Source organism: Adiantum capillus-veneris, chromosome 17 (genome assembly GCF_014529385.1).
Source record: "Adiantum capillus-veneris isolate H3 chromosome 17, ASM1452938v2, whole genome shotgun sequence".
NCBI classification, from domain to species: domain Eukaryota; kingdom Viridiplantae; phylum Streptophyta; class Polypodiopsida; order Polypodiales; family Pteridaceae; genus Adiantum; species Adiantum capillus-veneris.
The window spans coordinates 138,824,337-138,896,425 of NC_140947.1; the positions used below are offsets into that span (position 1 = coordinate 138,824,337).

General features: G+C 42.1%; 1 protein-coding gene across 1 annotated transcript; it reads left to right on the forward strand.

Annotated features, from left to right (window-relative positions):
- The first annotated feature begins 1,775 nt into the window (after positions 1 to 1,775).
- Positions 1,776 to 34,983, forward strand: LOC147438168 (ribosomal RNA-processing protein). The gene is made up of 4 exons (XM_086486073.1): positions 1,776 to 1,935; positions 3,192 to 3,297; positions 34,236 to 34,347; positions 34,535 to 34,983. The coding sequence occupies exons 1-4, from the start codon at positions 1,814 to 1,816 to the stop codon at positions 34,738 to 34,740; spliced, it is 546 nt and encodes a 181-aa protein (XP_086342199.1). The 5' UTR covers positions 1,776 to 1,813; the 3' UTR covers positions 34,741 to 34,983.
- Positions 34,984 to 72,089: the final 37,106 nt, after the last annotated feature.

Here is a 72,089-nt window from a genome sequence, read left to right on the forward strand (position 1 = left end):
CATTGTAGAGAGAGAGAGAGAGAGAGAGAGAGAGAGAGAGAGAGAGAGAGAGAGAGAGAGAGAGAGAGAGAGAGAGAGAGAGAGAGAGAGAGAGCATCCTCTGGCTGTAGTGTGCACCCTCTGGCTATGAGGCAATGAGGATGTGGTGTAGGCAGAGAGGGTGTGGCTGCTAGGCGACGGACAAAAGTCACCAAATAACACCTAGCTCATACATGTCCATCGTGGCTACATCTATACACAATTAGGTGGACTTCAAAACCTTCCACTTTAATCCAAAATATTGATGTAGATGTATAGCGTCCTCTGGCTACAATGTGCATCCTCTGGCTACAAGACAATGAGGATGTGGTGTAGATAGAGAGGGTGTGGCTGCCAGGCAATGGACAAAAGTCACCAACCAACACCTAGCTCAGACACGTCCATCGTGGCTGTATCTATACGCAGCTAGGTGGAGTTCAAAACCTTCCACTTCAATCCATAGTATAGATGTAGATGCCTATCTTTTTCTTTTATGCTCCTCTTGGATCTAGGATGTTTCCTTTTGTGCTTCATCTCTTATCATTTTTCACGTGTGATACGGTTCTAACTTTTGGTCTCACATGTCATTTTGGCCTTTCGAAGATGTAATATAAGGGTGGATTCACAGTGAGCGGTGGCACAAAATGCCTTTGCAAGCCTTGTTCCAGGCGGAACAGTGGGAAAAAGGAGCTTCCATTGGGGAGGCCTTCACAAAGGGTGTAGGCAGCACACATGGACAGATTGCTTGGAAGCATGCGATTCGAGGCGAGGAGGTTGTTAAGGTGGAAGTTGTACTTGGGCGAGGGGGGAGGTAGATGGAATGGGGGCGGTGGACAACGTTAGGATTTGCTAAGCACCCCTTATTTGCAATGGACAACCTCATTTTACGATTGCCATTCCGCATGGCATGGCAAATTTTCAAAAGGCCATTCCAAAGCGCTTGAACAGCCTTGGCACTGAGGCGGCAGCAGGCAACAAGTGGGGCGCCATTGCGCTGGCAAGGAGCAGGTGGACTCAACGCGCAACTTCGCAAGCTGAGTGTTTGAAGCAGGCCGCAGGCGTTTTGTTCCAACCAGGTTCAGGCTATAGCCTATTATCCTTCAAATTAAAATTTGGATGCAAGCAGGTTTCAAATTGATGTCCGGACTCCGTAGCCAAGCCACAAGACACCTTGGTCCTTGCCCCTAAATAGATTTTCCATCTACTTCCCAAGTTTCCAAATTCCCTCTCGTCCCCATTTTGGGCCCAGGCCCCATTGAGCTTTAGCCTTTGACTCTTTGAGGGACCACGGACCAAGGTTGGACATATGAGCACTGGAGCAGTGAGCTTTAGCCTTAAAATTTGAAGTCTGTAGTGTCTTTTATAACTATTTAACATATATATACATATATTTATCAAAAATTGTTTTGGACAAGCGATTTTTGTGGATGCCATTCCGTAGACAATATACTCAAAATCCTCCCAATCCACGTGGATGGGCGATTTTCCGTTCCACCGTGCTGTGGACATGTTGGTTCCTTCTTTGCCATTCCTATGACAATTTGTTGAAAGCCTTTGGCATGGTGGATGGCCGTCAAATCCTAACGTTGGCGGTGGAAGAAACTATGTGCTGATGTGGACCACCTTTTCCCCACTTCCTCTGCCCTATGTGAACAGAGTTGTCCAAATGGCGCCTTTTCATTGGAGCATGTTCCCCCAGCTTTCTTCCGCCGCCTCAAGTGTGAAATGGGCCTAACATTTCATTTCCTCTCTCTCTCTCTCTCTCTCTCTCTCTCACTCACTCTCAGGCTTTCACATGGATGAAGAAGAGAACGAGCAGGAAGCGGGAGGAGGGGGCGCAGTGGTGGGTCGTCACCTCTCCAAGCGAGCTCGCAAGAATAAAGGCCTTGTCATCGTCTTTGATGCTGACGCTCGCAAGTGAGTATCTGGCAGCACTTGTGCTTTACGATTGGTTAAAACCTTGGGTTGAGTACAAGAGAAACCTAGGATTGCAAACTCAGGCTTAGCAAGCCGTATCTTGAAGTTGAACTGCACAGTGTGCCTCGATTTAGTCATATAGATGCCAGTGACCAGAGGATCTTTTGAAGAAGAGTAAAGGCTCCAATGCACTAAATTAGGTATTTTCTGACATCAAGCAAGTTAGAGCAAATCAGCTATTACTGTACTTTAATGGCACAAGAACAGTTTTTTTTCTTTTTTTGATGAGCCAGGCGGTTTCTCTGACTTTGTTCAGCTTTTCTCACCTTCAATTCTTCTTCTTGCACCTTGGACTCTGGAGGAATGTTGGTATTGTTGATAAATTCTTGCTTTTCAGCAAAAGATTCGTAATAACAAAGCCACTTCTTGTGGAATGATACTTGTAGAACGAATCTGATTGTGGAGCAAAGAGTTTGCTGTGCCCACTACGCTTGGTCGGTGATTGGTGTTGTTTTTTTTCCTCCTAGCTAAGTTTACTATGTTGGCGTTGGCAATGCTCGCTTAGTTTTTAGTGAATCCAAGGTCAGGCTTGCTGGAAACTTCCTCAAATGTATATCCAAGAGAATTTTGGACAAGATGAATTTTGACTTCATATCTTATTTTGGGGTTGAAATCTATTAATTCTCTTCAAAAGCCAAATGCCTATGTTTTTTTGCTTCTCTGAGAGTTTGTTGTGCTGTTTTCATGTATGAAGCAAAATTTTCACCCCTTAAGTTTCATAAAGTAAAGCAAATGGGCAGAAGAAATCACGCAGTTGTGCATTTGGAGCTTTCCTCATGGATGAAAGCAAAGAATTGAGTTGTGGACCAATTCCTTTAAATCTAGTTACTCTTTACGAATCAATTGTGTTGACATAAGCTTTCAGCCTCTCAAGAAGAGCAACATTCATAGCTCCTCTTTCACCACTGGTTGGCTCTCAAAAATTAAAGTGGTTTGCAGCTTGCTTGGTTTCTCACGTGTGTAAAAATCTTCAAACTATGTGAAGTGCTTGAGATCAAACCACGTGGGTTTGAACTTTGTTTGCTGAAGAACATACACATACAGACACATGTGCCCCCACACTCATACACGGATGCACACACTCACACACACATTTTTGACACAAAGACAAGGAATACTGGCCATTCATAACTTTGATAAGCCTACAAATGATGTATATCTTACGTCTGAGACTGTTTTTTAATTGTTGCTCACAGAGAATTCGTGACGGGCTTTCAAAAAAGGAAGAAAAAAAGACGAAAGCTGGCAGAACAGCAGAAGCAACTGAAAGATCGTCAAAAACGTCTCCAAGAGAGAAGAGAGGTTTATTGCTTGATTAGACAACTCACTTTCCTCTCTGCTTTGAAAAAGTTTGGCATTGTTCTCTTTTGGATTCAAGTTAAGCAAAAAGCAGGGATTTAACTAGTAGTGGCACTTGGAGAAATTTGAATTAGTAAATGAAATTAAACTTCTTTTATAGCGACCGTTCACAGATTTCTTTTGCAACATAGAAGGAGCTTTGGGGCATTTTGTTAATTTCCACCTGGATTCCCATGAAGTTTGTGCGCATATGCTAACAGATACGCATCAGTCCTGTACTTCATTGTAGGATAAAAAGGTTCTTAGTATGCAATCCCTTGTCTTTGAGCATGTTGTCTTGATATAGAAGTCCTCATGCCTGTTAATGCAACCACAGTTTGCCAATGACAACTGTAATTGCGACATCATGCCCAGGTTGTCCCTAAAACCGCATCCCTATTTCTTCAGGCTTTAGTCCAAGTTGAGCCGCCAATTCCAGTGAATGAAGTTGGCCTTGGCTTCTTCCTCAAAAAATATCAGGACCTCCTGATCTTGTACTTTGCCCCCCACCTCTGCAGAGCTCGGCACTCTCATCCTTTTGATCTAAGGTCGCCCCCACAAAATTTGGAACCAATTTTGCCTTTGTCTTTCCTTCTTTTGGCCGCTCCTTTGTCGATTTGGAAGTCTCTGGCTTGTCCTCAGCTTGCCCCTTTGGTTCTTTCTTAGGACACTTTGTTAGAATGTGTTCTTGCCCCCACAACCATAACACTTGTTCTCTTTGTAGCAGGGTTGACACTTACGGTCATGTACGACGGATACACGTACGAAGACGTGCGGTACTAATCGAACTAAAAAAAATTAGATGTACGTTGACGTAATGTACGATGCAAAAAAAAAAAATCATATGTCTTACACACTACAAGAGAGACTAAACCAAGAAGTTCTCAAACTCATAAGGTAGAACATGATAGATCATATGAGTCATGACATAGACCTTAGTACTTAGTACTAAGTACTTGCAACTTAAGTCTTACAAGTTAGAACATGAAAGATCTGTCCATGGACATTGGAAACGGCAATGTCCGAAAAAAGAAGAATCATGATCTTCAAAGTGGTGGCGGCCATAGTAGATCTGCTACCCGGGTCTTACTGCACGTTGGCCATGGTTGTTTGAGCCAATGCAGCCATTGGGCTCTTGGTGAAATGCAGTCAAAATTGCGAAACGATCTCACCCTATAAATCACCCCCAAACCAAAGAAAAAAGAAAAAATCCAGACGAGTCATGTACGGAATGTACGAGTCATACGGTACGGTATGGAACATACAAATCGTCCCGTACGTCGTACGAGGACACCCATTTTTGTAGTACTCTGCACATTGCTCTACTGTCAAGTTACGGCCTAGGGTTTCTTCTTCTGTTTCTCGCCCTTCTTTGTTTTCTCCTAAGAAGACTCTTACCCCGTTGACTTGGACACTGGCTCGTCAGATGGATGAGCCAAGGAGCTTGAATGCAAAACGAAACCATCACGTGTTTGCTTCTAGCTGCAGTCATTTTGTCTATCAGTTTCTGCACTTAAAAACAAGTCAAGAACAAATCAATTTCATATTCAAGAATTCCATTTCATAAAGTCATACAACAGAGTACTGTCAGCTCTCAGTATCCCTGAAGCTCAAAGAGACATCAGTGACTCTAGTATTCAAATATCGAGGCATCTGTTGACAAAGGAGCGGAGTAACTTATCTTTTGTGCAAACCCACTGAACCAGATCTCCGGCCAAGCTGAATTCTGGGTTCCATTTGGAGTAGACTATGCTAAACCAAAAGCTTCAAGGTAAAGTTTCACAATCTGAGGAGTATCTGCTAGGTCCTCTTCCTCCATCCACTTCGCATCCAATGCAGGATAGTTCTTGAATTTAACCAAGAACCGCCTTCGTACTTTACCCTTATTCTTTCTGTCCTTATGTGCCAAAATCTGTTCAGGAACAAGGATCTCCTCGTTTTCTTCCACTTCGGGTTGCTCATCAGGCTCCCCATCTTCTGGCACATCACCTTTAAAAGGTTTCAAGAGACTCACATGAAATGCATTGTGAATCCTCCAGGTGTCGGGCAGTTTCAGTCGGAAGGAGACATCATTGATCTTTTCGGAGATCTGGAAAGGTCCATAGTATCTCATACTAAGCTTTGGAAAAAGCCTCTCCTTTCCCTTTTTCTTTCTCAGGCGTGCCTTCTCAGAACGTAAGAGCACCCAATCATCCTCCTTCAATTTCAAATCGCGACGATGGCGATCTGCTGCCTTTTCTGTCTTTCCTGAGATTTTTGCAAAGCCTCGTGGACCTTGGCAAAAACCGTGTCCAAGTCGCACGTGTACTCATCGGCTTTAAAAATCTTATCTTCGAAAGTGCCAACAAATAGCCCGTACTCTCGAAAAATCCTGTCCATCATCCTGTTAAATGTCGCAGGAGCATTGGTTAAGCCAAAAGGCATCACCAAAAACTCAAATAACCCAAAAGTCGTCCGAAAGGATGTCTTTAGACGTCTCCCGACGCGATTCGGATTTGATGATATCCACTCTTCAAATCAATCCTGCTAAAACACGAGGATCCCTGTAATCTGTCGAGTATATCATCGATTCTAGGAATCGGAAATCTGTTCTCAATGGTGATTTTGTTGAGAGCTGTATAATCGATGCACATTCTCCAAGATCCATCCTTCTTCAAAACCAACAACACTGGAGAGCAATACGGTGAAGTATTAGGTTGGACAAGACCCTTTTCCAAGAGGTCTTTCACTTGGTTCATAATCTCTTCGTTTTGGGCTCGACTTACACGGTAAGGTGGCCGGTTCGGTGGTGTGCTTCAAGGTATCAGATCAATGGTATGATCTTTAGGACGAGCAGGTGCTAACTCGCCTGGCAGGCCCTCTGAGAAGCAATCGGCATGAGAGCGGAGAAAATCTTGGCGTTCTTTATCAAGTTCAGACATATTTGTCCTATCTTAATGACTCAACTCTTTCAAAAAGATCGAGTAAACAAACAGACTGGATTTCATTAACTTTGAAATGGCCGAAGCCGATACAATAGGGACAGACTCGCTCTTAAGTTTAATATCAAGTACAATGGTTCTGCCCTTCTCTGTGGTCAATGTCGCTTTCCTCGCCCGGTAGTCGACCACGCGTTGTTCTTGTGGTACCAAGGAATTCCCAAGAGGACATCACAACCTTCCAAAGGCATTATGTAAACGTCCTCATGCCTCAAATACCCCTGACAATGCAATCGAAGTTTTCCAATGACAGGTGTAATGGCTATGTCCCTTCCAGGTGTTGCTAGAACTACCTCCGCAAGTGGTCCCATCTGATCGGGAGTGATCTCGAGCCGCGCCGCCAATTCCGGTGAAATGAAGTTGGCCTTGGCTCCTCCATCAAAGAAGATAAGGGCTTCTTGGTCTTTTACTTTGCCCCAAGCTCGGCAAAGTTCTGTACTCTCGTCCATCGTGCTGGGATCGGTACCCATGCAATCTGGAACCAGTCCTGTTTTCATCTTGCCGTTTCTTCCACGTTCCTCAGCTGCTCTCGAACTCTCAGGCCTTTCGTCGTCCTTGTCGTTCTGTTCTTTCTGTGCCTTTATAGGGCACTTCGCGGAGATATGTCCAGTTTCCCCGCATCCAAAGCACTTTCCTTCCTTGATGTAGCGAGCTCTCCCCCGAGGAGCGAGCTTGGGTCGTGCATCTTTCTTTTCTAGGTTGCTCTTCCTCTTTCTACTTTCATTTGGTGAAGTCTGTTTGGCTCTTTGTGTCATGATCTCATCGGTGGGGTAGGTCAAATTGCCAGAGTGAATGGCAAAACCCCGTTTCGCATGACTCATCAACTCCTGAATGGAAGCTGACTTTTGTTCCAAGCAATGATCTCGGATCTCTGTAGGTAGACCCAAGGTGAACCGCTCAATGTGTTCCTTGAACGAGATCTTCTGGAATGAAGAGGCAGGTAGAAAAGAGCTACAGAATCTCTCGCAATAAGCGTCCACTGTATCCTTCTTGGTCATCCGAAGATGGTTCCAAGCAGTTCGTATATCGCGTTCATACTCTCGAATCAGCCAAGAAGAAATAAAAAGCCTCGTGGATTTCAACCATTTAATTGGCGCAGTCTTGTTTAATAGAAGCGTGGACCACCAAGTTCGAGCATTCCCCTTAAAGTAAGAGACAGCTCTCCGAATCTTAGAGTGCTCTAAGTAACGCCCTCTCGCGAAAGCGATGTCAAACTGTTGTACAAAAGACAAAGCCTTCGAAGCATCGCTATAACCAAAAAATGTGTCAAATTTAATTGACTGTCCACCTTCCTTAAACTCTCGGACTTTCTTGCTTTTGTCTTTCAGAAAGTCATATTGGTTGGCTTTATAAAAATTCTTCTTCTTTGCGTAATAGTTGCTGTCATCAGAGTCTGAACTGTCTGTAGACGAGTCCTCTGTAGAACTGTCAATCACGGGGCGAGATTTAGACTTCTTTGCCTTTTTCTTGCCTTTCCGAAGCGTTGCTTTTTGCTTCGCTTTTTGCCTTTTTTGTCTTCTTCGCTCGAGTTAGATGAGCTAGAAGAACTGTCAGAAGAAGAAGAAGAAGAAGAAGAACTGGGTACTCCTTCAAATCGAACACGCTTCTTTTGCTTTCTTGCCTTTTCAAATGTAGATTGACAATCCAAATAACCCAAAAGTCGGTGCCTTTCTTTTGCTTTTTGTGCTTTTTGGCTTTGTTTTGCGCGTCAAAAAGCTGGGCAATTCGTGCATCAACCACCTCTTCTAATTCCTTCTCTGTATACTTCTTGGGAGTAGGAGGTTTCTTGAGAGCGGGTTTTCGGGTGGTTTTGTGGTCTTCTGCCACTGCGTGTGCACCTCCTCGAAAGAAGTCTTGCTCATATATTTTGCCAATTTCGGGTCCTTGGCAAAATTAAGCATCATCTTTGTTGCATCGCCGATCAATTGTCGACGCTCCATCTCTTGACGCTCCGCCTGAGTAGGCCGAGGCGGGCCATACTCCTCGTGAATCTTCGTTGTGATTCCTTCCCACATCTCCGGATGCAGAGGGAGTCGATTGATCTTTGCCTGAAGCCATAAGTGCCGCGGAAAAATAAATAAATTTTAGGGATTAGATTTCCCGTAGAAGAGAAATCGGCCGTGCTCTGATACCGCTGTAACAGACTTGGACACTCCAAGTCGAGAATCTACCGCGACAACACAAATAAATACTTCAAAACAATTCACAGTTCACAATGGATTCGACATTGGTCCGGCGGAGTTTCGTGCGTAGAGATATTGGCCCCAAAGACTGGCGCCCCTTTCGGTATTTCTTTTTGTATTAATTTGTGTTCAAAGTACAAGAGTGCGGGCAAGCGCTCACACTCAGACTGTCACGAGGACGTGGAAGTTATTAACCATGTCAAAAAGATGTGGCAACTGCTAACCTTGGTTGTTGGTTTCTTTCCAATGGGGTTTATTTTATTTTGTTTGAGACCCTCTTTTTGAAGTAGCAAACGGTCGGACATTGCATGGCCAATGTGAACGGTAGTTTCATCCGCAGATGGGTAGTGGTCGGCACTGGGATTCGTATGGTAAGAGGATGTCTAGGCTCAGAGCAAGATCATATAGGTCCCCCCGTCGCACTGAGCAAGTTGGTGGATACTAGGAAGTGAACTCAATAAAGGCATAAAGTCAAGGTGGGATCACCAACAAAAAGTATTCGACAGCTGGGCCACATTGCACTTTTGGATGCGGTGCCAATGAGGATAGATGGTCAGAAGACCAGTGGGAGCCCAACGGAAGCATCTCCTAAAATTTAGGAAACTGCTATTTTGGGCCGAGAAATGTGTTCGCGTCATTACCTCGGTATGACTAGGGGAACATTTTACAACTCTGTCGCGAAGTCAACTGGGCAACCGGTCAGGATATTTTTAAGCGGCGAACCCGAAACGGGAAAATGCTTGTAAGTGCGCCAAGTGGCACATTTTTGTGCACTTTCCAATGCAAGGAAAAATGGGCGTGAATTTTAAGCTGAGAGGAGCCTCATTCACTCTCTGTCTCACAGGTTAAGAGCTATGGAGTGCTTCCTTTCCCTCTTATGTACAGTGCGGTGCCAGGAGTGATGCCTTGCACGCTACGCACTGCCCTCTCTCTCCCCTACGAGCAGTATGTTATGCCCCACTAGTGGGCTTTTCATTTGACCAATGTATAGTTATGTGGGTTCATGCGCGATTGCCGAGGCAAGAGCCTCTTGCATAGGTACTGGATTAGCTAGCGGCTAATCCCCCGCAGGTACAGGTGAATTCGGAGAGGTTTCATGCCAGAAATCTCGTCCGATTCAAAGGGCAAGTAGCCCTACAGGTGCGGGAGCTCGAGGTCTTGCTACAGATGCGACCGGCACGCGAAACGGAGCCCAAAACAGGGAATTACAGCCTGCTGTGTATTTTTGCAGGTTTAGGGTTTGGCCCTAAACGGACCCTAATACCCCCAGGAGGTTCGGGGACGGAGGGGACCGCTGTATAGGTGAACTGGCGCATTTTCGGGGCAGAAAACAGAGAATTCAGCGTGTTGCAGATTCTCGCCAGGTTTTGCAAAGTGTCCGTATGCATCGGGAAAGTCACCTATTGCGTGGGGATACTGACTGTGAAGCATCCTAGTACAGTTATGCTGCCGAAATCGGGCCAAAACAGGTGTTGCTTAGCCTAGATTGTGCGGGGCAGCTTGTGGGAGATCACAGGTTTTATTCCCTTTGATAAAGAATAAAGAAATACCGAAAGGGGCGCCAATTTTGGGGCCTACAGGTTGTCGGTGTTTGCTCGGAGCATTCTAGCTTCCGAGCCATGTGTGTGATTAAGTGTTAATTCCCGTTACAGGTCTCCTTTGCAAAATGCTCTGTGTGTGTGTCTAAAGTAAAGAATTTCGGGTGAAAGCCAACGCCTACTGCCCCACGGGCCGGTTTCATGGTTCCATTGCTGGGACATCAATCACTTTTTCCTTAAAGAGTGATCCTGGATTGTTTTGGGATAAAGACACAGTGCAGGAACGCGGGGATTACACTATGGCCGACAAGGGGAAGGGAATTATGGAAGAGGATTCCTCTTCAAAGGACAGGCAGGAGATTCCTATGGTTTTTGAGATTGGCGAGAGCTCATGGCCACGTCAGTCTGTACGTCCTGTCTCAACGTGAATGTCCCTCCAGTAGTACAGGGCTTTATGACTGGGCAACTTGAGGATGATGCGTCCAAGACTCAGTTAGTTGCCGCGGTGAATGTCTTTTCGCAGAGCTGGTGCAGAATCCGAGGTTTATGGAATTCTTGCAAGCGCCACTAGTGCAACAGCAAAATAGGCAACCTACGCCGCGTACGGAGCTTGTTGATGCTCCAGCCCAGGTACTTCATGTGGCGCAGGAGGAAAGGGAACACTCGCATGTTGCGGAGTTGGGGGCTCCAAAGCAGGTTCCTCCTGTGCTCGAACAGGTGGCTAGAACGCCTATTCCATAGGTTATGCCAGTTCAGCCCGCCACCTTTCAGAGCCAGCATGCTGTCTTGAATGGACATGGAGCTGGATACCAGGCTATGCATTCAGTTTTTCCACCACCCACGGTACATCCTGGGTATTTCGGGGGTGGATCAGTGTTCCAAAGTATGGCTGGTTATGCGCCTGGAAGTCAGCCGTACATGCCAGGAACAGTGTTTGGGGGTATGCAAGGCATCATGCCAAACCCCATGTATGGTAGTATCGGCATGCAGCAAGGTTTCCACTTCAACCAGGGCCAGTTTGGGGTGCCAGAGGGTCATTTTGGCATGGCTGGTTTTTCTGGACAGCAGCCAGATATCGCACCTCTGACGCAAAATGTGAATGGCCAACACGTGCCGATCATGCCTACTACAGTGCCCATGTTGCAGACCATTCAGTATGACAACTTGGGGGCACTAGAAAGCCGAAGGCTTACAAAGAAGGTGGTGCAGCGGTAAAGTTCAGTACCTTCAATGGTTTCGAGGATAAGACAAAGGCCCTCACTTTCCTCCAGCAGTTTGATACAGCTTATGCGGGAGGGAATTTTATAGAGGCCTCGAAGGTCAGAAAAGCTGCCACTTTCTTAAAGGACAATGCGCTTACATGGTGGACGACATTGTTAATGCAAGGATAGGCACCTGCCACTTGGGTTTACTTCAAGCAAATGTTTGCATCTGCTTGGCTGTCAAATGAATTTGAAGCCGATGTCATGACAGATTGGCACCAGCTTACTTCAGCTTCGTGCAAGAGCTTGCTGGAGTACAATAGGAGGTTTTGTAAAGCGTTACTCTCAGTGACCTCCTACAAATTTGTGCCATTGACAGAGCAGATAGAGAAGTATTGTTGTGGGCTGCTTGAAGGGCTTCGCGATTACTGTACGAAGAACAGAGTGGCTACCCTTACTCAGCTTATGGAAGTTGCGAACACTGGTCTTGCCTTGTTGAAAGGAGAGGACAATGGATTTCCGAGCAGTGACAAAGGAGGGCAGCAAAAGAAAAATTCAGCGAAGAAGCCCTTTGTGAAAACGGCTCCTGATGCGTCACAGGGGTCAGAAAAGGCCACCAAAGACAAGGATTCAGCCGGGACTTCTGGAGTGCAGACAAAGAAACAAAAAAGGAAGCCTTTTGTGCGCAAGTCGCTCGAGGAAAAGAAGGTCCTAATGGCTGAGAACAAATGCTTTATATGCGAGCAGCCTGGTCACTTTTCTATCAATTGTCCACAAAGGAAAAGGCCAGCTGACTCAGAGGATAAAGAAGACCAAAAAGGCAAGAAGCCAAAACCCACGGCAGGTTTAGTGCCAGACATGGTGGGTGACAGGCCCAACACAGATGCCAGCGAGTTATGCAAGGCATGGGGTAAAGTTAGGGATTAGACGACACTCATCTTCTTTGATCCAGGTGCCAAAGCCAATTTTATCTCACCAGAGTTAGCTATGAAACTGGGCATGAGAGCTGAAGAGATGGGGTACACAGCAGAGGCAGGGTTGGCATGTCCTGGCCACTCAGAGTGTGTTACTCCCATCATTGGAAAACTGTGTTTGCATATTTAGTCGTATGTGGACACTGAAGAGTTTTACATCATGCCGCTGGAAGGTTGTGACGCCTTGTTGGGGATCCCGTGGATGTTCCGAGTGCATGGAGTCTTGGATGCCTACAACAAAAAGATCACTGTACAGCATAGGGGCAAAACTCACATCTTGGATGTAAAGCTTAAAGGAGAGTCGGTCCCTATTGTATCTGCTTCTGCTATCACTTCTGTAATAAAGAATCATCTTTCTGTGTACTTGATTTTTGCACGTGATGTCTCAGATAGTGATCAATCAAATTTATCTGTGTTAGATAAAGAAAGGTCAACATTTTTGCAAAAGTTTAGTGACTGTTTTTCTGATTCGCAATTGCCGCCAGAGAGAGACCTGAGGACCATCGGATAGATTTGGTGCCAGGGTGTAGTGTCACGTGACACATCCCAACCTCATGTGTCCGTGGACAAGCTACACCACAGCAGGGTTCAGTCAGTCCGATCAAGTTAGATTAGCAGTGATCTGGCACTTTTGTGAGTCTATTCGTAGACCGTGCATGCCCAATCACTTAGCATAGATGCATATCCTCCGGTTGCACACAACATGATCATCGGAATTCCCATCAGAATCCATTAGCATTAGTTAGGGGAATTTTCCAGTGCATTTAGCCTATTTTCCTATTTATTGGGATTTTCACTTATTATTTTTAAGTGACTTTACAACAAAAGTAGGTAGGGCAATTTTGTTAAGTTAATATATAAGCAAACCAAAGTTCACACTTTCTGGCAGAAGAGGCAGCTTCTCAGCAATACCAACCCCCGCGACTACTCTGGCGTTTTTCTCCATAGAAGACCTAGCGTTTTTGCATCAGATCAGCCTTGGCTATTTGTGCACAGCAGATCAGTCCCGGCGTCATCACGACACAGCAGATCAGCCTAGCGTTTTTGCATTTGTAGAACCCCGGCGACAGAAAGACCATCACATGCCTGGCGTTTTTCACATGCCCAACGTTTTTGGAAATGCAAGATCAGCTAGCGCTTTTGGTCAACCTCAGTCTCTAGCGTTTTGGATTTCAGCAATAGAAAAAGTAGTAGATTCAGACCACAAGAAGTAGCAGATTCATCCCCGTAAAGATCATCAGTTTTCAGCCATGAAGAACCTCAGTTATCAGCCCTAAAACACAGATCTGCAGCAATCAGAAACGCAGATTTTCAGCCTTATGCACCGTAGCAAATTCCCCCCACGTTGGTTGCAGATGTTCCCCCATTTTCAGCCATAAAAACGCAGCCAAAACAGTCATTTTCAGCCACCGAAACAGTCCCGAAAATCAGCGATTAGAAGATCTCAGATTTCAGCCATCAAGTCGCCGTCGTCGTCATCGGCATAGTCCAAGTTGCATACGCATTGTACACCTTTGTGTAATCAAAGAATAGACCACTCTCGCCGACGAGAGTGGGGCCTTCGGAGGAGGGTTTTACAAACCTCTCGGTGTCGTATCTCTTCTCTGTCCTTCTCTCAGTCTCATTCATTTGCACGCACAATATCCACTCACTTTGTTCGTGACCACAGCACTCTACAAGACAGAAAGGTCTCTCTTTCCCTAAAGAACTAAAAGGAACCTTGAGCAATAAAGATCACTAATCTTGAGAAAATACAACATTCATTCCGCAGCACCTAACATTGGTATCAGAGCTTTGGAAGTGTTCTGCATTACTCAAGGAAAGAACCACAATAATTTTTTTTGCTTGTTGCGATCGCACGAACCCAAGTTTACTTGGGCGTGGCGATTCCTAATTGTGTTTTGTTGAAGAGTGACAGGAAATTCAAGAAAGAAGGGCTTGTCCAACCTCCCCTCGTGTCTCTTTTCACTCATTGAGAGCGGACCGTGCACTTAGCGGCCTGCCAATCGACGTGAGGTGGGAAAAAGCAACCTTGGTGTGAGCGCAAGGCCGCCAAGGGGTGCGCCCGCAGAAAGGAGTAGAACTCGGGTGAAGAGAAGATCCTTCTCAACGCAATTTGCAAGCGAAAGAAAAACCCAAGAACCCAAGACCCTCAAGACTCAAGAACCTCAAGAACCCAAGACCCTCAAGACTCAACAACCTCAAGACCCCAAGATTCTCTCGAATCAAGGACCCCCAAGAACCCAAGTTCCTCGTGAACTTAAGAACACAAGAACCCACAAGAACCCACGATTGCAGAATGGTCATCACTCGAAGCGGAATGGATACTTCGCTTGGAGGTGATGAGCATGAGAGAGGCGAAGAAGAATTTTCCCCACCACGAGGTTTTTCCGACCCTTTTCCATCTACGACAAGGATTGTACTAACTTCAATGGAGGAGTTGGACCAAGAAAGAGAAGCAGAAAGAAAAGCCTACGAAGAAGATATGGCAGCCATCGAGCGTAAGTACCAAGACAGAATGGGAGCCATAGCACGTGAGACCAAAGCACTACAAGAACAGAGCGACTGACAAAACAAAGAGTTCTTGCGACTATTTTCTCAAGTACAGGCGTACTTTGCACAGAATCACGGAAAGGAGACTAGACTGTCTCAGTCTCTACTTCTCCAAAGCATGATACACAGGATTTGCATGATTGTGTGAAGCATGATGATGATTTGATTGACAATGACTTGCATGATCTTTTGATTGACAATGATAAGCACAATGATTTGCATGATGAATTGGATGCCAATGATAAGTATGATGATTTGGATGCCAAGGATAAGCATGATGATTTGAATGATAAAGACAAGCATGATGATTTGCATGATAATCAAGATGTGATTTCTCACAAGCATGATGAGTTGCATGAAGATGATGTGATTGTTCACAAGGATGATGTGTTAGTTGATGCTTTTTCTAGCGAAGCTAACCTCGTTGTAGATTCGATCAATCACGAAAAAGCGATCTTGGCTTTCGAGTTGAGGTCCAAAGAACCCCCACAGGACGATTCGATCATTCAGGACGAACCGATCTTGGATCTCGAGCCTTGGTCCAAAGAACCCTCGCAGGAAGTATTATGTGTTCGCATGATTGATACACACGCATTGTTCGAGTGTTTCATTCGTGAAGGTGTCCTGTATTTTAGTCAGCATCGTTAGGTGATCCCTTTTCCTAGGCATGACATATTGTATGTTGAGCACGTTTCTCTCATGGATGAGTACGAATGTATGCGGATTGTGCATGAAATTTGAAAAGTTTGTATGTCAGGAAGTCACATTCCATGTCTCTTCCTTGGCATGACACAGTTTCCGAAAGAGCACATGATAGTATGAGCACCAAGCATGAGCATTTCCATTGTGATTTGCCACAGTTGATTGATTTCGATCAAACAGAAAAGATTCAAACTCATTGTTTGCATGTGTTTAATGAACGGGTTGTCACTCCGTCTATTTGTTCATCTACATTGTATACACAGTCTTTAGAGAAGACAATATTTTTTTCCTTCACTATACATGGAATGGGTATGTTCATGGTTTTGTGTTGGAGATTGTTTCAGGAATTTTCAGCCATGGAGATTCTTGAAGACGAAAGAAGCAAGACTCTAGACGAAGTTGAAGCAAGAAAGGAGATTCAGAAGACTTTGTGTCGCTTTCGACGCGGTCCAAAGAAGCAAGCGTTGCAGACCTTTATGAAGTTCAAGTACCGCACGACCCACACATCAGAGTGGGCCGGCGAAGAGTCCCTTCCAGGATTCTGGATGCTGTTGGCGATCCCTCGACGCCATACAGTTCGGTACCAGTACCTCACTTTGAAAAGGAGGGGATGTCACGTGACACATCTCAACCCTATGTGTCCGTGGACAAGCTACACCACAGCAGGGTTCAGTCAGTCCGATCAAGTTAGATTAGCAGCGATTTGGCACTTTTGTGAGTCTATTCGTAGACCGTGCATGCCTAGTCACTTAGCATAGATGCATATCCTCCGGTTGCACACAGCATGATCATCGGAATTCCCATCAGAATCCATTAGCATCAATTAGGGGAATTTTCCAGTGCATTTAGCCTATTTTCCTATTTATTGGGATTTTCACTTATTATTTTTAAGTGACTTTCCAACAAAAGTAGGTAGGGCAATTTTGTTAAGTTAATATATAAGCAAACCAAAGTTCACACTTTCTGGCAGAAGAGGCAGTAGGAGCACCTTGCTCAACAGGCAACTTCTCAGCAAGACCAACCCCCGCGACTACTCTGGCGTTTTTCTCCACAGAAGACCTAGTGTTTTTGCATCAGATCAGCCTTGACGATTTGTGCACAGCAGATCAGCCCCGGCGTCATCACTACACAGCAGATCAGCCTAGCGTTTTTGCATTTGTAGAACCCCGGCAACAGAAAGACCATCACATGCCTGGCGTTTTTCACATGCCGAGCGAGAAGAATGTTGTGGTTGATGCGTTATCAAGAAAGCCACAAATTTCAGTTGTGTCAATTCCTTATCATCGTGAGCCAGATGACATGAAGGAACAGTATACTGCTGATGAAGATTTTGCAAGGATCTTTGAACGGTTACAAGAGGGGTAACATCACGAGCACTACCTCCTCAGAGATGGTTTTATGATGATGCATGGCAGACTTTGTGTCACTAGGCCACTGCGACATAAGGTCATGGAAGAGAGTCATGTCCCACCGTATGCAGGGCATCGTGGCATTGATGCGATAGTTAAAGCGGTAGAGACATTCTTCTATTGGCCTACCTTGAGGAGAGATGTGGATGCCTTTGTGCGAGCATGCATAGATTGCCAAAAGGGCAAGTTTGACAGGCAAAAGGCACCAGGGTTGTTACAACCACTGCCGATTCCGGATAAGCCATGGGAAAGCATTGCTATGCACTTTATCTTTGATCTTCCAAGGACGCCAACAGGGAATGATGGTATATGGACCATTATCTGCAGGTTCAACAAGCAGGCCCATTTTATCCCTGTCAGGAAGAAGATAAAATCTGATCAGATGGCACGCTTGTTCATGTACAATGTGTTTAAGTACCATGGAATGCCACAATCGATTATCAGTGATCGTGATCCTCGCACGACCAGTTTGTTCTGGAGAGGATTGTTTGAGAACATGGGTACTATGCTCAAGTTCTCGTCTTCGTTTCATCCACAAACTGATGGACAGTCAGAAGAGGCTAATTCTACTGTCTTAGATCTGTTGAAATGCTATGTGTCAGATAGTAAGGGCAAGTGGGAACAGTATTTGCCTATGCTTGAGTATGCGTACAATAATACGGTGCATTCGTCTACTGGCAAAGCACCTTTTGAGATTGTTGAAGGCGGCAAAAAGGTTCCTCCCATTTTGCATACAAAGGACAAGATCTTTGAGGCAGAGGTCGATATGTTGAGAACATGGATGAGATGTATAAGAAGATTAAAGTTGCCTTGGAGAAGACTCAGACAAAACAGAAAAAGGCTGTTGATCGTCACCGTCGTGAATTGCTACTATCACCTGGTGATTGGGTTCTGTTAAGGTTCGAAAAGGCAAGGTTCAAGAAGATGAAGGGCAAGGAACGGCTGTTCCCTAAGCTCAGCATGCGTTACTATGGGCCTTTTCAAGTCCTTGACAAGATCAGCGATGTGGCTTACAGGCTGAAATTGCCTGAGGCATGGAAGATTCATAATGCGTTTCACGTGAGTCTTCTAAGACCCTTCGTGGGTGATGTTCCAGAAGATATGCCAGATGAGGATCAGCCAGAAGTTGAGGAACTTGATGAGATCCTGGTACCTGAGCAAGTTTTGGCACATAAGGACAGAAAAGTTAAAGAACAAGTTGCAAGACGCTATTTGGTGAAGTTCAAGAACTATCCGCCGATGGATGTAAAGCGGATGGAAGAGCATGAACTGTCAGAGTCACCAAATGTATTGCAGCTTTACCTTGAAGCCTTTGGGTTACAACCTACTTATGCCCCAACCCAAAGTGTGCAAAGGAGGGGTAATGATAGAGCTAGTACATCAAATGTACATATGAATTCAGTGTAATAGATGGAAAGGACAAAAGTATGAAGGCCTCATTAAGTCATCTGTATCTATGTATGTTACGACCTTTCTTGCGGATACATGCGATGATAAAAGAGTGTTGATAGCACAAGATCATTAGGGGCGTGTATTTATGGTATGCAATCGAGGACGTTTGCGATTTCCAGAGGGGGGTATGTCACGAGGACGTGGTAGTTGTTAACCATGTCACAAAGATGTGGCAACTGCTAATCTTGGTTGTTGGTTTCTTTCCAATGGGGTTTATTTTATTTTGTTTGAGACCCTCTTTTTGAAGTAGCAAACGGTCAGACATTGCATGGCCAATGTGAATGGTAGTTTCATCCGCAGATGGGTAGTGGTCGGCACTGGAATTCGTATGGTAAGAGGATGTGTAGGCTCAGAGCAAGATCATATAGGTCCCCCCGTCGCACTGAGAAAGTTGGTGGATACTAGGAAGTGAAATCAATAAAGGCATAAAGTCAAGGTGGGATCACCAACAAAAAGTATCCGACAATTGGGCCACATTGCACTTTTGGATGCGCTCCCAATGAGGATACATGGTCAGAAGACCAGTGGGAGCCCAACGGAAGCATCTCCTAAAATTTAGGGAACTGCTATTTTGGGTCGAGAAATGTGTTCGCGTCATTACCTCCGGTATGACTAGGGGAACATTTTACAACTCTGCCGCGAAGTCAACTAGGCAACCGGTCAGGATATTTTTAAGCGGCGAACCCGAAACGGGAAAATGCTTGTAAATGCGCCAAATGGCACATTACTGTGCACTTTCCAATGCAAGGAAAAATGGGCGCTGAATTTTAAGCTGAGAGGAGCCTCATTCACTCTCTGTCACAGGTTAAGAGCTATAGAGTGCTTCCTTTCCCTCTTATGTACAGTGTGGTGCCAGGAGTGATGCCCTGCACGCTACACACTGCCCTCTCTCTCCCCTACGAGCAGTATGTTATGCCCCACTAGTGGGATTTTCATTTGACCAATGTAGAGTTATGTGGGTTCATGTGCGATTGCCGAGGCAAGAGCCTCTTGCATAGGTACTGGATTAGCTAGCGGCTAATCCCCCGCAGGTACAGGTGAATTCGGAGAGGTTTCATGCCAGAAATCTCGTCCGATTCAAAGGGCAAGTAGCCCTTGGTGTAGCCTGCAGGAGCTCGAGGTCTTGCTATAGATGCGACCGGCACGCGAAACGGAGCCCAAAACAAGGAATTACAGCCTGCTGTGTATTTTTGCAGGTTTAGGGTTTCGGCCCTAAACGGACCCTAATACCCCCAGGAGGTTTGGGGACGCAAGGGGACCGCTGTACAGGTGAACTGGCGCATTTTCGGGGCAGAAAACAGAGAATTCAGCGTGCTGCAGATTCTCGCCAGGTTTTGCAAAGTGTCTGTATGCGTCGGGAAAGTCACCTATTGCGTGGGGATACTGACTGTGAAGCGTCCTAGTACAGTTATGTTGCCGAAATCGGGCCAGAACAGGTGTTTCTTAGCCTAGATTGTGCGGGGCAGCTTGTGGGAGATCACAGGTTTTATTCCCTTTGATAAAGAATAAAGAAATACCGAAAGGGGTGCCAATTTTGGGGCCTACAGGTTGTCGGTGTCTGCTTGGAGCATTCTAGCTTCCGAGCCGTGTGTGTGATTAAGTGTTAATTCCCGTTACAGGTCTCCTTTGCAAAGTGCTCTGTGTGTGTGTCTAAAGTAAAGAATTTCGGGTGAAAGCCAACGCCTACCGCCCTACGGGCCGGATTCACAGACTCTGTGTCCAGATGCTCTGAGTTATGAGGCCCTGCCTGCTTATTTAAAGAGTGCAAAGGGATGCTAAAAGCAGAGCCCCCAAAAGCTTCAAAAGCTGTACCAAAAGCTGAAATTAAAAGCTTGTGCTTTTTCTCTCTCAAGTTCTCTCTCTCTTGAGCCTAAAAATAAAGCAAAAGAGTTCTCCCTCTCTCTCTCTTTCAATTTGCGAAAAAAAAGCAGCAAAAAGCTGCGCCGATTTCTGCCCCAAAAGTTGCGCCGTAGAGCAAGCCTGCCACGTCATCCTGCCACGTGTCATTTTTCCGCAAGCTGCAGCCATGTCAGCAATTCCAGCCCACCATGCCGGGGCTAGGGGAGGTGTGTGTGTGTACACTGGGCAGCCACGTCACCGGTTTGTGACATGGCATGCCTGAGACAATTGTCTTTGACAGAGACCCCAGATTCAAGGTTTGTTTTGGAATGCTATTTGGGAGAACATTGGCACGCGGTTGCAATTCTCGTCATCGTTCCACCTGCAGACTGACGGGCAATCACAGATTGCTAATTCAGTGGTACTGGATTTGTTGAAGTCTTCTTCTTTGCATCAGAAGACTACATGGGAAAGGTTTTTACCTTTGGTGGAATATGCCTACAGTAACACGATTAACTCTTTGATGGGGAAGGTGCCATTTGAGATTATTGAAGGTTCCACCCTTCCTTAGCACGAAAGGTAAGATTTTTCTTTAAAGCCGACCAATTCACGAGAGACTTGAACTTGGTCCGGAAGGCTTGAAAGAAATCTTAGAAAAAGGCAGCAGATCGACATCGTTGCGATTTGAAATTGAAGGAGAACGATTGGGTGCTCTTACATTTTGGGAAGGCACGCCTGAGAAAGAAAAAGGGAAAGGAGCGGCTTTCTCGAAAGCTTAGCATGAGATACTATGGACTTGTCGAGATTTTCCGAAAAGATAAATAATGTCTCCTTTAGACTGAAGCTGCCCGACACTGTTTTCATATGAGTCTCTTGAAGCCTTTTAAAGGCGATGTACCCGATGATGGGGAGCCAGATGAGCAACCCGAATTGGAGGAAAACGAGCAGATACTCCTTCCAGAGAAGGTATTGGCACAGAAAGATAAAAGGTAAAGCGTTAAGAGGGCTCTTGGTTCAATGCAAGACCTACTCCGCATTGGATGCGAAGTGAATGGAGGAGGAGGACCTGGCAGATACTCCTCGGATTGTGAATCTTTACCTCAAAGCATTTGGTTTAGCATAGTCTATTCCAAATGGAACCCTGAATGTCACAAGACGGGCACCACGTGCCAATAGAAAAGAACAGACTGAACAAACTTTTAGCACTTAAATAACAATTGGACTGAAAGAGAGAGAGAGGACACGCGACACGGAGTGACGGAATTCCACCCCAGAGAGTATTGGCCCCAAACCTTGGCGCCCCTTTCGGTATTTCTTTATATTGCATCAACATTCTACAAGCCGGTACTCAAGACTCTGCACCTTCTCCAGGAAGCGTGCCAGAGAATGAGCCCTAGCCTCATATTTAAAGGTCCTTGGCCTAAAAAGCAGTTTACATGAAAGCTTTCAAACTCAAAAGCTTCTGGTCCAAAAAGCAATGCCAAAAGCTGCCAACGTAAATCACGGAAATCCGTACAGCCTGCCACATCATCATGCCAGCGTAATTTTCGAAAATCAGCCACGCTGTTGCAGTTTTAGGGTTAGGGTTTGCAGGTTTTAGGGTTAGGGTTTTCAGAATTAGGGTTTCAGTAGTGTTTTGGAATTAGGGTTTTAGCAGTTAGGGTTTCTGGCAGAAATTAGGGTTAGGGTTGTCTGCTTTTGGGCAACCACGTCATCACTTTGTGACACTTCTTCTGTTACTTGTTCTTCGTAGGGTTTAGGCTCGGCAGCAGCATACGGACCCTCGCCAAATGCACCGCAAATTACGTTGGCAAGCTGTACGATAGTTTGTACGGAAATCCGCTTTTTATGGATGTTGACGTGGTTGTTTTGCGTGAGAAGAAAAGCAAGGGAGAAATAAAACCTACGCAATTGCTTTTTCTATGCAATGTTGAAATTGGAGAAGCCTTTGAGTTGCTTTATTTTTAAATGCTTTTAAGTGGAAGCTTTTGATTTTGAAGCTTTTGGGGCTCTGCTTTTAGCAACCCTTGTAACCTTTATAAGAAACCCAAGGGGGCTCCCTTTGCAGAGCATCTGGACGTAGAGTTTGAGAGCGAGCACTCGGGAGTTGTACTTTGCTCGAAGATTAATATAAAAAGAAATACCGAAAGGGGCGCCAGTCTTTGGGGCCAATACCTCTTGGCACGGAACTCCATCGGGCCGTGTCAAATCAATTGTGAATTGTTTTGAAGTGAATTTGTGTTGTGTCGTGGTAGATTCTTGACTTGGAGTGTCCAAGTTTGTTACAGTGGTATTAGAGCACATAAAAATTCTTCTTCTACGGAGGATCCGATCCTTTTTACAACACACACAGCTTTTGGGAAAGAATCTTCGTGCCCCGACCCCGGACTTACTAGCCACTCCCACCCTTCATACATCGCGCATCGGGTGCGCTCCCGTCTTCATCGCTCTGTCTTACAGGACATAAAGCCATTAAAAATCCCAGATTACACATGGGTTCTGGTGAAGAATCTGACAGAGATGACACCTCTCTGTGGGAAGGCAAAGAAAAGTTGAAGATTTGGCGCGGGAACTGAAGAAAAGAATGAAGATTTGGGCAATCTTTTTTCAGACAAGTTTGCTAGAAAAGGAGTACAAACGTCAACTACATATTGGCATATGTATGAACGGATTGAGTACTCCAAGGCCTAGTGAATTACCCGATTGATAAGGTTTACTCGAGATGGTGTGTGGCCATTGCTTCTCCTCTCAGGTAGGGAGTAAAGCCGAAAAGATTGACGAGTGCAGAAAAGCAGAACGTGTACTCGCAGAAAGATATGGACAAGCGAAGCAAAAAGCAAAGCTTCAGAAAGGGCAAGAAAAAGGCAAAGAAGCCTAAATTTCGCCCAGTTTTTGATAGTTCTACAGAGGACTCGTCTTTGGATAGTTCGGACTTCGACGATCACAGATTTTATGCAAAGAAGAAGAATTTTGTATAAAGCCAACCAGTATGACTTCCTCGAAGATAAAAGCAAGAAAGTAAAACAATCTAAAAAAGATGACTGAATGGCTTTCTGCCAATGAGTATGCACTTCATCCATCGGGTGCCCGAGTCAAAAATTTGGCATACTGTGGATCCTTGGCAAACTGAAGCATTTTCTTTGCGAACTCGTTGACGTTGCATCTCCATGAGTTCGTACTGTGAAGGCCGAGGTGGCCTGTACTCATTTTGGTCCGTACTCGTTCCCTGCTAATCCGCTTGAATTTTTCGTATCGCCTCCCGCTTCAGAGATGGTAGATGGTGTAACAAATTGCTGACGTGTCAAAGCCTAAAGAATGGAGCCAACTTACAGATGTGGCCGAGGGGCCTAAACCCTAAGAAGAACAAGTAACAGAAGAAGTGTCACAAAGTGATGACGTGGTTGCTCGAGAGTAGAAAACCCTAACCCTAATTTTTGCCAAAACCCTAGGTCAAGGTGGCCTGTACTCATTTTGGTCCGTACTCGTTTCCTGCTAATCCGCTTGAATTTTTCGTATCGCCTCCCGCTTCAGAGATGGTAGATGGTGTAACAAATTGTTGACGTGTCAAAGCCTAAAGAATGGAGCCAACTTACAGATGTGGCCGAGGGGCCTAAACCCTAAGAAGAACAAGTAACAGAAGAAGTGTCACAAAGTGATGACGTGGTTGCCCGAGAGTAGAAAACCCTAACCCTAATTTTTGCCAAAACCCTAATTCTGGAAACCCTAACCCTAAAACTGCAGAAACCCTAACCCTAACCCTAAGGGCAACGTGGCAGATTTTCAAAAATTGCGCTGGCATGATGACGTGGTAGGCTGTACGGATTTCCGTGATTTACGTTGGCAGCTTTTTGAGCATTGCTTTTGGACCAAATGCTTTTGAGTTTTGAAGGCTTTTTATTGTAACTGCTTTTCAGGCCAAGGGCCTTTAAATATGAGGTTAGGGCTCATTCTTTGGCATGCTTCCTGGAGAAGGTGCAGAGTCTGTGTCACAAACTGCTGACGTGTCGAAGCCCTGAAGAATAAAGCCAACTTGCAGATATCAGCCGAGGGGCCTAAACCCTAAGAAGAACAAGTGACAGAAGAAGAAGTCCTACCAACTTATGGGGACCTCGTCTGATGGGGCCCCAAGTGACATAAAGACATTAAAAATAAAGCAGAACACACTCAAAAGACTTTGCACATCAAAATATGATGACGTAGCACCTGTACGGACGTTCCGGAATTCGCGGCGGATTTTTAGGGAAATCCCGAAATTTTAGGAAAGTGATTTTTTGGGGTCAGCTTTTCATATTTGATGCTTTTAGGCTTTGGGCCTTTAAATATGAGCCTTGGGGGCCCTCTCTGGCACTCTTCAACGCGCAGATTGCAGAGGAGGTGCTCCCCGGCTGTTGTACTTTGTGAATGAGCAGTAATATAAAGAAATACCGAAAGGGGCGCCAGGGTTTGGGGCCAATACTCTTTGGGGTGGAATTCCGTCCCTCCGTGTCGCGTGTTGTCTCTCTCTCTCTCTCTCTCTCTCTCTCTCTCAGTTCAGTAGTTATTGAAGTGCTTAAAGTCTGTTCAGTCTGTTCTTTTCTATTGGCACGTGGTGCCCGTCTTGTGACAATGGTATCAGAGCATCAGGCGTGTGCTTCTCTGAAAGCATACCGGTCCCACAAAAGAGCAGACATAGCAAACTAGAGACTTTTGGAATATATTCGAGGTATCTTCGCCCTCTTCGCCCTCCATATATTCGAGCCCTCCAACAGACTTATTAGCCACTCCCACCCTTACTTCATCGCACATCGGGCGCGCTCCCGTCTTCACCGCTTATGTCTTACAGGGCATAAGTCATTAAGATCACTTGCAAAAAAAGGATCCAAGATTTGTTTCGAGTCACTGTTTTTCTCAAAGGCAGTGCGATGCAGATGTTGATAGCTACCAAGCAGCATACTCCAAGTACTTGGCAAGCTTTCAAGAAAAATTTTGCCCGAAGTTATATGGTTTCTGACATCTTCCTTCGGAGTGCAACTTCTGGCCGAGTGGGGTATCCTGAAATGCTTGCCATGGAAACCCTAGTAGATTATATCTTGAAATTTCTCGACATCTCTCAGGAAGATATCTCTTCTTGAATTGATAACTTTGGAGATTCGGTGCGATTGCTATCTTGGGACTACCATCGTCGCCAAAGAAACAATGTTTGTCCAAGAGCTGATGGACCATGCTGTGCTCGGCTACGACCCTATGGGATGAACCTAACCCTAATTTTTGGTGCAGGTTTCAGGATGGAAAGTCAGTCGACTTTTCGAGCTCGACTGATGTCGATATTGCTTTTTAAGTTTGAATTTTGTTTGAGAACTTGTTTGGTGATCTTGTTTGAAATGGATGGTATCTGTTTTGAACCTGTTTCGGTGTCGATTTGAAATGTTTGACTCTGGTTTTAATACCGGTTTCAATGATTGGTGATTTTACTCTCGGGTGGAGTAGTGAGAAATTATGTTTGAGAATGCTTGTTCATACTCATGGCCCAGACCCTTGTGCTTATTTGCGGGGGGAGTATTGAATGATTGGAAAGTGTTGTTTTTACTCATGGTCCGGACCCTTGTGGTTATTTACATGGGGAGTATTAAGAAGTTTGAGTAGTAGTCACTCTCAGCACCTCCAAACGACGCAGGCTGCGGTCTGGGGGGGTTTGGTTGTCAAAGGCCTCTATATCTCATGGCTCGGACCTTTTTAGGTTATTTGCGGGAGGAGTAATGAGAGAGTCGTTGAATAGCTCATGGCCCGGACCTGGATGGTTATTTGTGGGGGGAATGTTCATCGGCGACTTTATGTTTCTATGTCTTGTAACATGCATATGTAAGCATTTGTGTTGCATTGTGATGTGCTAACTACTGAACATTCATGAGATTGCCTAGGTATGTAGTTTTTTAGTGCATCAAGACACCCGTAGAAGATCAATATGGTATGGGTGTGATGGCTAATTTTACTACGCCGGAATATCGAGTTCCGATCTGGACGAAAGGAGAAGCTAACTCCTTGATCAAAAGAGCAGAAAGGAGAAGCTAACTCCTTGATCAAAACAGCCGAAAAGAGAAGTTAACTCCTTGACCAAAAGAGCAGAAAGGAGAAGCTAACTCCTTGATCAAAACAACCGAAAGGAGAAGCTAACTCCTTGATCAAAAGAGTAGGAAGGAGAAGCTAACTCCTTAATAAAAAGAGCAAACTGATTGTCCCTCGGAATGACCCTTGAAAATTTTTGAGCTAACTTGAGTTGTTTTGCAGATATGCTGTAATCGCGGATGATTACTCTCTTTCAAGAAGGGGAGATGTCACAAACTGTTGACGTGTCAAAGCCGTGAAGAATAAAGTCAACTTGCAGATATCGGCCGAGGGGCCTAAACCCTAAGAAGAACAAGTGACAGAAGAAGAAGTTTTACCAACTTATGGGGACCCTGTCCGATGGGGCCCCAAGTGACATAAAGACATTAAAATAAAGCAGAACACACTCAAAAGACTTTGCACATCAAAATATGATGACGTGGCACCTGTACGGGCGTTCCAAAATTCGCGACGGATTTTTAGGGAAATCCCGAAATTTTAGGAAAGTGATTTTTTGGGGTCAGCTTTTCATATTGATGCTTTTAGGCTTTGGGCCTTTAAATATGAGCCTTGGGGGCCCTCTCTGGCACTCTTCAACGCGCAGATTGCAGAGGAGGTGCTCTCGCTCCCCGGCTGTTGTACTTTGCGAATCAACAGTAATATAAAGAAATACCGAAAGGGGCGTCAAGGTTTGGGGCCAATACTCTCTGGGGTGGAATTCCGCCCCTCCGTGTCGCATGTCGTCTCTCTCTCTCTCTCTCTCTCTCTCTCTCTCTCTCTCTCAGTTAAGTTGTTATTGAAGTGCTAAAAGTCTGTTCAGTCCGTTCTTTTCTATTGACACGTTGTGCCCGTCTTGTGACAGTATGGAGTACCGGCTTGTACTGTGTTGATGCAATATAAAGAAATATTGAAAGGGGCGCCAAGGTTTGGGGCCAATATTCCACCACTCCGTGTCGCGTGTCGTGTCTCTCTATTTCAGTTCAGTTGTTATTTGAAGTGCTTAAAGGTCTGTTCAGTCTGTTCTTTTCTATAAACACGTGGTGCCCGTCTTGTGACAGTGGTATCAGAGCATTAGGCGTGTGCTTTTCTGAAAGCATACCGGTCCTACAAAAGAGCAAACAGAGCTATTGGAATTATTATGTGACGAATTATACCTGGACCTTGTTAGGTTATGCGGGAGGAGTGTTTATCGGCGGCTTTATGTTTCTCTGTCTTGTAACATGCATATGTAAGCATTTGTGTTGCATTGTGATGTGCCAACCACACTGAATATTCCTACTTGGATGAGATTGCCTGGGTATGTAATTTTAGTGCATCAAGACACCCGTGGAAGATCAGTACGGTGTGGGTGTGATGGCTAATTTTACTACGTTGGAATATCAAGAGTTCCGATCTGGACGAAAGGAGAAGCTAACTCCTTGATCAAAATAGCCGAAAGGAGAAGCTAACTCCTTAATAAAAAGAGCAAATTGATTGTCCCTCGGAATGTCACTCGGAATGACCCTCGAAAATCTTTGAGCTAACTTGAGTTGTTTTGCAAATATGCTGTAATCGAGGAAGATTACTCTCTTTCAAGAAGGGGAGATGTAACAAACTGCTGACGTGTCAAAGCCTAAAGAACGGAGCCAACTTACAGATGTGGCCGATGGGCCTAAACCCTAAGAAGAACAAGTAACAGAAGAAGTGTCACAAAGTGATGACGTGGTTGCTCGAGAGCAGAAAACCCTAACCCTAATTTCTGCCAAAAACCCTAATTGTTGAAACCCTAACTCTAAAACTTGCAAACCCTAATTTTGGAAACCCTAACCCTAAAACTGCAGAAACCCTAACCCTAACCCTAAGACAGCGTGGCAGATTTTCAAAAATTGCACTGGCATGATGACGTGGCAAGCTGTACGGATTTCCGTGATTTACGCTGACAGCTTTTTGAGCATTGCTTTTGGACCAGATGCTTTTGAGTTTTGAAGGCTTTTTAATGTAACTGCTTTTCAAGCCGAGGGCCTTTAAATATGAGGTTAGGGCTCATTCTCTGGCATGCTTCCTGGAGAAGGTGCAGAGTCTGGAGTACCGGCTTGTACTGTGTTGATGCAATATAAAGAAATACCGAAAGGGGCGCCAAGGTTTGGGGCCAATACTCTCTGGGGTGGAATTCCGCCACTCCGTGTCGCGTGTCGTCTCTCTCTATTTCAATTCAGTTGTTATTTGAAGTGCTTAAAGTCTGTTCAATCTGTTTTTTTCTATTGGCACGTGGTGCCCGTCTTGTGACAGATGGAGTCGTCTGATTTTTTTCGGAATCCATATGTGCCGCGAGAAGAAGGATCAAATTTCCCAGTAGAAGAGAAATCGGCCGTGCTCTGATATCACTGTAACAGACTTGGGCACCCCAAGTCTAAAATCTGTGTTTATGGAAATTCCGTACAGCTGTTAGTACAAAAAGCGGGACTGTCCGTGCAGTCTGCCACGTCAGCATGTCAGCGGAAAAACCGGGGGTTCCGTACTGTTGCCACGTCAGCGTCCTTACCGCCTCCCACGTCATTTGATATGCCACGTCACCTTGTGTACTGTTCGAGCAGAACTGCCACGTATCAATTTGTGGCAGCATGCCTACGGAGACGGAAGAGTAAGGAGCGAGTTTTCTCAAAGTTGAGTATGAGATACTATGGCCCTTTTCAGATTCAGGAAAAGATAAATGATGTGTCCTTCATATTGAAGTTACTAGATACTTGGAAGATTCACAATGCATTTCATGTGAGTCTGTTGAAACCTTTCAAGGGTGAGGTGCTAGTGGACAGGGAGCCTGAGGAGGAACCTGAAGTGGAAGAGAGAAAGGAGATTCTCGTTCGAGAACAGATACTGGCTCACAAGGAAAGTAAAAAGTGAAAGGTAAGGTGATACGCGGATATTTAGTCAAGTTCAAGAACTACCTGGCATTGGATGTGAAGAGGAGGACCGTCTGCTCGGATTTTAGAGCTTTACCTTCAGGCTTTTGGTCTAGCTTCGACTATTCCAAGAGTTACCGATGATCATCGGGTTGAATCTGGTGCATTGCGGATTGCATAAGAGGGGAGTTACTCCGCTTCTTTGTCACAGATTAGCTAGATGGATTACAGTCACTGATTTCTCTTGAGATTTTAGGGGTACTGATGGGGTAACAATATTCTATTGTATGACTTTAAGAAAAGAAGTACTTTGAAATGGGATTTTTTAAAATGAATTTGATATATATGCTCTCTCACGTGTGTGATGTTTGAGTGCATGATTGAAGACGAAATGACTGCAACATTTCGGTCTTGTTCACCTGAGGGGTGATATAAATATGATAGTAACAAGATTTAGTCAATCGCGACATCTGTTAGAGATCGGTGAGATGTGGATGTGATTGCTAAATACGCTACAATGATCATGATTCTCATCAAAGATCTTGACGGGGATAGTGATGTGAATGTTCAGTGATTGTCATCTTAGTGCAAGTACTGGATATGTGTTGTCTAGTGTGTCGGTTCTTAGAGTCAGTGTCTACTAAACTCGTTGTTGGCTTACGTTGGTTTGCATATGAATTGAGGGCGCTTACATCTCTTTCAAAAGAGGGGTATGTCACAAAGTGATGATGTGGCATTACCTATATGACAGATTCCGGACAGATTGAGGTCCTCGTTGAAAGAAGTTGTAACAACTTGCAGAACCAATCCGAGAGGCCAAAAATGAAAGGACACCAATTTTATAAGCTGTACCAACTTATGGGTCCTGTGCGATGAGGCTCAAAGGGACTAAAGGCTAAAAAGACAGGCGTAAAGGGCTAATGATGTGGCAGTTGTATGGACCCGCAAATTGCGTTGTTGACGTGGCTGATCGTACGAATTTTCGTGATTTACGTTGTTGACGTGGCACCTGTACGGAATACCGCGATTTGCGCTGGCATAGATTTTGGGACCCGAATGCTTTTAGAATTGAAGCTTTTCATGTTCACTGCTATTGGAAGGCCCAGGGCCTATAGATAAAGTGCGAGGGCCTTAGTCTCAAGCAGATACGCTTGGGAGCACTATCTGCCTCAGTCTCAGGCAAATACACTTGGGAGCGCTATTGAGACGAGGACCCTCGAACATTGTACTTTGTGAACCATTAATAATAAAGAAATACCGAAAGGGGCGCCAGTGTTTGGGGCCAATCTCTCTTGGCGCGAAACTTCATTGTGCCGTGTCGTCTCTCACTCAGTCTTGTTCAATTCTTTCACTTTTTTCATGTGTTGTGGTAGATTGTCAACTTGGAGTGTCCAAGTCTGTTGCAGGAGACATGGTTAAAACTTAACCCCATGTATGGTTAACTAGGTTTTGAGGGTGCCTATGGTTAATTTCGAATGCCTAGAGCACACTTTGGTATGGCTGGTTTTTCACAGCCATAGGACCAAAATGCAGATATGATAGGTAAAACAAGTGATTTGAGTGCGAGAATGGTAAATTCTGGAGCACCACTTTTATGGGCACCTGTTTATGACAATTTGACTTCTTTGTGTTAACCTAAGGATTACAAGGAAGGCGGCAGTTCAAGGGAATTGAGTAGTGAGGACCAATTGAAGGCTTTGACCTTTATACAATAGTTGATGCAGTTGATGCTGCAAGAAACTTCACAGAGTCTTCAAAGTTATGCAAGGTTGCAACTTTCTTGAGAGGAAATGCGCTTCAGTCTTGGACTGCATTGTTGAACTAGGGTAAGTACCTACAACATGGGTCTAGTTCAAAGAGCTTTTCGCACTTGCGTGGCTTACAAACACTTTTGAGGTGGATGTGATGACAGCATGGCACGAGTTAAATGCAGCACATTGTGTAAAACTTGAAGAGTACAATAAGCAGTTTTGGGCCGCAGTGTTGCCAGTAAGCTCCTACAGGTTTGTGCCATTGTGAGAACAGATTGAGAAGTATTGTTGTGGATTGCCCAAGGAAATTAGGGACTACTTGTGTCCCACTTATAGGAGAGGGGATCTAGTCTATGACACCGTCGGATGGGTGTCCAGTGTCCGGGCGATCGTAGTGTGAACTCGGCCAGTGTGGCCAGCTACTTGTATAAAAGGAGGCCAAGGCCTCATTTGTAACTATTGACCCCCATTGGCAAAGTGCCAGTGGCTAGCCCGTGAGGCTAGGAGTGTGCGAGGTCACTTTGAGGAGGTGAGGCTGGGTGGTATGAGACGCTCGGTCTTACAGATGCATGCCTATGTCCTTGGACGCTGGCCCAACATGGGGGAGCTGTCGGATGGTGGCTATGGTCGGTGGCATGCGTGTCTATAGGCGGTTCGTGTAGCCGGGAGATCCTCTCTGAGTGTTCGTTTCATGGTATCAGAGCCTGCTTGGTTGCAGGAAGGACCGTGTGCACACCTATTGATCGGTTTGAGTTGGATAACCTCAATTTTGTGTAATTTTTAATGACTAATTACTGAGATTAGCACTCTTATGGATGTTCCAAAGAACGGTTGAAAAACATATGTGACATATCTTTGGAATGTGGCAGGTGCATTTGTGAGACCAAATGGCATAACCCTGTATGCAAAACAACCCCATGGCATGATAAAAGTGGTTTTTAGCTGATCTTCCAAGGTTATGCGTATTTGAAAGGATCCTGAATAACCATCACAGACGGTATAGCATTCAAAACCCGCTACTTCATTCAGAATTTCATCCAAGAAAGGGAGAGGAAAGTGGTCTCTCTTTGTAGCTGCATTTAGTGGTTTGTAGTCAACACAGACCCTCCACTTACCATTCTTTTTAGGCGTCACCACTATGGGTGACACCCATTCTGAGTTTTCTACAGGATAGATGAATCCCGCCTCCAGCAGTTTCCTTACCTCGACCAAGTCCGTTCACGCATGCTCTGTATACATGGATTACAAGTACTTTCGAGAGCCTCGATTAACATGTATCTGCCTTGGAAAATGCCAATGTTCAAATGAAAATATGTCTGTGCTCTCTCGAAGGAGCCGTGCAAGGGTTTAATGCTCGTCTTGCAGCTCTCGAAAATACGGCTCAGCTGACGATCGTGCGTATTTTCGAGAACGACACCCATCTTCAGTAATTGTCGATGCAGATTGCTGGTTTTGAGCGTTCACGGGGTGGTCTTATTGTGACAATTATGTATAAGACTACCAATTTCTCAGGTATGAGAAAGAATGTACGGAATTAGTTGTAAATAACTGGCTTCATTAGTGGACTATGCACTTTGATCTCCATGGAGAGCATGATGAATGGAGGATTCAGATGATTCCTTTTTTATTTGCGTAGTAAAGTGCTTACTTGGTGGTGTGATATGACAGAGAAGCCTACGACGTGGGCTTTTGTACTGACGTGCTGAGCCATGCATGTTCGCGTTTGGTGGGTTGGCTAGAGGCAAGACTCTTGTTCCAAGCATTGATGGGGTGAGAGTCTCTTATTTTACAGTTTTCAACTGTGCGCTATTTTTTGACGACGTGGCATAAATGTGCCACTCTGCACATTTATGCTTTTTAGGAAGGCCCTCCCATGTTTCCATGTCGTGGAGTATGGGGGTGTGAGTTTGCATATATAGGCATTTTCCCCCTAGAGTAGGGTCAGGTGGAACAATTAGATTGATGATACTAGCTGGAAGTGTCATGTGCACATCTAACCCTATGTGCATGTGAACAAGCTACTTTAAGTCGAGGGTTGAGGCCAACTTAGGAAGTGTTTTGGCACCTTTGTGAGCCTGTGCGCAAGCCGTGCATGTCCAGGCACTTAGAGTAGTTGCATATCCTTTGATTGCACACAACATGATCATCAGCATTACAGTCGGTAGCCATCATGAGCATTTTAGAGTGCACAGAACTCATTTTCCCTATTTTAGCTATTTTTCACCTATTAATAAGTGACTTTGTTGAGAAACTGGGTAGGGCAAATTTGCTAAGTTAATATAAAAGAAACCTGGCAGCCACTCAGAGAAGCAGAAGAAACCAAGAGAGCACAGGTAGAATTTGCAGCAGGCCCTCTAGTGTTTCTCCTCAGCAAGACCTCAGCAAAACCAGCATTTGCAGATTAGCCTATCAGCGTTTTCTGATCAGCCAACCAGCGTTTTACACAGCCTGAACCAGCATTTTTTGGCCAGCTACAGCAGCGTTTTCAGCCAGAGATAGCAGCGTTTCAGCCAGCAGTCGTTAGCATCGTCGTCGACCTTGTCGTCGCCGTTGTCTTCGACTTAGATCAGCATTGCATCATAGCATCATGAACTTGCATCAGCACCTTTGTACCAGATTTGTGCAATCAATAGCATAGACTTCTCTCGCCATTGAGAGAGGGGTCCTTGGAGGAGGGTTTGACAACAATCTAGTGTCGTATTCTTCTCTCTATCGCTCTCTCAGTCTCAGCACCTTCATTCACAGTGTTATTCACTTTGTTTGTAATCATTTGCACTCTCTCACTAAAGGAACGGAAGGCTCTCCCTTCCAAAGGAACCCTTGAGCACAGTTCGGAGCACTCATCTTGAGCAAAGTTCAACATTCACTTCCGCTGCACCTTACAAGAAGTTGTTGCCATCACCTCGAATAGAGTATTTTATAGAAAGAAGGGTTTGTATCTCTTGGGTTACAGGCTAAGATTCTTTATTCACAGAGGATCAATGATTCTTTTGGATATGTTGGAACGGAAGCTCTTTGTTCTACATGTGGTATGGAAGGATATGTTTGGATGCATTACTTGAACCAGCTTGGTGTGGATAGTGTTAAGTACATGTGCTCTACTACCTTTTGCTTCTATGCACATTTTTGCATTCCAGATTGTATTGGGAATTCCAGAGGGGACTCCAGGCTTACACCCAGAGATTTGGAGGGGGATAGGCCTAGTTCATCTATGGTTGTATGTGTGTGTGTGTGTGTGCATGAATGGGTGTATTTGTAAAGTGTAGGATGGTAGTAAATCTCTGTGAGATGCCAGTGCTGATGCCTTCCCTTTTGGGGCTCCTACTTACATTTCTAATGAGCTTGTTTTTGGTGATGCCAGAGGCGGCTTGCGATGGCAGAGGCATTGGGCCAATCTGAATCAAAAGATGCAGCTGAAGAGGACATGAGGTCACCTGATTCAAATGAATCTGACCAGGGCTGCAAAGGAAATGGTAATCAATTTAACATGTACTAGCTGTTGGCATATAGCTCAAGGCTTTTGGCTTTGACTGCAGTAAGCGGGCGGTGCATCTAGTTTCGGGGCATATGTGTACAGTGCTTGTTTCCTCATGGCTTGGGTCTTATCTCATCTATTTTCTTGTGAAGAACTAACTTAATTTCTCTTTTTCTTTTGGAAAGGCACTGTAATGTATGAGGACAAGGATGCGACTACTGTTGTAAATACATACAGCATAGATATGGATGCTGGTTTAGCAGAATCTAAGCAGCTGAGGCCTCACAAGGCTGCCAATGCTCTTTCAATCAGAAGATCGACACAGAAGAAGCGCAAGTGCTTTGAAAATATGGGAGAGCGGCATTCAAAACAGAGAAAGAGAAGATTGTAGGAAGGAAGGTAATTGTTTTTCAGAAATCATTTTTGTAATTTATGACACAGCTACTAGGAATCGTGCTTGGAGGGACAAGCTCGTCGTTAGCCCAGTAACCACTAAATTTTGAGAGACCATATTATGATTCCTGTATGATTTACAATCAAGATAATTGCTCTGCGAACTACTCTTTGAACGAATTTTGAAGGTAGAATATGATGAGGTAAGGGTGGTGCACAGTAGTTAAATTTACATTTCTCATGGAGTCATTTACTGTGAGAGGCCTAATCGGGTTTTAGTCTTAAGTCTTCTGGGTGGGGTGATCGAGCTCCTTTGGTATGAAATGGTCCTAGATTTTTGTGTATTGGGCATGTTTTTGAGAAAAGTTGCAGAATGTTGTGGTTAAAAAACCTTCGCATTAATACGAGTGCTGCAATTTCTTTCTCAACACAAATGGTTTTCAATGCCCTCCTACAGAAGTTCACCCAGAGTTTCTTTCATAGAGGTTTTTAGAATTTGATGATTCGAAGAACAAGGGGCAGAGGAGAATGTTATAAGAATGGATGGCTTGCCTTGCAGAGTGAAACTTTAAATTCAGTAGATTGTTTGCAAGAAATACATGACCTGATTACAAGCTATTTAATACTAATGCCCCCCCTCCCCCCCAACAAATAAAGCAAGAAAAAAAGGTGAAAGTTCTTGATGGGCTATTGAGAGGAATTTAATAATAAGTCTTCTTTGTGAGAGAGAAGACATGAAATTGACTAATAATTTAAAACATTTGTTATCACAACAAGATTGTAACAATGAACCATTTACAAAAGATTCCAAAAGCATAAATTTAATCATTGAAAAAACACTTGGAAGCATTGCAACCAAAAGAAGGCGGCGAAAGAATGAAAAAGATTATGTGACCCAATACTTAATGTCCCTCTTTGATGAGAGGTTCACAAATATCAACCTCACTAGGGCCTACAAAACATGGTAAAACAAAAAGCTTGTTGCCATGTGGTGCTAATCAGCAAGCTGTATCTAATGGTCCACAATTGCACCCAAAATGTAAACCTTGTCATGTAGTCTAAAAAGAGTTGGCATGTGCACACTAGCCCGAGCCATCTGTGCACCTGTGCATGCATGTGCATGGGACACTCTTACTTGCGAGATACTTTATGGCTAATGATATAACCAATCAAGATACTCTAGCATTGGCGATGGTAGCATCCTTCTCCAACTAGCTTTTGCCCCACCTCCACTTTATAGTTTGCCCTCTTAAAGGGTCTATGACTTTATCAACTCACGTACAATCAATGAAAAGATGCTAGCGCCTCCCTTTAAGGTTCCATGTAGCCATAGGTTTCCCTAAGAATACCATCTTACTACTTCACCTCTAGACACAAGATGTTGCAGTTAGCTATGACTTAGTCTTTTGGAATGCAATTAGCCTCTACCTTAGGTATGCTAGATTTAAGTGAGTGCAAATTTAAGTATGCATACTGGACTGATGGAAATGGTTCCTCCAGGCTACATAGGCTTTGGTCCATCTATGTTTTCAATAACATAGATGTGTGGTTGCTTTTAGGGAGACTTCACTTCTATTTTTGACTACGATAGGTAGTACAATATGACCCGACTATTTGTATGCAAGTCGAATATGCCAATGTTCTAATTGATGTAATGAGTCTCTTTAGAATGCAAGTGCTATGATTAGACTTACAATGGTGCATGAGCTCATGTAATGGCCAAATCATACTTAGTCTTGGTCTTGAAGCATAAATGTAAATAACAAATATCTAATTAGTAGGACAATAGCAAAACGAAAGTTCTACCAAAATTTTATTGGTTCATAACTGCTATGTATTCCTACAAAGTTCTTCTTCCTAAATCCCCTTGATATGTATACATTTGTAGGTGAACAAAACTGATTACCGTTTTTGTTAACTCTCATGATAGTATACAGAAATCAAGGGTGAGCGCCTCATCGGAGCTATCCTAGGAGGATGGGGGGTAGCTAACTTAGGAGATTCTTACATGGAAAGGAGGGCCTACATTTTGGGGGCAAGGCTATGGAGTTGCTTGGCCTAGATAGTGGGACCAATCCCTTGTGTACATGTTGAGTCTTTGACCATTTTGGCATGCAGACGCCCACCTAGCCAGACACCACATTTTTAATATATTTGTACTCTATGCTTTTCCCAGGTAGTGTAGCTATACTGTGTAAATTTTGGTTTCAAAGTAGTAGATCTATTCTATGAGTTGTAATTCTTTCATGATATTTGTAAAGGCCTATGTGAGCTTGGCCAATAACTATTTAGAAAGCCCTATGTATAAAAAATAATAACCTTAGTATGAAAAGAATGCTTATCTTTGGAAAAGAAAGAGCTCTAAGTATGTACACTCAAGCAGCCAAGCAACTCTAACTTGTAATCGACTTTTCTAACGATTGGATAATCCTATATGGATTCCGAGAATTGCATTGTGTTCCTCTTATCTTGCTCTTTCAATCAAGTGTAAGCATTTCAAGTTCTATCACGGTTTGTGACTTCGCGTCTGCAAGCCTTGTCTTCAATTTTGAGTGTTTAAATCACTGTTTATGACATTTTGGTCATAGGAGAGTGTTATCAGACCTTATAGTGACCCGTTTAAGTAGTTCTATTGCAGTTTTTATAACCTGGTAAATGATGGATCGTGATGACCTAGAGTAGTGAGATAGGATATAAACAGATTTTTCGACCCGTGAGTGGGTGATTTGCTTGTTGAGTCATTATGAAAGAAATGGACTCATTTTTGGGCCTTTTAGCTCTAGTGAGAGAATGCTTCCAAGCCAATAGGAAGAAGGCTAACATCACGTAGAAAAACCCTCTTTTCTCATTTTTTAAAATGTCCATGAAAACAATTTTGGTGAAATTTTCACTATCACCAGAAAAATAAGGTGCTTGATAGTGACATTTTGCACAAGCGCCGAACGCATTTTTATGACCGGATGTTGCTATCCTATAACGTGAGGTAAAGGATCGGAACCAAGCAAATAGAGACCCTCTCTTGGAACTCTATTCGCTTGGTTCTGACCTCCTGAAGCCCTAGGCTTAAAAATGCTATATCTTGAGTTAAAGACGTTAGATTTGAGCATTTTAACGTGCTATCGTAAGGTTTTTGGACGTTCCAGATGCATCCGAGGTATTCTTTTTGAATTTTGAAAACATAGCTTATGTGTTTTCTCTCATCGCACATTACATCATTGATTATGATTCATGGAAATAGATTTTTGTGCACACTTAAGTTGGGCTCTCAAAAAGTATTTTGTACAAGCATCCGTTTAAATAATAGAGCATACTTTTTTTTATTTACTATGAGAAATAAAATTCCAAAAAACCACTTGTATTTTTCAGGATCACCTCTCTCTATGCCGAGTTGGCGTTTCTTACATGGCCCAAAATTCATTTCAAATTTCTCCTAATGTGATGCATTTGCTTGTTGAGGTTCACTTCTTGAGGATTGACACCCTCAAAAAGTCTACATGTCTCATTCAAGTCACTTCTATGAGTAGTGACATGAGTATATTAGTGTCAGATAGGTATGCTATAGGCATCTGTCGCGGCGACCCGCTAACATTGGCGTCGTTGCTAGAAAATGATCCTTAGGTGGTGAGTGACCTAGTGTGTATTTTGAGTTCCGTTGTGTTGGAGTAAAGGAGGTGTGCCTCTTACCTCGGACAGACGTGCTAGAGACGTTCGATTGCTCATCACTTATGCACACCTTATTCTTTACTAGATAGAAAAATAAGATACGCTCTTTCACAAATTGTGGTGAGCAGCTTCACCCCCATCATGTGTTCTCTCTCTCTCTCTCTCTCTCTCTCTCTCTCCTTCTATGCACACACATCACATTTGCACATTTACAATTGGTATCAGAGCCGAAGTGAAGCACTTGCATCATTGCAACATTACAGTGAAGATTACAGTGAAGATTACGGTGAAGATACGGAATTTTCAGCACTGTTTTGCAGCACTAAGTAAAAGGTTGTTTTTCAGCTTACTTCCCGTTCCCCTATATCAAAAATGCCGTGCTCTATAACTTTCCAATTGAAAGTTTTTCAAATTTTGCATCGATTTTGATGTATGTTTGGCAGACTGCCCGCAAGTTGAAGGTAGACAATTGCAGATTTTTACAGATGTGTTTTGACTTGCCAAAACAACCCAAATTATGCCCATTCTCGGCTCCGAACTATTTTTTTGTGATCTACAATTTTCCAAAAGGAAGTTTTTGCAAATTCTCTATGGTTTGAGAGATATTGGTTGACCGATTTGCTGGGTGTTCTGAAAGTTGCAGATTGATATGTAGACCTTTTATGCGTATTGTGGCATTTTAGAGTGATTTTGGAGCTGAGTTGCTGCATCCAAAGAGCTCAGATTCACCTTGGTTGTTTTCTTGTTTTGTGCATTTATGGTTTGCTCTTAGTGAAGAGAGTATGGGCTGAAAATTTCAAAAAATTTATTTGCATAAGTTGAGAACATTTGGTGGATGTATGCACTCTTGTGGACTCTCAGGATTTGAGAGCAGATTAATCACAGGTAATGCGCATTCACTCGTGCGATTGAGCTGATTTTGGAGAGAGTGTTGTACGGTTCTACAGAGAGTTTTGCAAGATAGTTTGACATTGATCTAGTGCTTTGGTTTACGATAATTGATGGCAATTTGCATATGGTTTTGGTGCTTGTTTATGTGCGATCATTCCATTTGTGTACGTTGAGTGTGGAATGCCATTGTATGCACATTGTGGAGCAGTTTTGGCATCTTGGATGCGATTTATGAAACTTTGAGAGATGCATTGAGATTTTGCTTATTTTGTAGGGGAGACTGTTCGATTTTTCCTAGATTTCTCTCCATAGTTTGCCTTGATTTCCGTACACTTTTTGATGCATTCATGGTCATTAGATTGAGACAATGATTTTTTCTTGTTGTGGTAGAGGTAATTGCACATGGCATTGATGCGATTGACAGGGATATGCTGATAAATATTACACGTCTTTTCATCAGCCTTCGCGACTTTCATGCACTACCTCTTATTGTTGAGACCCAACATAACAGTTGCAGTGGGAGAATTTGTAGATAGAGTTGTTAGTCGAGTGATGATTGACAGTAGCATGACGCATCATGCAGCAATGTATGTCATTATAGGATACTTGCAGGGTATGCATGCTGATTCTGGCAGGAATATATGCTTTTGCACACCTCTAGAGCCTATATGGCGGTATGCATCGACTTTGAGAGAGTCAATGAGAATAGGTTGAGATAAGATTCCTCCCTATATCTCATGTACATATTGTTAGGTCCTATAATACTACCACTTATCGACACATTCACCTTTAAGTGGAAGATTATTGGGGTAAGGCGGTCTTGCCCTCGTCGAATGCACCAGAGACGATCGCTCATCACTTGTACACATCTTATTCTTTACTAGATAGAAGAATAAGGTGCACTCACACACACATTGTGGTGAGTAGCTCCACCCACATCCTGGGTTCTCTCTCTCTCTCTCTCTCTCTCTCTCTCTCTCTCTCACATACGTACCACATTTGCACATACACATACGTTGTCCATAGGTTAGTCTTTCCATTCCATTTACACTAGCAATAAAGTATATTAATGAGGGTTTAGTACTTGATAGAGCTTAATCAGAGACTTTCTAGATCTATTCTCGAGAGGTAAAGAGAGTTGTGAGTGAGATAGCCAAAAGCATTTCATTCTTTGATTTTCTCATTACTTTTAGAGTGTTGTATCGTTGCGGCTGAAATTTTCCATTGTTTTGCTCATTTTTGTTTCATGTTTCATGGGAGTAGGGTAAGTAGAAACCATCACCATCAAATTGGGTTAAAAGATTAGGGAAAAAAGGGACAAAAACCATGTTTTGGGCAAAAACAACCACAAACTCTAAAATATTAAAATTTTTACGGTAGAAACCTAAAATTTGATCTAAAACCAAAAAGAGGGTGCAAAAAAGCCTCAAAAAACTTATGAAAAACAAACTAAGAACTTTCAGTAGAATCTGTGGAGGAACATGGATCGTGATCCATGTACCACCTCATAGGCCATTTTTGTAGGAAAGTTGTCAGTGACACTCTGTATCAATAGAATATTGCTTTGAGGAATTTTGGTTACAAGAAAATTTCAAAAATCGCATCAAAATTGACCGATAGAGGAAACACCCTAGAAACAGGGGTTTCAAACACAAAACTTGACATATCTTGAGATTTTGAGATCCAAATCATAAAAGACTAAGTGGGTCAATTAGAGAAAATCAGTGTTTAACAACTGTGAAAATTATAGATTCATCCGTGGTGGAACATGGATCATGATCCATGTACGCCTGAGACAAAACTAGGCATAACAAAGGACCAATTGATAGATATTGACTTCATTTGATTAAAACCTAAGTTTGGGATCAGATTGAGCTAAAAAAGACACTCAAGATCAAGAAATTGGTGGAAGAAACCAAGAAACTAGTCTATTAGATCAAATTTGAGAAACTTTTAAACTTTTCTTATCCAAATCCAAAAATATCTTTTAGCTAACAGAGACTACAAGCTGACAAAGTTTCATGTCAAAAGGGGATAAAACATGGATTGCGATCCATGTACCTCATCTTACATTTTGGTTGAAAATTGAACAATGAGTAGCAAAGACATATAGAAACATATTCCCAAAGTCAAATTTGCAAAAAGATTTGAAAAAGTGACCAAAAGAGCCTAAAAGAGAAGATAGCCAAAAACCGCTAAAACAGGTCAAGGATTTCCCTTTTAATTGATTTTTTCTTAGCCAAATCCAAATTTTTTGGGGGATGTCTTAGAAATACCTTCATCTATAAGTGGTTCAATTTTGGGGTCAAAAGCTCTCCAAACATGGATTGCGATCCATATACCTTTCGCAAATTTTTGAGCCAAAACCTAGCCACTTTGATCTACATCCTATTTATAGCCTAATCTCAAAGTTCATTTCATTTGATCATCAAAACCCAAGTCCAAAATTGTCCAAGTAATTTGAGAAAGTATAAAAACTGACCTAACTTCCAATCTAGAGGTCCAAACCCCAAAAGTTTGATACCATAGTATCTAGTAATCATGTTGATCCTAATGGTGTTAAGAAAACTAAATTTGGCCTCCAAACATGGATCAATCCATGTCCCCATGGTGACATCTTGACTTGAAATATTCCCAGATTGTAGTGCATATAAGAAAACATATTCTCAAGTCCAATTTTGAAAAAAAAGAGCAAATTTCGGTCAAAAGGCATTAAAACAGAAGACAGATTCAAAATCATAGAACAGACCTACGGTTTGGCATTTCACCTATCAAAACACTTACAAATTCAAAAAGATTTGAATTATAGCTTGTAGACATAGAGTGTAACAAGCTCTCTAGAGATCAACTTTAGATGTGGTAGAACATGGATCGTGATCCATGTCCTCTAACATAAAAAATTGGTGAAAATTAGTACAAAGCCTATAGATGACGTTGTCTAGCTACTGTCAAAATTTGATAAGGGGTCATGGATCGCAATCCATGTACCTCTTCATAGTGGGTGTATTTGACTTGATGAACCTGTAGATATACTTGAGTACATCTTATATCTCAAATTTGAGCCAAAAACACCCTATGGAGATCAAGAGACAAACAAAAGTTCTTGCGTTCTAATCTTGAGAATGCTGTTCCAAGTGCAATTCACCAAAATTGCTCTAACTTTTGCTACAAAACTCCAAAACGAGTTAGATAAAGCCAAGATAAGAGCTTGTGAGCAATATGATCCAAAATTTGACAGGTTTTCTAATTCCACTCTTATATCTCAAATTTTAAAAAAATACCCTATGGAGATCAAGAGACAAACAAAAGTTCTTGCGTTCTAATCTTGAGATTGTTTTGAGTGCCGTTCCAAGTGCAATTCACCAGAATTTCTCTAACTTTTGCTACACAACTCCAAAACGAGTCAGATAAAGCCAAGATAAGAGCTTGTGAGCAATATGATCCAAAATTTATAGGTTTTCTGATTCCAAACTTTTAGGGTATCCAAAACTAGTTTCCAGGATAAGAGCTTGTGAGCAATAGGATTGATATGCAAATCGCAAGGAATGTTGCAACACCTTTGATAGTGGGATTGAGAGAAAAGGTGGAGACATATCAAGAATACCACACCACATCTCAAGGCATGGATCATGGATATTTACCAAGTGATTATACACCTCCTTGGGAACCACGCCAGCCATTAGACTCCTCAACTCAAATACATGTGCCTGGAAATACAAGAGCAGAAATCGATGAAGACCTAGAGGAGCCGCTGATCAACAAACCCAATGTGAGATTCATCAAAACCAACAAAGCCATAAGATTTCGGACGTATTACGCTCATGAGGGCTTGTATAGGTTCCCAAAGGGGTATCAACATAACTTCTAATGTGTAGAACCCAATGCTGGAGAGCTGACATACCATAAGAACCTTTTATATAGATACCGAAGGAGTGCAAGTTTTGATGGTAGATAAGTATAAACGAGAGTACAAACTTGCTGATTCAATTGGACTAGAAAGATATACATACAAGGATACTCCAATCTCTACGTATTTTTAGTTGAGTGTGAGTGCATAAGTGATCTTTGAGACCAAAACAAATCTATGAGCTTTGATTGGTTATAGCTACTCTTTTAACATTGATTTTAACCAATTTAAACTTGATACATCTTGAAAGGTTCACATGAAGACTTCCATGGACCCATGTGCACTCATCATGGGACATTTTATTAATAGTACACCATTTTCTAAAGAGAGGTGCACCATAATCTAAGGCTTAAGAGGATTTTTTGATGTTATCCCTTTTCTATGGGCGCACTTTCCCACAAAAAGTAAGCCATATTTGATGAGATGGCACTTTGACTACCAAGAATTCTCCAAAATTTGTGTAAGGTGGCTTCTAATCCTCTGTTGCAAGCCCAATCACAACCTTTTACAAGCCCAATCCTCTCTTACAAGCCCAATCACAACCTTGTTGTGTAAGATTGTGTTGCCAACCGAAAACAACTACAATCTCATACTTTCAACCTTTCTTCATTGTGTTGTGAGTAGTATGGGTTTTTCTTTGTGAATTGAATTTTCATTGGTATAACAATGCTAAATCCTAATAAAATAGTTCATATTTATCAATATATAAGTATCTATTTAAACAAGATCAATAACATAGATAGGTGTCCTACAAGCGTGAGGCTTGCAATAATCCATCCCAAGAAGTGCCATTGCCTACATCAACTAAAAGCTCACCATGAGATTTATTCTTTTGCATGTTCTACTACCAATTGAAGAGGGAAAATCTATGCAAGCTCATAAACAAAACACTCAATGCAACAGACAGAGACAAGCAACCCTGCATGTCATAAAATCTAATATCTAACCAACCCAAATGATTTTCTCATATTAAAATGATGACTTACGTGGGAGAATAAACGAGAATAAGGGTTAGGATATAGACATGTGCTTACATATCCATCTTAACATGGGGCCAATGATAAAGGGGCCCAAATGAGAGATGGTTTGTCAAAGAGCAAGGCTAACCAATGGATCTTAAAGAACTTAGGGTTAACTTCATTGAAGACCTCCAAAGGTTAGTGTTAAAAGTCCTTTGACCTTAGGTAAGATAGGGCTGTGCTTGAGGTGGGAACCCGGCCCAAGCTTGAGGTGCTTGTAGTGCTTGATGATTGAGATGCTTGAGATGTTTGAAGTGCTTGATGATTGAGATGCTTGAGGTGCTTGTCATGCTTGAGATGCTAGGGTTGTACTTGAGGTGGGAACCCAACCCAAGCTTGAGGGGCTTAAGGGCCAAGCTTGTGGTGAGAACTGGGCCCAAGGTTGAGGGGCTTGAGGTGTCACAAAAGTAAACACATATCCCTACAAGGAAGGGGTGAGCCATGCTAGTAGGGGGGGTGGTTGCTTGACTACTCTCTTTCCCAAAGGGCACCCCTTGCTCAAGAGGCAAATAGGACACATGTCAAGCCCCTAGCTAGGTTACCCTCAAGGGGTCCATAAGTAGATTTAATTAATTGATTTTGCATTTATCAAGTCTTCTCTCTCAAAGGGGAAAGGAGGACACTTGTTCCAAGACTACCCTTGTTGCTTGTAATGCAGCCTGCATATATTGGCCAGGCTTGCAAGGGTCCAATGAGCTTCAAGCATGAGCTATAAGGAGGGGTCGACCAAAGCAAGAAGGGGACTAGCTTGGGGGGTATACTCTCCCACACACACTCACACACACTCTCATTGTGTGAAGTGCAAAGTGCAAGAGCTCCATCTCCTTCTCGAAGCTAGCAGAGAAGTTGAGAACCTACACCAACACTCTTGGCTATGGAATGCAAATCCAACCAAGAGCCATGCTTCAATGCTTAAGCTTGCCATCTTCTGCATCTTCATTACCATGCTATTATGTATGCTAGCAAGAAGAGTGATGATAAGTGAGGAACTATTTCTTTTTTCTATGGAATGTTTCTTCTTCCTCTTCCCTACCCTCATTCCCCGCTAGCTCTCTCCACCTTTGAAGGTGTTTGAGGCGTTGGGACCGAGGCTTGGGATAGTTAATGATTTTTGCAAAGTTTATGTCATGCTCGTGATGCATGAAGATTTCCATCTTCATTGCATCACCTAGGTCACAAGGAACACAAAGATTGTATTGTACCAAGTATCTCTTGATGGGAGAATCTATAATACAAATGCCTATTGGAAGGTGGACCGGCTCCACATAAATCTGGTCCTCAACTGCTGTCATGTTCTCTAAACTCTCTTTGTTACAAAAGTATTGTTCATGCCAAGTTAACTAAATACTATGCTCATGTTGCTACCATCACTATGCTCACAAAGTATTCTCACCAAAGTGCTTTCTTTAATTTCCTAATTCTGCTACTCTCAAGGTTCATAGGCCATTTCCATTACATTGGTATCAGAGCATTTGGTTTCTCTTTTCTTGCTTAAGAAGAGAGGTCCTTAAGTAGCGTATTAATTGTTGATTTTGTTAATTATATTAGGGTAAGTGGGACTGAGATCTATTATCGGATTTGTTGAGCCCAATGTGGGATATGGTGCACACCTCGGGAGATTTGGTCTTAATAATTGGGTCTTTTTAGACTTGCCTACGACTTTACCATTATTGAACCATAAGAAGTCCAAAAGGAGCTAGCCTTTGGCAACTCTGCAATATTAGACCCACTCCACTACTCTCTATAATTAACCAATTTGAGCCATGGGTGTAGATACTTAAGTGCCGATTTTCAAAGGCTAACAGAAGTAGCAACTAAGGTTTTGAATTGCCAAAGCATACACTAAGTAATCACTCAAATTTTGTTAACATGGCTGACAATAACCAAGAGAGTAGAATGAACATTGATAACTTTGATTTTTCACATGAAGGTGCTAATGATGATGCCCCTATGTTTGTCAATTATCTTGTTACTAGGTTGTAGGAAGCTATGGGAACCCTGCTTTGCAAGCTGAAGTTACTCAACAACTTTGTGCTTATGGGTTTTCCCTTCCTCTCCAAGAGAAGAGAGAGCTTAGGAGGCCTCTTGATGAGACCCCCAAAAGAAGTCTCTCTCCCATACGAGAGAAGGAATCCAAAGAGCAAGAAAGTAATGAATATTTAAGTTCCTCTGAAGATGTGGCTCCACGAAGATGACGGTCTAGACAATCTCCAACCCCTACCAAGAGGAAACGTTCAACCCACAGTCCTTCTCATTGTCACTCCACAAGGGAAGAGAGGAAACAAAGAAAGAAAAGGGCAAGAAAGAGGTCACCCTCTTCTCCTTCTTTTTCACCTTTCTCCTCTTCTGACAAATGCTATGGCTATTCTCCTAGAGAATACAAGAGTGGAGGACATCGTAAATCATACCCTGCATGGCGAAGGTCACAAAAGCTCAAGAAGTTCAAAAAGGGAGAAAAGAGTATTTCTTTTCTCACCTATCCTTTGGTGCCATTGACAAAGTATTGGCCTTTATCCAATAGTTTGATGCAGCCTGGAGTCCTCCAAGCTACGCCGTGTAGCTATGCACTTCTAAATATCGGCTCATCAATGGTGGGCTAGCCTTTGTGGCAATGAAAAATCCCCAAAGACATGGAAAACTCTATGAGGTTCCATCATGAAGCAATTACTCGCAAGCGAAGCAAAGGACAAAGAGCTTACCAAATGGCGGAGTTTGAAGCTTCACTCCCATGAGTCTATTCTCACAAATAAAGTTTTGGGATTTACATCCCAAGGTTATTGTCTTTCAAAAGATAGACTTCACCGAGCAAAAGCAACAATTTTGTGTTAGATTCCCTGAAGAGATGGATGAATACGTCAACTCTCAATGACGTGGTTCTAACACCGAAGTAATCCATCACACCATGGTTGCTTTGAGCATCAATTTCAAACAAGGGACTAGACGGAATGTCAAGCCCATGGAAAACAAAGATAAAAGTGATGCAAAGGGGAAAACCAATGCCCAAAATTCTTCCCAAGGCAATTCCAACAACAACAACAACAACAATCGGTCCAAGGAGAAGGGGGTTTACAAAGGTAAAAACAAACCCTCTTGAGGAGCTTGAAGCTTTTCACAAGGACCATAAATTTTTTAAGTGTGGGGAGCAAGGACATGGCTATCATTCTTGCCCCAAGAGAAATCCACAATGAGACTTTTAGAGCTTCCACCATCGAAGCTCCAAAAGAGGATGCTCATTGCAAAGGATCACCTCTCTCCTATGCTTGGGGAAAGGTAAGGGAGCATGATGCCTTCATCTTGTTTGACCCTAGCTCTACTCACAACTTCATATCAACAAAGTTGGCCACCAAGTTGGGCATTCAAGCTTTCAAGATGGGAGATATTGTAACGATCGACACCGCTTTCAAGGGATAGCAAGCCTCCATTACTCCCTTGATTGGGAAGTTGAGGCTTCATGTCCAAAGCTATGTCGACAAAGAAGACTTTTTCATCTCTCTTCTCCAACATGAGGATGCTATCCTAGGGGCACCATGGCTCAATCGCATGGCTACCAGAATCAAGTTTCCTGAAAGAAGAATCTACGGAGCTCTTCATTGATTTATCAAAAGCAAGATTGACCTTAAAAGTAGATATCATCAAATAAGAATGGTGGATTAAGATATCTTAAAGACCACGTTTTGTACAACGTTTGGTCTTTATGAATATCTAGTCATGCCTTTGGCTTGACTAATGCACCAGCCACGATTAATCATCTAATGGAGAAAATCTTTAGACCCTACCCCAAATACACTGGAGTGTTCTTTGATGATATCATCATCTACTCCAAGTCCTTGAACACAAGCAACATCTCCAAGTGATTTTTCAAGCATTGAGGGAGAACAAGCTTTTTCTCAACCAAAAGAAAAGCGAATTTTTCCTTCAAGAGATTCAATACTTAGGTCATATTATCTCTCAAGATGGTATCCGTATGGATCCATCGAAGTTAGAGGTAATAAAAGCATGGCCTAATCCAAGGAATCTACATCAGCTAAGAAGCTTTATTGGTATGTGTGCATACTAGAGATGCTTCATAGAAAATTTTTCTCAAATAGAAGGACCATTACATGACTTAACAAAGAAGAACGGTAAGTATTCATGGATTGCTAAGGAGAAAAATACTTTTGACAAGCTTAAAGAGAAGCTTACCTCACAACCAATCCTCATGCTTACGGATCTCTCAAAGCCATTTGAGGTCCCATGTGATGCTTGTGGTGATTGCCTTGGAGAAGTTTTGCTTCAAGAAGGGCATGCCATAGCATATGAGAGCCGAAGGCTCAATATGGATGAACGAGTCTTGGGGATTTAAGAGAGAGATTTTAGCTGTTCTACATGCCCTAAACATATGGAAGCACTATTTATTGGGGACTCCATTCATTTTGCGAACAGACCACCAAAGTCTCAAGTACTTCATGATGCAAACCAAGCTTTTTGACAAACAAATGAGGTGGGAAAATTATCTTTTGATATTTAATTTACATATTGCTCACATTGAAGGTAAGCACAATCAAGTGGCAGATGCAATTTCACGATGACCAAAAGTTAATACCATGTCTATAGCAACTCACAATGATCTATCTTCTATGATAGACGAGTATGCTACTGACCCTAACTTTAGAGACATAATGTCAGCCCTTGCTTTGGGGAAGAAAGAGGAACCATTCACCTTGCAGGATGGTTATCTTCTCCATGGAAATAGGCTATGTGTTACCCATTCCCTTCATTAGAAAGTCATGTATGAATCCCATGTTCCTCCCTATGCGGGGCATAGAGGCATTCAGCCTACTCTTCGAGGAGTAGAAACGTACTTCTACCGGCTTATAATGAAAGTGGACATACAAGAGTATGTTTCAAAATGTGTAGTATGCCAAAAGACCAAGTATGATAGAGGGAAGCAACTTGGATTACTCCAGCCATTGCCTATCCCAAATTCACCATGGGAGAGTATATCCATGGATTTCATCTTTCGATCACCCAAGTCTATGCATGGGAATACGGGAATATGGACAATAGTCGACATGTTTAGCAAGCAAGCACACTTTATTCTTGTCAAAAAGACTATAAAGGCACACCAAATGGTAGCTCTCTTCATATCTCATATTTTCAAACACCATGAATTACCAACATTCATTGTGTCAGATAGAGATCCTAAAATGACCATTAATTTTTGGAAAGGTCTCTTTGAAAATCTAAGTACAAGATTGAATTTCTCTTTGGCCTATCACCCACAAATGGATGGCCAAAGTGAGATAGCCAATCTTACGATTCTTGATTTACTAAACGCTTATGTTACAGAAGTAGATCAATGCTCACAATGGGAAAAGTACTTGCCTCTTGTAGAGTATGCATACAATAATAATGTACATACTTCTACAGGAAAAACACCTTTTGAAATCATTGAGGAAAGACCTAAAAGTCCCTTACTACTTAAAGTACATGGGATGATCTTCGGTGTTGATGAGTATAGCCGTGACCTATAAGAATCTTTTCAAAAGATTAAGAAGGCTATATCCATCTCTCAACAAAGGAAAAAAGCTACTGCTAACAAGCACAAAAGGGCCTTACCATTCAAAGAAAATGACTGGGTATTACTTAAGTTTCCCAAGGCTCGATTGAGGCAAACGACGGACAAAAATCCCACGGGCCATCAAAAGTATTATGCTAAACTAGCAAAAAGATACTATGACATGTGGTTATAGATATATCTCAACACGAGGCCAATTGTAAAGGGGCCCAGATGAGAGAGGGTTTGTCAAAGAGAAAGGCTAACCAATGGAGCTTAGAGACCTTGGGGTTAGCTACATTGAGGACCTCCAAAGGTTAGTGTTAAAAGTCCTTTGACCTTAGGTAAGCTAGGGCTGTGCTTGAGGTGGAAACCCGGCCCAAGCTTGAGGAGCTTGTCGTGCCTGATGACTGAAATGCTTGAGATGATTGACGTGCTTGATGATTGAGATGCTTGAGGTTCTTTTCATGCTTGAGATGCTAGGGTTGTACTTGAGGTGGGAACCCAGCCCAAGCTTGAGGGGCTTAAGGGCCGAGCTTGTGGTGAGAACTGGGCCCAAGGTTGAGGGGCTTGAGGTGTCACACAAATCCCTACAAGGAGGGGGTGAGACATGCAAGTAGGGGGGGTGGTTTCTTGACCGCTCTCTCTCCCAAAGGGCACCCCTTGCTCAAGATTCAAGGAAGACACATGTCAAGCCCCTAGCTAGGTTACCCTCAAAGAGTGTCCCAAAGCCTATTGGTTGGCGTCCCAAGGGGTCCAATAATAATTAAGTAGATTTTTTAAATTTTATTTTTGCATTTATCAAGTCTTCTCTTGGAAAGGGGAAAGGGGGACACTTGTCCCAAGACTACCCTTGTTGCTTGTAATGCCTCCTGCATATGATTGGCCTGGCTTTCAGGGGTCCAATGAGCTTCAAGCATGATCTACAAGGGGGGGTCGACCAAATCAAGAAGGGGGCTAGCTTGGGGGGTATACTCTCCCACACATAATCACACACACTCTCATTGTGTGAAGTGCAAAGTGCAAGATCTCCATCTCCTTCTCCAAGCTAGTAGAGAAGTTGAGAGCCTACACCAACACTCTTGGCTATGAAATGCAAATCCAACCAAGAGCCATGCTTCAATGCTTAAGCTTGACATATTCTCCATCTTCATTACTATGCTATTATGTATGTTGGCAAGAAGACCTTCCTTTCTTTGTTCCACCACCTTGCCACTAGTATGTGTTTTTCCATCGTCATCCCTTTTGCAGTGTTACCTCAACCGGCGAATCGACACCAATTGGGTGTGCTACCTACATCAATGAATTTGCACTTCTGCTACTTAAACTAGTGGATCTACATCTGAAACTACATAAATTAGGGAAACTTCATTTGTGTTTCTGTTGCCTAAATTGATGGATCTACACTAAAATAAAGTGGTGTGGCCTAAACCGATGAATCTACACCAAACTAAAAACTATACAAAGCCTAAACCAATGAGTCTATCTATTGGGCAGGTAAATGTATCACACACTTGATATGAATCATATTTCAAAAATGAATAGAGTTTTTTGATGCAAAGACTTATGATTGTGGTATCCATTGTTCCAAAAATCCTTTCCTATCAAAGTGGCTTTGCTTGATTGTTTCTTAAAAATATTGTAAAAACAAAAAAATAGCACAAAATGTTACCATTAGTGAATATCATAGTGTACATCCTCAAGCTTGATGCCAAGATAGTCGATTTGAAATGTGTATGTAAGCCATCTTGTGTGGGCGGATCTGGTTGGCTTCAACCAAAAATCATTAAAAGGAACTACAGATTTCATGACATCCGTTACTATGAAAAAGTTATAAAAATTATTTAGGAAAAGGCTAGATACGATTGAGAAAATCCTAATTAAGAGTTTTAGTGTATTCTTGATCATACTATAACATAGTGTAATGAACAAAAGAACATAGCACCAAATTTTTGACAAAGAGATATAGCATATGACCGATTGACTTGGCGTGATATAATATATTTTCTACTAAATAAAAGTTAAATTTTAAGTAAGGTTGAATATCAAAAGACGTACCATAGGGTTGTGTGCCACTATTTTGAGTGACTATAGATATATGGTTTTACCTAAGTATATATGATTTGGGTGAAAGCTTGAAAGGGTGGTTAGTTTTTAGGGTAGATCTAGGTGGTTTCTTGAGGTACTTCTTAGGCTTCATATGTTACCTTTCCTTCATTTATTGGGGACATGGAAAATCTCAAGAAATGAAAAAGGCCACTTCTCTTACGAGAAGAGGTGATTGATTGTGACATTGTTGCATGCCAATCTACAAATCAAGAAGCTATCCATGTGTTGGGGTAAAGGCATTACACCTCTTCCCACGACCGAGCGGTCGACCGCCCACCCATTGACCATACACTTACCTTATTCATGTATATACATACTGAATAAGGGTCCCTCTTATTATTGAGGATTGCGACACCCACACAATCATGCACTCTTGCTTCTCCCCTTACTTGCGTGCACGCACCACACCGCGCACATACACATCCGCACACAAGCACTATTTCAACTGGTATCAGAGCCGTGGCGGTGGAAAACCCTCCCTCCCCCTCTTTGGCAAGCTCTTGGTAGGAAAGATGGAGCTCAATCATCTGTGGCAATAGATCCGACACGAAGAAGTTGGATCAGAGGAGATCCGGGTGGATCGTGGATCTCAGAGCTTTGATGTGTGCAACTGTGCTTGAGATTTAATGTAATCTTGAGAGGTATCTTGGAACCTCTACATAGAATTAGGGCAAGTCTACACAGAGAAAGTAGAGCATTGGAGAAGGCTAGCAAGCTAAGGAATCAAGCTTGCAATTGAGAGGCCAAGTTTGCAGAGCATTGCAAGGGGGAATTGAGAACAACAAACCTTGGGAGCTCACAAGCAACCCATTGTAAGCAGTGAATCAGACAAGTTTAAATTGGAGCAAGTGAGCAATCGATTATGGGAGTGAAAATTGGACAGATCTGTATCAAGTTGCAGCACTAAACGAGGCTCTATGAGCATAACAATTGAAGGGCATGAGTGATGTAGAATTGAGCATGTAAGCCGGCTTAATGCTTGATCCTTAGCAACAAAGAGAGAAAGAAGCATTCAAATCTGCTTGGGGAGTCCAGTGTGCCGGAGCATTGGAAGCCTTGCAATTGGGTAGGTGCAAGCATTGAAGGGGCAAGGAAATTGTGCTAATACAAGAATTGAAAGTGGGCAGTTAGCCATGCTATCAGCCAATAGAAGAATTGAGTGTGTGTATGTGTTTGTGGTTCACACACACACACACACACACACACACACACACACACACACACACACACACACACACACTCACACACACATACACACACATCTAAGTAGTTATAGCTCTACACATGACTCGATCAACTTACAAACAAGATCCCACTACCTGACAGAGTCGGGGATTTTTTACCACAAAAAAAAGAGACCCTGGATGGGTGCACAATATAAATTTAGTAAGTACTCTGTATACATAGCAATCGAGGACCCCTTTTGACAATATTAAAAGTTTTCCCCTTAGGGCATCCACTTATTCTCCATGGGATAAATCCCTTCACTAGAGAGCTTGACCTATTCTGGTAAAAACTACGTGTAGGTAGGTTTTTTACCTACCCCCAATGGGGCGTATGGCGTATTATTATTATATCTTTAAAACTTTGTTGGCTACTATGCACATTATGCCCCACTCCCTGCCTCAGGCTCATAAACTTGTCTCTACTATACATGCAAGCATCGAGCTCCTTGGCCCTCTCCCGCTGGAGCTCTCTTGGCAACCACTTCCTGGAGCATGAGCCTAGGGACTCTAACCTACTAATGAACAATCATGGAATGGATCCTCCCCGTTGGTGCTATTGAGTTCATCAACCATATATGCTTCATTATTTAAATGAGGTGAGGATTTCTCTACTTCCTTCACTTAGCCTTGTCCTTTGTGTTTTGTGTGTGTATGTGAAAGAGAGTTTTTGAGGGCATCTTCTGCTCAGTTGTCTATTGTATAACCATGGAATTGGTGGAACAAGAGGTCACTTCTCAGGTTGATACCTTATAAAAAACATCTCTGAATTTAGGGGTTCAAATTGTGCTCTACATAATTTAACTAGGTTTTTTGGGATTCACATGCCTTGTGATTTATGACTTCACGGATGTAGGTATTTCTGCACAAAGGCCTTGGCTGACATATACTCAAGAAAAGCTAGGATTTGGCCATCTTTTGATGTATAGGGGTAATTGGCATTGGGTCATACCCATGCACTTCATGGTGTTAGCGGGTCGCCGCGACGGACGTCTACAGCATAGCTCTTTTGTACTAACATAATGTCAATATGCAAGGAAGCGACTCGAGATGGGACACAGAGACTTAATGAGAGTGTCAATCTCACCAAAGTGAACTCAGGGGCTACTCGTTCTATGACAAAAGCAAATCAACCACTTCCTAGTCAGACAATCAGTATGCGTCCAATCTCACCACTTAACGTCATCACGCCTTTTCGGTATCCAAACGAATCCGGAATGCCACGAAACTTAAGGAGAGGTATCACAACACTTATGGGCTCAATCCTACCAAGTTCTGCCACCATCTGGGAAGGTACATAAATCACGATCCATCACAAAAAATATGCAGAAAACTGAAACAGAAGTACTTGAAAAGATCTTCCTTAAGCATAGAAACACTTATCCATGGTCAAAACATCAAAAAACAACCATTTTAACCCCCAAATCAATGCATTTAACTCACAAACAATACGCCGCAAACCACAACAGAATTGGAAATGATTACACTTAGACTGTAGAGCAAGAGACAAGGAACGCAATGTGCTATTCGGAATAGAATTCTGATTACCAGCTCAGGAGGAAAGAAGATTACAAGTGTAGTCACAAGAAGCCTCCACAATGCACATTTTTTACTTTCTTCAGCTAATGATACTTTTTGCTTCAAAACTAAGGGTTTTGAATTTAAAAAGTTAGGGGGCTTTCCCATGGCCATCCGGCCTCTTACAAATGTGTAGACTTAGAGAAATCAAGAGGGTATTGTCTAATCATATCATGATTACAACTCATCTTAGGCTGAATTTCATGGTTTTTTTTGAAAAAATAGAGTGTCCACAAGGTTTGGTGTGCATATGCCTGTATCCACCAAACATTCCCCCCTTCCTATTCATTGCACGTCCTCGTGCAAGCTGACTCTGAGTGAGTTTACTTTATTGTCTTCTTTTGAGCGTTTCAGTGAGATTTTTGAATTTTTGAGCTCTTGCTTCAATCTCGACTTTGGTTGCCAGCTCTTTGAAGGGATTATTGCTGATGGTACTTTGGTAGGCGATTTCAATTGGGTATCAATTGAATAATCCAAAGTCAATCAATCAAATACACACCGATCTTTTAGGTCTTTTATTCATCATAATTGGCAACCAAGACCAATTTCATCCTCAATTTAAGCATAATTGGCCATTAATTAGGCACACCCACCTAAATTTAGGCCGTCGATTTGTGCAAAAATTTCATTAAACACTCATTGCATTTCATCAATTGCACACTTGATCACACATACATGAGTATATACATGCTAAATTAACTCAATTTTACTCAAAAATTGATCTCAATTTTACTCAAAAATTGATCTCAATTTTAACTCAATTTAGCATTGCCCACACACAAAAATTAGGTGCACAAATCCAATTTTTTGCTCAATTAGCAACGAAATTAAGCCAATTCCTAATGTTTGCACACACATTTCTTGCAAAATCATCAATCTACAAGCATTTAGGTGTTCAATTTGACCATAAATGTTCTCATCAAAGTTATTTAAAATGGGCACACACATTCAAATCTTGCCCTAATTTTGGCAATTAGGCCTACTCCATGACCGGAATAGCCTCACATACACATCAATTTAGTGATTTGCACGCACAATTTATGCAAAACTACCATTCCACAAGCATCTAGGCATCCTATTTGATTACAATTTCATTCCAATTTCATCAAATTAGGTATAGATTCCATCAATTAGGCACACACCTAATTTTAGCAACGATTTAGCAACTCAATGGAATCAACTTAATCAATCAAAAATTGAACGGAGTAGGTCAATCCACTTACAATTGATTGCTTGCTCGCTTAGTCCTTGCTCCTCGCGTAGACACTCCATTGCACACACATGTGTGCAACTCCGATTCATCCAAAATTAATCAAAAAATTGACCAAAATCAACACTCAATCACATGATTAGGCATAGATTAGAGCAATTAAGAGTGATGATCCTCCTCAATTAAGGGGATTTAGCATACATTCCAAATCAAAATTAGTAGTTAGGTTAGCACAATTAGCATGGAATTAGTACAATTAGCACGAAATTAGCATGAATGGGATGCAAAATTAGTGAAGATTAGTGAAAAATTAGCAAAATCAAAAGAGAATTTAGGGGTTTTTGGGGTGAAATGACTCTATACACATCTAATTAAACCTAACTACATTACACACAAATCAAATCCTACCTAATTACAAGAAGTCGGTAATCAAATTACTCTTATCTTTTGCAACCTCAACTCCACTAGCGTAGGCACCCCGTTCCCCGGCAACGGCGCCAATGTTGGAGGCTTGCCATAGCATAGGCAATCTCCCACAAAATCTATCAATCCGGAGAGAGAGAGCATGACCCGGCTAGGGCTTGGAGGCATCACACAAATAATGTGCGAGAGCGTCATCGGATGCAAAAATTGAGAGGATTCAAGAGCGTGCATCCTCCAATGCAAATAGAAATCATCCCAAATCAACTAATTCTAATCGCACATCAAGCATCAATACAAGCAATCATCTACACACATCAAGCAATGAAGTGAAACACACTAATCTTGGAGTCTCTCAAGCACAACTCTAATTACATGCATTAACGATTAAGCACACAAGATCGCATTCAAGTCGGCCACCCCAACCATGCCAATCATGGTGTCCAAATCAAGTCACACATAATCAAATTAAGCTCAAGGCTTCTTAAACCTACACACACACAAGCACACCATTAGAGGACAACTCTAATCCCTCAATCACGAGTACGCCCACTCCACTTAATCAAGAGAGTTAGATAAGGACTCCACTAATCGGAGTAGCTTAGCATAGGTAAGAGTTAGATTAGAAAAGATCAACACTTCAAAACAATGACGGAAAGTAGAGAAACATGATTGACAACATAATGAAAACTAGATAAATTAAGAGAGGATTACACTAATTACATGTGATTAGCACTAGCCTTCTAAGCATGGGCATGAAGCTCAAAGGCTAGGCCATCAAGACCTACTCTAGGGAGAGAGTTCTCAAAAGGACCACTTCAGATTGACCTCTTTGCATAAAAGGGTTTCTTATAAAGGCATGCACCACAAACCCTCATACTATGGGATTAAGTTGAGCTTTCTGGCTAGCATATACAACTTTGGAACTCCCAAATGATCCCAAGACCTTATACAAATGTGAATAGAAAATATTGTGTACATCATAGCATATCCCCTGCTTGGTGCATGCTTGGTGTAGCTGTTAGTCGCTGCTAACACTATTGGTCGATCTATTGCTGAGAATATGCGTAACACGCCTGATAGAGAACCTAGAAGTAAGGCAATACAAATAGACAAGCTCACACAAAAATTTAGTGGAGAGGGGGATGTGAGAAAGCATATCGAAGTGTTTGAACAAATATGCGATTCTCTAGGAGAACACAATAACCTACATAAGAGTAATGATTTAAGGCTACGAATATGCAGGGAATTGGTATAGAACCCTAAGGGTGGAAGAAAAAATGATTTACCCTACTCTTAGGAGACTGTAATTGAAAGAATATATACGAGAGGGAGTGCTTTGGGGTGTATCCTCTCAGCTCCAGAAAGCCCAACGAGAGGAAGGAGAGTCAGTGAGAGACTTTATTAGTCGCTTGAAGCATTTGAATTCTTGTTGTAATCCAAATGAGCGCTTCAACAATAACCAAATGCTATATAGATTCATTAGGGGATTACGACATGAGGATATCTACAATCGCCTAGTCATTAGAGGTATCACCACTTGGGAAGCAGTCACCACAAATGCGATACAATTGGAGGATAATTTAATGATTCAAGGAGAAAGAGTGTCAGTTGAGCCTAAATCTATTAGCTCGCAAGTATCAGGGCATCAACCAATGACCCTAAAGCCTATTGCTAAGGAGCCAAAGATATCTCAGATGACTTTAGCAGATCTCACCAAGGCTATTCAAGAGAGTCTTAGAGACAATCGTGCTCCGCAAAACAATCATATGTATCCAAGAAGGGAGCAACAATGGTGCTCAGTATGCTATGGACCGCATAGTACCAGTGAATGCCCTACTTTTAGAGTAAAATTCAATGGGAACTGCAATGCCTATGGGAGGTATGGTCATCAAGCTAAGGATTGCATAGTATTTAAGCGCGCGATGGCCAATAGACCAACGTTAGCATGGACAGACACAACTCGAGTGCTTGCATTGATGCCGGTCCCACCTCTTGAACAAACATCACAACACATGGTTCCTAGGGCCCAAAATGTTGTTCAAACAACACCCTTACCACCTCCAGTGCTAGGACCGCAACCACCACATCCGAGAATCACTTTTGTGAATCAAGTGGGTTGTGAGTCATCTATTTCTTGTTTGGAAGGCTGTGAGGAAGATATAGACCCTAATATTGCATATGGATTGGATGTGCTTGAAGAAAGTCCACAATACTACATGGAGGACTATTGGGGACAAGTCAAACCTGTATATCAAGTAGCAGCTCTTGCAGAAAGAGGCCAAAATATCAATTACACTGCTAAGAGACCACCTCTTCAATGCTATGAGTGTGGAGGTCCACATCGTGTAGCCGAGTGTCCTATTAGGCTACAAAAGAACGCCACACTAATGCAAACCAATCAAAAGAGCACATCTACAATGCCGATACTCATGTGTAATCGATGTGGCATAGATCATTTGATTGCCCAATGTCCAAATAATCCAAATGCACCAAAGATCACGCCATTAAACTTGATTGAATTTACCGAGGAGCCATCACAAAGTACACCTGTGGTACCAGTAAACGTACTCACACGATTGATGCTCCAAAAAAAAATTTATATTCTTGAGGAAAGAGACACAACATCAATTGCCCAAATTCAAAAAAAGAAGAAAACATGAAGAAAGAGATCGCAAAAGGCAGCGAAGTCAGACCCCAGTTCAAAGACCAACATAGGGACTGGTGACGACCCCGTATATATGAACGACGCTGAAGAGGATTTTGATTCAGGTGAAACCATAGAGGCCAAAAGGACCACCAAGATAGAAACCAAGAAGGAAGATCTTCATGAGCCACAATGGCCAGGATCCAAGAAGAAGATAGGAACTTATCCAAACCCTACAGAGGAGACTGAGCGAGTCAAGCAATTAAGGAGTTTGGTAGAAGATACCCAAAGGGATCTAGAACTAGCACCTAGGAAGATCCAGATTATAGACACCGTGTTCCCTATGCAACAACAACCTCACCAAGTCCATAGACCCTTAGCCATACCTAGTGTCATCCAAGAAGAAAGTGACTTAAAGTCATGGGAAAGTGGGCGCGCACTTCTTGATGGAAAGAATGTTTCCAGAGGTACTACTTAATCCTATCGAAGAAATGGAGATCCCATCTTCCCCACGTCAAGGGACTGAAGTCCAAAAGGTGCCGTTAAACATTGCCAACTTGATGGATTTCATGTCTTCAGAAGTTAGAACCACCATCGTGTCCAAATCATATAAAGACCCTAAGCTAGTCTCAGCTCTTCGAGCCTTCCTCGATGGAGAACTAAAGTTTGGGCTACCACAATTTGCCCAGATGGATGGAGCTGGGGAGATGCCAATAGAGGAGGAACACGTAGATCCACAACCCAAAATCCACAACCCAACCTAGATGAGAACCTTGTTATAGAAATACCTGTTAACAAGTTGGGACAATACTTTGAGGGTGATGAATCCAATGCGACTATACCGATCACTACTAAGGGATTAACTGTGAAGGGAATCCTTGATGGTGGCGCTGGGGTTAGCATTGTGACTAAAAATTGATGGGAAACTATGGGAAGACCTCACCTTGCGACCACAACCATAGTAGTGAAGATGGCCAATGGGTCTATTGTTAAACCTATTGGGATGCCTGGAAAAAATCCTCACCTATTACCAACTGGAACAATTGGTTTCAAAGGGTGACGAGCATATTTCAAACACTATGATCTACCCAAGGAAGGGGGGAGTGTTTGCTGACAGTCATCATTCACTCACTTCCCTCTCAACCTTCCTCCCTGACCTCTCAATCACCAATCTTAGGGAATGTATATATAGAGACTTATACTCACAAAAAACAAAAATAATAAAGAGCAAGAGCAATTAGCAAACGAGTATGCACAGTAAAAGTCAAAACATTGACCCAGACCTACGCATTCACATCCGGTACACTGAAACAGAAACCTATGTCATCAAACACCTTTGATCCTCATCACTCAAGTGATGGAGGGTAGGTAAGATTAGTATGATAGGAGTGTTTCTGTTCTAGAGTTTAGTGATTAGCAAAGTTCTTTCTTCCCACTGATGTGCCTCCTAGAGGTATTGTTTGCGTTTCATAGTGTGTATAGGAACAATTGCTTTTGTTAGAATTTGGACCTTCATGGAATCCTTATCTCGTTCACACTTCAAATCAAGCGCGACCATCGACACAAACACGTGTTTCTTGTCCAGTAGCATTGCCCCTTATCTTTTTGCATCCATGTTTGTCTGCTTTGATTGTGATTGGTAGCATAATATTCAGCGCATTTGCTTAGTACCAAACATTAAATTCAATGTAATTTTTTTGTCATAATCACTTGTCTAGATTTAAAAATCAAGCAGTCCGACTAAGCTAGTTTGACCAAGTTAGGTGTTACAGATCTTCTCTTAATACCATGGGGAATGCCTTCCTAACAATCAATGGTTACTTAGGTTCTTAATCCAATTTATGCAGCATTGTGTGAAATGTACTAGGGCTTTCTCGTGGGCTTAGTCCCTATTGACCTTTAGCTTAAGTGTTATAAAGGGAGTTTACTAGTGTGATGAGCCTGGGGAGGTGTAACAATGTTATATGACCCCCCAGAGTTACAAAATTAAAATGCTAAAAATGAACAAACAAAAAATCAAAGTGTCACAATGTAAACTCTTAAGCTGGAAGAGAAATCTCAGCTTGATTTGGTACTTCACTTACATGTATTGGCTATGGTACTAGAGCCCTAGAGGTTCCCAGTGTGGGCGCTTTTCCTTGAAAAGCAAAAAACCTAAGGCATACAAAATAAGCACACACATCAAAATTGAATCACTGTGACAAGACTTTGGGGGGTCAAAGAAAAGGTAATCAGTCAGGCGATGATTCCATGAGAAATTCCTTTTATTGTAGCTTAACTACAAGGTCTTCTAGGTATAGCCTCTAGTCAGCCCTCGAACATGAAATACTTGGCTCTCGCGATTAAACAACTTAATTGACTGGAGAAAATTAAGAAGCTTACCCATTGTATTAATAGTCAATCTCTAGTGCCTTTCAATTGTTAAATTAGCGACCCCAGGCTTGTTTAATTTTTTACCTTTACATCTGTTTATGCATTTGATTATATTGCAATTTAATCTTTATTGCTGACAAATGGTTTAAAATTCTGTTACCAATCACATTGTCTACCTACAACTTCATATGCTTTTTAATTCTATATGAGAATTCAATTACTATGCCAATGTTATTTGATTTTGCAGTGAATGAAGAAGGCTAAGAACATTCATCTCAAATGCTCTTCCACCTTGACAAACGAGCTTCAACTCAATAGCTTTCGAGGACGGAATCTACATCAAGAAGGGGGGCATGTGAACCCTCATGGCTCACGGACACCATATCACCTACGAGGGACGTTGTATTATTTACTTGGTAGAGTCAGGTACCGGGCTTGTCGGTCCAATAGGAAAAGGGTAAGAGTGATCGCCGATGAGAGGCGCACTCTAACTAGAACATTCAAGGGATTGGTTGGCTAAGCATGGGCGTCCAAGTGTGAATCAGGCAAGCTTATATAAAAGTCAACTAAACCTAAAATTCACTCATTCTCTCATTTGTGCAATTGAAGAGTGCTCTTGCTCCATCTCCATCTTCTTCTTCTTCATCTCCTTGTGTGTAGAGAGAGAGAGAGAGAGAGAGAGAGAGAGAGAGAGAGAGAGAGAGAGAGAGAGAGAGAGAGAGAGAGAGAGAGAGAGAGCATTGCGGTGGCACGACGGCGGCGAGGCGGTTGAGCGTGGCGTAGCAGCGTCTCCCTCTTCTTCGCGGCGAGGAATCCTCCACGACAGGAAGCGTAGAGCGGTGAGTGACACACCAACGCCATCTCTGAGCTTACTAGTTTAGGCTTGTTGTGTACTTGGAGCCATTTGTGGCTCGCACACAGTGTATTGGCAAGTTCCTTGCATTGACACATGCGACATACGCACACAACGTAGTATTGGTGGAGTGGTCCTCCAAAATATGTATATCTCTCTAACTCCTTTCGATCCATTGGAGAGTACTTTCGGCCATACTTGTCCATTATGACCACCTGAATACTTCTACCCCCCGGGTACGTGTAAACATACAAGTTTTTTCGGTCTGTTAATTCTTTGATGTGGGGCTCGTCACATCTGTAATAGAGTGTTTGTTCTTCATTATTGAACTTATAAAGCCCCACATATGTGTTGTCTGTGTTAAGACACTCTGTCTCATTGGTGCACTGAGTACCGCGTTTTGTTTCTCCATTTTGGGTGGTGCATCGGCCAGCTCATTATCTACTTTGTCCTTGGTGCCGATCATTCCCCATTTATCCACAATAAAAGGGTTATGAACCACTAGGTACATCATTCCCTCTTGGTCGAAATATCTATCCCCGTCATAATCAACATCTACAAGGTCTTTTAACTTGCTCAGCTTATTTTCCAACTTACACAGTAGCGGTCCATTCCATCCTTATAGATTTTGGCTTTAAGCACATTTTCAAATTGAAATTTCAAATACAACAATTTCACATCAAATGTAGGCTGAGAAGGATCTGCACCCATCGAAGCTGTTCCCTTAGGGTTTGACTTGTTAGAATCTTCATTCATGAGGCCGTATGGTCTCTCAGACAATGTGTGAGAGAAAATCTCCTCGAAAATGGGTTCCAAAGGCGGCAGTGGTCTTTGATTCACACTTTTTTCCGTTGAGTGATTAGTCCCTTGATCAAAGATGTTGGGGTTCCTATTCTGGTACAATCTTCCTGATCATAGATTCATGAAGAATTAGTAAGAAAAAATCCAAACCGAGTTACCTGATTATATAGTTTGAATCTCCCATTTGGTCTTGCTTGCTGGGTAGTATCTTCTAGTACCTGCAACCTGTTAAGAATTTGCTTGATACCTGTAAGCTTACAGCTGTTCTTGTTAGTTCTTGCTTTTGTTCGACAAAACTTAGCACACAATTCCCTACACAACCTCAACAATTTTGATCCAATTTCAATTTGAAAAAAGCACCAGGTTGCTATGGACTAGCTCCTTGTATGGTAAGTTTCTGTCTCTGTTCTGACTCAAAGGTACATGGATCGTGATCCATGTTGAGAAGCCAGTTGAAATTTTGTTACTAACATCAGATTTAACATGATTGAGAGGTCTTCCAGTACCTTTTTTTTTTGTTGAAATGAATCTCTTGATTGGAGGCTAAGTTGATTTTGTCACTTTGCCTGAGCTTTTGTCAGTTCTGAGTTGTTGGAATGGTTTCTTGCATCCAATTTCAACTCTGGAAGGACCACTAGACTCTCTGTGATGCCCTCTAGCTATGATACTAGTTTGGTATCAATTTGTGTAAGGGGAACATGGATCGCGATCCATGTTACTTTGTGTCAAAATACACTGAATTTTGTCCCACAGCTAGTCCTTAGCGTAGTGATGCTGACTATATGGTTTTTAAATGCCTTAAAGCTTTTTGGACAGACAAAAGTCAGTTTTAGGGTTTATTTCAGTGGTTTCTCCCTTGATCTGATTTTTGCCACCTTTTACCCTCTTTTTCAAATTTTCTGATAAGGGTCCCTTAGGATAAAGTGCTCCAATTGTTATCACTTCCCTGCTTGTCTTTTATCAGCTCAAACTTTCAAAAAGGTACATAGATCGCGATCCATGTTTGGCAAGATTTTGGACTGACACTTTGTGAGCTGCTTACTCAAGGTATGATGATGCTATTCCCCAAGTTTTTTTGGATTTGATCAGTTTTTTCCAAATGAGAAGCAGGATTTTGTGTCTGTTTTGTGGTTTTTTGTAAACCACTCCTTTTTTGGTATTTTGACCAGCTTTTTTCACTTTTTGTCTATGGCTCCTTTTGGAAAAGTTGTTTAACTAGTAATCAGGAGTACACTGGTCAAATCTTAACGTCAGATGTCTACCTGGAACATGGATCGCGATCCATATTGGGAAGCACTTGGGCATGAAATTTGGTTCTGTTGATTCCTTGCTTCCAGCTGGTCCCAATTCTCATCCCTTTTTGGATTTGGGCAAATAAAAGTTCAGTTTTTCTCTGTTTTCCCTTTTTTCCAAGGTTTTGGTTTGCTCACCCCAATCTTTTCTTCTAGCCCTCTTTTTCTCACCAAACTCAAGGTTCTGATGTTTGAGAGCCTATTCTATGCAAAGGAAATAATTTTAGCACATTTTGCCAAAAAGGTACATGGATCCCGATCCATGTTTGGCAAGCAAATTGGTAGTTTTTTGCACTTTTTCAACAAGTGTTTTTATTCTCTTCTTGAAAATTTTACTGGGTTTGGTCCAGTTTTGAAGCTCTGACCATCACTTCTTCAAGTTTGGTCTTCAACACCAAAATAAGGTTTTTGACAGTTTTTCCCTCGATCCTTTTGCCCACGAATGATGGTGTAATTTGTTCCTAAGCTACTCCTATAACTGAAGAGAATTTGCAAACATAACTGAACTTAACAGTACGGAAATAAGAACAACGTATGTGGTGGAACAGCTCTTTCCAAGCATGTGAAAAATCAAAGAACGAAATACTATCTTGTACTTCACTCACAAATTTCTTTGCTCTTAAGGAATAACACTTGCTAGTCTCGAACTCCAGTCTCTATCAAGCACTAAACCTACGTCTAGCTGCTTCACTGTCTATGGGTAAGCGGAACGCGTGTCAAAAGCTTGAAGGGATTTTTTTTTTTGGGTACACTGAGTCACTCACCACCTAAGGATCGGTTTCCCCGACAGCGGCGCCAATGTTAGCGGGTCACCGCGACAAACGTCTGCAGCATAGCTCTTTTGTACTAACGTAATGTCAATATGCAAGGAAGCGACTCGGGATGGGGCATGGAGACTTAATGAGAGTGTCAATCTCATCAAAGTGAACTCAGGGGCTACTCGTTCTACAACAAAAGCAAGTCAACCACTTCCTAGTCGGACAATCAGTATGCGTCCAATCTCACCTAACGTCATCACGCCTTTTCGGTATCCAGACGTCCCGAATGCCACGAAACTTAAGGAGAGGTATCACAACACTTATGGGCTCAATCCTACCAAGTTCTGTCACCATTTGGGAAGGTATATAAATCACGATCCATTACAAAAAATGTGCAGAAAAATGAAACAGAAGTACTTGGAAAGACCTTCCTTAAGCATAGAAACACTTATCCATGGTCAAAACATTAAAAAAAAACATTTTAACCCCTAAATCAATGCATTTAGCTCACAAACAATACGTCGCGAACCACAACAAAATTGGAAATGATTACACTTAGATTGTAGAGCAAGAGACAAGGAACACAATGTGCTATTCGGAATAGAATTCTGATTATCAGCTCATGAGAAAAAAAGATTACAAGTTGTAGTCACAAGAAGCCTACACAGTGTACGTTTTTTACTTCCTCCAGCTAATGATACTTTTTCCTTCAAAACTAAGGGTTTTGACTTTAAAAGTTAGGGGGCTTTCCCATGGCCATCCGACCTCTTACAAAGGTGTAGACTTAGAGAAATAAAGAGGGTATTGTCTAATCACATCATGATTACAACTCATCTTAGACTGAATTACATGGTTTTTTTGAAAAAATAGAGTGTCCATAGGGTTTGGTGTGCATACGCCTGTATGCGACTGTATCCACCAAACAATGGGTAAGCTTGGTAATACGTTTGATGCCTAAGTATTGGCTCGTATTTCTACGTATTGACTCACCATTTCGGGCTATAAGCTGTGATTTTAGCGCTGATTCCTTTAAAGGGCAAGATGCAGCAGGGATTCATCTACGTACTGGCTGGTATGATACACTAAGGAGAGAGGTGCAAGTTTGATCTACCCCTTGTGTCTTCGGGCTGATATATAGAGTTTGGCACAGAGTTTTTGGGTGAGGGTATATTGGAGTCATTGTATATAAAGGGACCGGGTCCAATGGGCCTCTGTTGCATTTGCTACTGGGTTATTGTTGGGCTGCTAGCGTATTAATGGTGTCGCATTTGGAGTGGTGTATTGTGCATTGTGGTTTGGGTCGTAGTGCATACTCTAATGGAGGTTTTTGTTAATACTGTTGTGACTGAACAGATTGGATTTAATGGTTTTTTTCAGATAAGGCATGGCTTCATTACAGTTTGTTGGTACAATTTTGGTATTTTTAGGTTTTGGTACCTCTTCCTCAATCTAATCTAGTGGATTTGTTTGGCTTGATATGCTTAGTTGAGTTTTTTGCCTAAGCCAAGCAATAAACAATTGTTTGATGTATAATACAATGTTGTTTTTTTTAGGGTTGTAATATGATGCTAAGGACAAGGCTTAGTTAAAGATGGTTGGTTGATAAGTACATGACTCGACATAGCAGGACTTGTTAAAAGATGGTTGGTCGACTGGGTTTTGGTTTTCAGTAAGCTCTGCATAATATAGTTTTGTGGTTTTGATTATAGGTGACCTTCAAAATTTGGGGTATGGCATATTAGTAGTTACCGCTTAAAATCAGTAAAATTGTGATTCTTGGTAGCTCTACAGTACCTGTTCACTGGTTTTTTTTTTGAAAAAATTGGGGTTGCTGCCGCTTGGCTTGGCAAGACAGTACTGTGTTGATAACGACTTGGCAAACTGATGGTGCTTACTATTCATAAAAAAGCTTTGGGATTGACTTGGTACTGTCTCTTAAGCATGGCATATTGATCATTGTCACATAAAGCCTGGTAAGGCCCACCGTTTGGGTCGGCTAAGTGAATATTGGGGTTTTTGACCAACTGCGCATTGATGTTGGATGTTTTTGCTGGGGTTTGTAGGGGAGTTTTTCCCTGTTGCATACCGAAGCTGTACTTGTTCATTACTTGGTTGTTTGGATGAGATAATGCAATACATTATTTGCATTCACATGGGCGAGTGTAGTTTCTTGTTTTTTTTAAAAAAAAAAACCCGTATAAGCATCTAGTCTTTATTTGGTTTTGACATTGGGAACTGGCTCGATACCACTTGGTTTGCTAAGAGATTGGATTCCATATAAACATAAACTATATCTGTGCTGAATAAACAAAAACAAGTTTGAACTATTAATGGAATTTTTTAGGCTTCTTTTATGGCTTCATATGATGGAGCCTCAATAATCTGGCAAAAAAACTCAAAAAATTGTTTGATGGGGGGATAAGGCACTTGGATTAGAAGGGGTTATGGCCTTCTAATCAAAATAATATTATATTTATACTAAAAATTAGCTTTGGGATAATAAAACATGTTTCAAAATGGAACACATAAATACTTTGGACTAAGTTGTAAAGTTTTAAAAAAAGATGTGAGATGGACATGGATAACAACTCGTATAGTCCATTGATACCTGTAAAACACATCAAGGCAAACGTATTCGTTGTCTTGGATGCAGGTAAGGATTCTATCTTATCTTGGAAAGTTTTTTTGGCTACAGGATTACACACACCTACTGCAAGGGAAGTACTTCTGTTATTTGTATATTGGAATGAAGCTTCATTCTTACAAACATTGTACAAAGATAATTCTAAAACTGAGTTGTTTTTGTACGTATCATTTCCCTTATTTTGGAGCCAGCTCTCTTTTGAATGTAAAAGTTCAATTATGTCTTATTAATTATGATAAAACAGCTACATACACATCCTAAACATAAGGTTTTTTCATTTTTTATGGAGAAATCGAGATGTTGGCTTTGGAAACAATTCTAAAACTTAGTTCTAAGATGGACCCATAGTCTATAATCCCTTGTTTGGTTGACTGGTGTTAGGTGGTCCTTCATAGACTATTTTTTTGGTCTCTTGCGGCTATTATAGTCTTTGACTTTGCCAATTTAAGGTTTACATGCCTAATCTACAGTAATTAATCCTATTTATGTTTATATATTTCCTTTCAGGACCACAAACATTTTAGAATGACAGCCCGAATGAGTCTAAAACACAACCCTGAGAATCGTACAGAGATTCTTGAGCAGATTAAGTTGTACCTTAAAGACCATAAACCAAAAAATGCCCTGGAAGTTAGAACCCGACCTTTCATTGCTAGGAAGGCCAAGGATTGTAATACTTACTACAAAAAGTAGTCATAACCTCACTAATTTTTTTGATATATTGCAGACCCTTGCTTTCTCTCAAGGATTGGAATTGACCTCTGAACCCCTCTCTGTGACTACATCTCCTGTCCTCAGATGTATTAGCAGCTTGGATGCATCTCAACTAATATATGACTCAGCTCTTACCTCATACAGAAAGATGTCTATCTTACACATGTTATCTTTTAATGATTGGGTCAAAGTTTTGGCTACCTTAGACAAGGATCCAAGGAGGGTGTGAATTTGATTTCCTAGTACATAGCCGAGCTTCTCATATTCTCTTTACAATACCAACAAGAGCTTGCCCTATTCTCTTCTTTTGGGACTGATCTGTTTAACGTTTTGAAGAAACTATGCGGTCTCAATCCATCTTTTTTTAGTACCCCAACTACCCTTACTATCCTCAAACTGGTGGTATCTTTTGTAGGGATAGTGCGACTCTAGAAGCCGTCAAAGAATTTTAGAGTAATCTTTGCTCCCTCAATGACTCTATCCTCTTGGAAATGGTACCAAAAATCTCTAGAGTATTTCCTTTCTTGCTTGCTAAGCAGATTGAAATCGAGTCTTTTGGGGTAGACCAGGAGCTTTGGGTCTTACCCAACAATGCTTTTTTAGCACAAATTTTAAGTGAAACCTGGGTTTACCTTGCTAATCTCCCTGCCTCTACTGTCGAAGACTACATACTCAAGATCCTGAAAGGTGGACAATTCCTTGACAAAGGGGAACTCATAAAAGCCCACTTCAACCTCAATCTCATTGACCATTCTAAATGCCCTTCCAATACTAGCCTCTACATCCGTACAAAGAGTAACATGGAGTTTGCGAAAAGAAACCCATATTTCTACACAAAATCCATTTGGAATGTTTTTTTCGGTCCTATGTCAAATGTGCCTGCAAATTTCTTGACCCTAAAGCCTCTCGCAAATCCAGCAGCATGTGGTTTGATCATGCCATTTGGTATATTCTCAACCTTCTTGACCTACTCTTCCCTGGAAAACCCGTGAACTTTCACCTCTCCCTTATTTGCTCTTCGTTGGGCGGCCAAGCGAAACAGATAGTAATTGCTCAGATTGCCTTTAACATATTTCATGGACCAATGCTGAATATCTTGAAGGAACTAAAATATGATGAACCCGGGATCTATCTAACCACTTATTCTAATTATAAAGGTGTAAAGATCATCACTAGCTTACTCAAGCCATGTACTGATGAGGATGATTCCCCTTCTCTGAAAAGACCCAATTCTCTTACTACTCCCAACTCTTTCACTTCTTTTTTGACACCAAGCTCTTCCTCTAATCGAGTGAAGTCTAGTAGCTACACTAGGGGAAGAGGCAAAAACTCCCCAATCAGGAATTTTCTGGAAATGTAATCCTTGATGAACATGCAGGTTGCTGCGAGCCCTTGTGGAAGAAGGTTTCTCAACAAAAAAGCTCCAAACCAAGACTTGATCTACGTACATTGTCTCTGCCATAATGTACTTCTCGACTGGATACAACCTAAAGAACTTTTTTGGGAGTGCTTTGACCTACTTTTGGTAGTCATAAATTACTTGATAAGGTACTTATTGGTTGGATGTATCAATAACCCATTAAAAACTTGGTCTACAGTAATGATTTTCTTCGGCATGAATCGGTTCATGAATGTACATGCAGTCAGTTTATCACATTTTGCAAAAACTTTGATACATATGGTATGCATGTTTGTACTTGTGATCTTAGCATCATTGGAAATATCAAACTACGAAGAATCTTGGCCAATGGGCTCAATCACATACCTAACTCTCCCAAAAACCCATATCTTGCTCTATCAGCATTACTTAGCTGCTTAACTGACCTTGTCAGTTCTCTCCAACTAGAGAATACATTCCTACTTGACTTAACAAAAGTTGTGGAAAAATATTTTTTCAAAAAATATAACAAATAACTAGAAAATGGTTATCTACTGATAGCTCATGGTTAACACCAGAACTTGCTCACGATTTTCACAAATTGGCTAAGAATTGGTTCATAGTCGGGAAAGAATTCACTAGAATTAACACATCCCTACTAACAATTACCAATAACATCTCGAGACACTTAGAAAATTTAGGCTATATTCTATAGGACACTAAACTACCAGTACTTTTTCCCACTTATAAAATACATAAACAAAAATTCAGATGGATATCTGATGCTTCTAATGATATCTTTAATGATATCTTTAATGATATCACCAAGGATATCACTCTGTGTCTTGACCTGATATTGGCTCAGCTTGAACTTATTTGTGCCCCTAAAAAAAAAATCTGCCACAACTTTTTACTAATACAATGCAACCCCTTCTGGATAACAAAAACTCTACTGAGGTTTCTCTTAACCTCCCTAAACAAATCTTCCATATTTTTTCAGCAGATATTACTCAGTGTTATGAAAACATTCCCTTAGAAGGTGATCTTGGCTTTAAATATGTACTAGCAAAGGTTATTAAAATTGCTTTTTCCAATTCTAGAAAGAAGATTCTTTTCTACATATCCCTTTCCAGAAAACCTAGATGGATAAAAAAGACATACTCCTTACACCCCTAACACTTCAATGAAGAGAAGCTATGTCTTTACATATCATGGTTACTCGATAACTGTACTATCCTCTCTGGAGAACCATGTTTTAACCAAAGCCTGGGCATCCCCATGGGGTTCTCCTGCTCTCCACTTATGTGTAATATATACCTTGCCTTCTTCGAATACAAATGGTTTCTCAGAGCCATAGAAAGTGTAAATAACAAACTTACACTGTTTGGACACATTTACAGATATATGGATGACTTACTAAGCATCGGCCTTCTTAGATGAAATCTTCCATATATATCCTAACTGCCTAAAAATTGAACCACTTCTTTACAAGAGTTCGTAATACCTAGTGGAGTTTTCTGCACTTCAGTAAAATTCCTTAACTTTTCTATTTCCATTCATGTACCCTATGTAGGAGGATATGACCGAAAATTTGTATGGAAAAGAGATCTTCTTAAACTGCCACCTTTTGAGTTCATTAAGAGGAATAATGGTAGGCCTCACAAAGCAGCTCTTAGCACTTGTATCAGCCCGCTTTACTTGATTATCTACTCTTCCTTCAATTACCTTCTTGCCTGGGAGGATATTAAGGTACTAATAAAAAAGTATTGCCTTAATGGCTTTAGTAGAAACAAAATAATCAATAAAATTATACAATCTCTTACCAACATGACTGGCCTAGGTTACACTTTAACTATAGAATTTTCATTTCTCTAATAAGGTAGAAGGCCCATTCACAATGGGCCTACTATCGACTCATTGTGTTTGGTGCCTGGGATAGGGTGGGTACACACACACACACACACACACACACACACACACACACACACACACACACACACACACACACACACACACACACACACACACACACAGTGTTACTTGCCTATAAGATTCTCTAGCATAATTGACATCCTGGATTCTACTAAACACGTTTCCTAGCATTAAGAAGAGGATGGGGTCTAGGAGGGCCTCTTTATTTGCCATGAGATTATGGAGGTGATTAATTTTGACAAATAGGTGTATGCCATGTGTGCAAGAATGGTGGGTGTGTAAGATGGTCAAGGAATGCACTCCCCCCCCCCCCCCACAAAAGGAAGTGGACAACTTTATGATTTTTGGCCTTCCATAACTCTTACATAAAATCTCCGAATTGAGCGGAGATTTTAAATC

Bases quoted from the DNA above. Each gene is read 5' to 3' on its own strand.
- LOC147438168 (XM_086486073.1), top strand. From the start codon at position 1,814: ATGGATGAAGAAGAGAACGAGCAGGAAGCGGGAGGAGGGGGCGCAGTG. The intron at 1,936-3,191 runs GTGAGTATCTGG...TGTTGCTCACAG, and splicing joins TTTGATGCTGACGCTCGCAA to AGAATTCGTGACGGGCTTTC. The intron at 3,298-34,235 runs GTTTATTGCTTG...TGGTGATGCCAG, and splicing joins GTCTCCAAGAGAGAAGAGAG to AGGCGGCTTGCGATGGCAGA.